Raw genomic sequence first — 72,089 nt, forward strand, 5'->3', positions numbered from 1 at the left:
TGTTGTTCCAAAGGAGTCTATTTGCTTTTATTGCCAAGAGAAGGGGCATTGGAAACGAAACTGCCCTAATTATCTGAGAGATCTAAGAGATGGGAGAGTCAAGACGTATGACTCTGCTTCAGGTAAAATCCATTAACTAACTCTTTTAAGTTCCTATTCTAGATTCTTAATACATGATGTGATAAGATTACATTTTGATGTTTTGTAGGATCGAAGAAAAGAGAGGAAGCTTGAGAAAAGAAGTGAGCTGAATCTGATCATGAAGAAATGGATTTCGATCGCATTACTTGAAGAATGGATTCTTGAGCTACTACTTGGAGTTAGAATAGATTGTTAAGAAATATGTAATAACATAGTTTTTCAATTGAGTTGAATTGTAAGGACAAAATTTTTTCCGCAATAAAATGAATTTTGACTATATCTTATTTATTTATCCTTGCAATGGCATGTATGAAAGAATTGATGTTTGAATGTTTCTATTATTAGCAATAATGGATTTGATTCTTAATTGTGTTATTTGTGGAAATGTCAAAATTTTACCAAATAGGGAGAGTTTCTCATCACCCAAGTTTCAATTGGACAGAAACTTGGAATCATGCAATGTGCATTGTATGATGAATGAAAAACTTTCACATTTGGGAACCTTAGACTAATTCTTTGGCAAAGTGTCAATTGAAGGACTAGGAGATCGAGTACACTAGGTCGTACGTTGATCAAGTCTACCACAAGAGTGACAAAGATATTCGTCATGATTTACTAAAGTTTAGTAAATATGGTTATACTTATAAGATTAAGTATAATTCTAAGTTGATTGAAAGAGTTTCAATGAATAGTAGAACGAATAAAGAAGAATCAAGTAGGCAGAAAGATAAAAGTTTCTCTATTCCAAGAAGAAGGGAGAGTACCTTTATTGTGTTTTATGATAAGTCTTTATGATTAAGAACCATGTCTCAATTGATCCTCTAAGTGAGTCTTAGTGCGATTTCATGTCTAAGAAGAGGAATTGAGAATTGTAGAAATGGTTAAATCAAAGAGTCAATCATACTTCGTTCCAATATCAAGTCTTAGAGTCAAGATTGTGACATTGAGTGAAAAGTCTTAAGTAGGTTTATAACACTCATCAAATGTGGAATTTGGAAAAGTTTTCTTATTCTTGCACATTTGAAATTAGTAAGTTGTGCTGTAAAGACCAACTAGGACCAATTGTGTGAAGTGTTTTGTCTTGATAAATGCTTCACTAACTATTGAATATTTGTTTGTCAAGAAATGTTTCTTGACAAGAGAATCTTATATGTCAAGAAGTCAGTGGGAGTCTTAATGGTCTTGAAAAGGTTTCAAGAACAAATCAAGAATAAACCTTATCGATCATCACTAGCACACGACTTGAGGTTTACAACCTATCGTGCTGACATTGTTTTGTTTCTGTGCCATTCCAATTGAGTTAATTGTGTATATGAGTTCTATGAGTTCTCATTTGAATACACACTAAAGCCTTAGTCGATGGAAAGTAAATTGATATGTAAGGACAAGTTACTAAACTACTTGGAAGGCGTGGTGGGCACTCGTGTTACCATAGGGCAAGAAATCAAGATTAAGAAAGTTCAGTCCATATGAGTTTGGATTTGTCGCAAACCTTGTTTTTGGCAAATTCACATGGATAGGAACTCATACACCATAAAATCTAAGTGTCATAAGATTCCCTCCTTCATGAAAATGACTGTGATGAAATGCTTTCACTAAGAGAGATTTTAAGAAGATAGCAATTGTGAAAATTGTATTCTCAAATTCGATTATGGTTACGGCATCCCTTTCCATAGTTCGAATTGTGAGATTTGGCAATTAGTTTCAACATTTGGAACTTAGTAACATAAGTTATGAATTGTTTAAACACACATATGAGCTATCTAAGGCAAAGGTGTATAAGGTTAAGAAGCTTAGATAAAGGCTTATCGAAGCATCTGGTATTAGAAATATGGATTTCAGAGATTCAATAGGCATTGTTTTCTGAAAGTTCATTTGTTTTCTGAATACATGTCAAAGCTAGTGGGAGCATAAATGTTATGCTTATATGATAATCATCATGATAGTGGGAGCATAAGTGTTATGCTTGTATGATTGTTATGGCGAGTATTGCAAGTTAGCAATATTAATTATAGAAAAACAAAGATTCCATTTGCAAAGTTGCATGGGTTGAAAAGTTGTTTTGCTATAATTAAGGGAGAGAATATTATACTCCGTTTCAAAATCTAAAGCTTAGATTAAGAAATTTTAATATTTTCAGTCCAAGGATACATTGTGTGTTCTTAAAATTCGATTATGATTACGGCATCCCTCTTCATAGTTCGAATTGTGAGAACATGACACATAAAATATTATGGCAAAAGATTGGTAAAGTATCATATCTTTATGTAAGACATTATGCATCGTGTCCCATACGCTTCGGGTATAGGATCGATTGTAAATGCTATAGTATTTTACCATTCTAAAATTTTCCAAATGTCTAGCGCATTAAGAGGGAAAAAGGAATAGAATTGGTTTTGACTGAAAGAATTTAACAACTATCAAAGGATGATCCAAAGTTCGCTGAGGATTGATCGTTTGTAAGTAGTTGAAAGTATGGTATTGGATGGACCATATCGACATTATTACGAATAGATAAGATTCTATTAAGAATGAGTTGTCATATGGCAAATGTGGAAATGTTTCCATATTGGGAGTTGGATATTGAGAGTCTATGCCTAGATTAGAAACTTTTATGCAAGAAGGATGTTCAAAGGAATGTACTTTGAATGTGAGACTTCACATCTATGGAATTGTCTTGTAACAATTTCTAAGAAAGCACTTTGTAATTTCATTAGCCAAGTCTTGGTGATTTTTGTGCTATGACTTTACGAAAGGATCATTGCGTAAAATGTTAGAATCTAGCATATTATAGTAGTGGCAAGAACCTTGTGTTCCTACACTAATAATTAGGATTAAGGAATTGTGAAATGAGCATCATTGGAAAAGTTTTCAGGTGATCTATTTCACAAAGCATGGACCATAGGAAACAAAGTGTGCATGTTTAGAGCATGGGACAATTGTTGGTATGATTCAAGTAATGAGTTGATTATCCGAAACATTAAATGATAAATAATGAGTAATCAATATGGTGGATAAATAGAAGGGTTTTATTTACTCTCACAAGTTTGGGGCCATATAGGATTAAGTATTGTTGTCATGTTTAAATTTGCATGTTTTGACTTCCAGAATAACTAGGTTATTCAAACATCCACAGTTGGTCATACGTTGGGAGTAGGTATGAATAAAGACTGTCATGAATCTGTCTGTAGATTGTCTGAAGTGTTTAGACATGGCACAAGTTTGCTGCAGAGTTCGTGAGTGCTTTGATAAGATTAAAGTATTGGATTAAACCCACGCTCACTTGGATCACTTCACGGTTTTATCACGAGTGATTAGTGAGACGATAATATTGTATATTCTTGAAACCGAGACGTGTGAGTTGTTATTTGCTGGTCGGTTGCACATTGATAATAAGTAAACGCACCAGTAACTTGGTGTTATAAAACTTATTGTTGTGTGTGATTCGATCAGTAAATGCAAGCGAGCATTTGAGTCGAAGTTTATCCATTCCTTTTATCCAAAGTGGGATAAAAGCGATATATGTGGGCCTCTCGATGATTTAGTGATGACACCTAAGAGCTTGGCCAAGCCGAGACTAAGTTGATGTGTTCAATTGTAGTCTGTTGTCAGTCGTCATAAATCGGAAGTCGGGAAACAGTATAGAGAGAATGATTAAAATTCATGTCTTTTGTCTATACGATATCTTGAGAATGGAGAAATATATAATCCCTTATCTAGAGGACACGCTATTTGATAAGATCAGAGTTGACAGCGGCTTTTGAAAGCTACGATTGCTGATCAGGTTCTGAAGTCATACGGAAAATAGTTATTAGACTTATCCAAGTGGGAGACTGTTGGATTAGTGTCTAAGTCCATAACTATTTTGGTATGTACTTGACCCGATTATGAGCATGGTCCTTTTGGGTTGCCTTCACCATAGCAATATGTAGGATAATTTAAGGAGAGAAAGGTTTAAATATGATTTATTAATATATTATGAGAATAATATATTAAAGGAGAAATCATATTGTTTAATTAATATTAGTCAAGAATTAATTGTTAATTAATTTTGTGGCTAAAAGAGATTAATTAAACTTAGGGGACTGAAGTTGTAATTATAAGATAATTATAATTGGGCTATGGATCACCTAATAATATATAGGTTGGACGAATTCTATGGGAAGCCCATTAGAAATCGTCCAAGGGATATGTTTAAGGAGTCCATGGGCTGCTTAGGGCCTAAGCAGTCAAATTAGGGTTTCCTGGTTGTAAACCCTAATAGCCTACATGTATATAAAGGGCCCCTATGCCCCAAAAACGTGAATAAGTCTTCCATTAGGGTTTCCAGCCGTTTTTGGTGCCTCCCTTTCTTCTCCTCTTCATCCAAGTTGCATATGGTGTTTGTGACTCCATTAGAGGTACTACACTTGTGGTACTTGCTTTCAAGAGCTAAGGAAATTCAAGGAACTAGTTGTTATTGCTATATAACAACAAAAGGTATGTATTCTAGCTTTATATATGAATTTCGAAAATTATAGTAGCATGCCAGGTTTCTTTTTGTGTTCATAAAGTTGTATAACTAATAGTGAAAACATAGATCCAATACTAGGGTTGCATGCACACATAGGATTGTTTGTATTAAACCCATCAATCACCAGTTACGGGTGCTTGAGGAAGATATCCCGAACACAACCTTCCGAACCCGTTATGGGCATTTTGAGTTCGTAGTGATGCCCTTTGGACTAACTAATGCCCCCGCAATATTCATGGACTTGATGAATAGGGTCTGTCGTCCATATCTAGATCAGTTCGTCATCATCTTCATTGACGATATACTCGTCTACTCTCGGAGCGAGGAAGAACACAAGGATCACCTGCGAAGAGTCCTGGAAACGTTGTGATCAGAGAAGTTATATGCGAAGTTCTCTAAGTGCGAGTTTTGGATCCGAAGAGTTGAATTCTTAGGACACGTGGTTAGTGAAGAAGGAGTCCACGTGGATCCCTCCAAAATTAAAGCTATTGAGAACTGGTCAGCACCGAAGACGCCTACAGAAATTCGCCAATTTCTAGGCCTCGCTGGCTACTACCACAGATTCATCCAAAACTTCTCTCGGATTGCGAAGCCTCTCACCATGTTGACACAGAAGGGTGTATCATTTGACTGGGAAGAGAAACAGGAGAATGCATTCCAGACCCTGAAACGAGCTTTATGCACCGCACCGGTATTATCCCTTCCTGAAGGGACAGAGGATTTTGTTGTATACTGCGATGCATCAAATCAGGGGCTCGGTTGTGCCTTGATGCAACGAGGTAAGGTCATCGCCTATGCCTCAAGACAGCTAAAGACACATGAGGTGAACTACACTACTCAGGACCTCGAGTTGGGAGCGGTCGTCTTCGCACTAAAAATCTTGAGACATTACCTGTATGGAACGAAGAGTGTGGTGTACACAGATCACAAAAGCCTCCAGCACATACTGAACCAGAAAGAGCTCAACATGAGACAACGTCGATAGGTCGAGCTACTCAGCGATTACGACTGCGAAATCCAATACCACCTGGGGAAAGCCAACGTAGTAGTAGACGCCCTGAGTAGAAAGGAGTATTCTGGACGAAGAACCAAGTCATTAACAATGACTATCCGTTCGCATCTATCCGTGCAGATCAGGGAGGCTCAGCTGGAAGCCTTAAAGCCTGAGAATGTGACGGGAGAATCCCTGCGTGAAATGGATAAAAGTTTGGAGGTCAAGAGTGACGGAGCCTACTACTTCATGGACCGAATCTGGACTCTGCGCCATGGTGGCTTCAGAGAATTGGTTATGAGGGAAGCACACAACACTAGCTACTCCGTCCACCCAGGCTCAGATAAGATGTACCTGGATCACAAAAAGCTATACTGGTGGCCTAACATGAAAGCGGAGATCGCTACCTTCGTGAGCAAGTGCCTTACTTGCGTGAAGGTCAAAGTCGAATATCAAAAGCCATCAGGACTCCTCCAACAACCAGAGTTACCAGAATGGAAGTGGGAGCGGATTACAATGGAATTTATGACCAAGCTACCCAAGACAGCGGGTGGGTTGGATACCATTTGGGTCATCGTAGACAGATGACCAAGTCTGCGCACTTCCTACCCATCAAGGAAATGGACAAGATGGAGAAGCTCACAAGAACATACATAAAGGAAATAGTGCGGCTGCATGGTGTCCCTATATCTATTATCTCGGACAGAGATAGTAGATTTACCTCTAGATTTTGGCAATCATTAAAAGGGCACTAAGGACGAGGCTGGACATGAGTACAGCCTACCATCCGCAGACTGACGGACAAAGTGAGAGGACGATCCAAACTCTAGAAGATATGCTGTGAGCTTGTGTGATCGACTTTGGTAAATCGTGGGATACACACTTACCTCTTGCGGAGTTTTCTTACAACAATAGTTACCATATGAGCATCAAGGCAGCTCCATTCGAAGCCCTCTACGGCCGGAAGTGCAGATCCCCTCTGTGCTGGGCTGAGGTGGGTGACACTCAGTTAGCTAAAGGACGAGTTCCTGACAGCGCTCTCACTGGTCCGGAGATCATTCGAGAAACGACCGAGAAGATTGTACAGATTCAGGAACGACTAAAAGCCGCTAGGGATCGACAGAAAAGCTACGCAGACAAACGAAGAAAACCCTTGGAGTTCTAGGTGGGAGACCGAGTCCTTTTGAAGGTCTCGCCCTGGAAGGGCACGATACGCTTCGGAAAGCATGGAAAGCTAAACCCGAGGTAGATAGGGCCTTTTGAGATCCTTGCTAGAATCGGCCCTGTAGCCTACAAACTCAACTTACCCCACGAGCTAAGCAACATACACCCTACTTTCCACGTCTCGAACTTGAAGAAATGCCTGTCTGACGAGACTCTCGTAATTCCCTTCGACGAGATCGATGTCAATGAGAGCCTCAACTTTGTAGAAGAGCCTGCGGAGATTATGCATCGGGAAGTAAAACGAATGAAACAAAGCCGCATCCCAATTATTAAAGTTTGGTGGAACGCCAAGCGGGGACCGGAATTTACCTGGGAGCGCGAAGATCAAATCAAACTCAAATATCCCCATCTATTCGCTTAGTGGTATTGTAATACTTATCTATATGAATTCTAAATTTCTGGACGAAATTCCCCTATCGGGGGGATGATGTGACAATCCAAATTTATTGCCGTTACATAACCCCGTGTCCACTAACAGAATTCGTCATTATGTATTAATTTCTGTGATATTTGGAGTCGTCAATAAATAAATATCTATCTATTTATATTTTCTTGATATTATCATTTTATTATTGAGTAAATATAACTTGTAAGTGTTAACCCCGTTTAACCAAACAAAGCTATATTACTTTTAACCACTTCACCCGTGTAAAATGTTTAAACCCTGTTAAACTTTAGCATCGGGTAGCCGTGTACCGGGTGCAATACCCAAGGCATATTTAAAGAAATTCGATGTCACACTACACCCTTTTACCACCCCAAATATACTCTCTCTCACTACTTTCTCTCTCTAGACCCGAACCCGACTCCAAAACCGCGAATTCCGGCTTCCAAACGTAAGGGTTTCTTCCCTAGCTTGTTCTAAACGTACTTCATTGTATTTAGGACACAAAAATCATAGGATTTAGTGGAAATCATGGAGTTTACGGACTAAGAAGCCGCTTAGGCCGTAAACACCCCAAAACTTGGCAAATGTCCCGTTTTTACTTCCTATAAGCTTGTACACTAATTAAAGGATATACCTAGATGAGTTTGGACATGAAAACTTAACATTTTAGAGCCTAAAAGGGAGTTTACAGCCCAAGCTTGTGCTTAGGCCATAAACACCCAATTTCCATGTCAAATAGCCCCAAAAACTCACCTAAGGCATTCTATAATTTTAGTTATAATTCTTGGAAGTGCTTAGGACCATTTAACAACTCATTTTGAGGGACAAAATGGAGTTTACGGCCCAAGCATAAGCTAGGACCGTAAACTCCCCCAAACATAGCCAAAATGATGGTTTAAGCCCCTAAACACCTTTATACCTTCACTAGAAATCAATAGAAATGGAATAACGGCCTTAACATCATGAAATGGGGAGTGAACAAGAGTTCACGGCCAATCCATGGGGCTTACGGCCATAAACTCCCAAGGAGTGGCCTTTGGGCCGTAAACTCCAAGGGAGTGAACTCATGAGCCCCTTGTTACCACTTTGACCTTGTAAAATACCCTAGAACCACCACCTCTTGCATATGAGACTAAATAGCATTCAAAAATACCCCTCCCATGAGTTTACGGCCGTAAACTCATGGGGGATAAGGCCTCCCAACCGTAAACTCACTTAGGGTGGGTTTTAGGAGAGTAAACTCCAATGTGAGGTCACACACTCCTTCCCTACAACTCATTGACCTTCTAGTACTCAAACATTAGGCCTTTAATCAAGCATGAATGTTTAAATGCTTAAAATAGAATATAAGTCACGAATTACTTTCAAAACACTTATCCCACATGTTAATAGGGTCTTAAAGGGTGTACAAGTCCTTAATTGACACCAAACGCTCAACCGACACTTTCACCCGATTTACCCGATTTACTAGGTTTCAGGTGAGTTCATACCCCTTTAATGAACCTTTCAAATGTTTTTATATGTTTTAAGGGGGGATACAAGTCAATTATACATGTTCATGGAAATTAATCACATGTGATTCATTATCCGTAGTTCAAATCACATGTGATTTACCACTATGTTTTATAAAAGGATTTTCGTTTTCAAAACTATTTTGGATTAATAAACTATTTTCTAAATGTTCCTTTCTAACAGGATTTTTATTAAATAAATTCTTTATAAAATGTAACCACACTAATATATTTATATAAGTATGACTTGAAGGACTTAGGACCGATAGCTCGCCTTATTTCCTTTTCTTGTTTGATTGTGGGCTTAGGGTAGTTGTTATCCGTCCGATTGTCGTTGATTTCTTAGTTATACATCATGTATATTAGAGTTGGATAAGAGTATTTTCATTTCATCCGATGCTTAAACCACTAAATTGACAAGAACCATACACACTAAGTTAACTATCATAGGTATAGTTAAGGCCACTACTACTCGCTATAGCTACTACTCTACACACTATAATACCCATTATTACGAGACTATACACTAGTAAGAGAACACACTACGAGTTATACAAAAGACTACTACACTATAATACAAGAGAAAGTACTAATCCGAAGATAACACACTAACTCACTATGAGATACTCTATTCGCTACGCACTACGCCCAGAGTTTTCCGCCAGGAGAACGACGCTACGTGTATAGATCTATACGGGGCAGACACTATTACTTCCCGACTGTTAACTTCAGTCCGAGCCGTGCAGGCCCAAGGATGCCGCTACTTCACTATACTGTGCATGCCCGAGAAGGTCATATGGTCCGCTACTATACACACTATTGGTAACATACAAGGAATACACTATAACCACACTAAAACACTAAACTAAAGGCTAAGTTAATATCCCGAAGTAAACAAGTATTTAACACTAAAGAAAGTTTGCACCACTATTATTGACTTCAGGCATAATCTACCGTATTGCATTACTTATTGGAAATTCACTATTATACTTTTACAATAAATGGTTTTCAAAGATGAAAATGACATGTTTCTTAAAGGTTTTCACTTACAATGTATTTCTGGAAAATATAGAATTTTCTAGGATTTTCTACTACTTATGAATGTAAAATTGCAGCTTTTCATACTATCGGTTCTAATGCTTTTTATACAAAAACTCACACTAAACTCTTATGAACTCACCAGCTTTATGCTGATATTCGTTTTTAAAATAACTTGTATTCTCAGGTCAAAGATAGACAGGTACAGGTGCAGCATTTTGGAGAAGGTGGAGCATACAAGATCCATCTCTTATTTTTGTATTACTTTTGGTGATTGCTAAACATTACAAAACAGACTTGTAATTAAACTCACTATGTAATGCAATGGTTGTATGTTTCTTGTTTTTACTATTATGCAAATGTGATGATACTGTACATGACGTTCTCCACCCCGAAACGTATTCCGCCGTTATCGGTTTTGGGGTGTGACAGTTACGTGGTTCAGAGAACCAAGTTCGATGTAGCACCGACTTAAGCCGGAAGAATTAATCAAAGTGATCAGTAGAAGTATCACGACGGTTGCAAGAAATGCTACCTTTTAAGATGTGATTAGAACACGAAGGAAGGTATAGTCTGTTCCGGAATTTAACTCTAAACGACCTGAGTCCATGCAATGCATCATACGATGATAGGTCATTAGAATACGACACATCGTTCCATTGTAGTAATAAAAGAACTCATCTTAAGTTCGTATCAACTGAGGATTGACATTGTGACTTGAAGGTCATAATTTGGAGTCTAATGTGAGATAGAAAGCGGATGCAAGATCGAGCACCGCCTGTAGTCAAGGAGTCTAAGAGTTAGATACTCGTTCGAAGAAACATCGAAGTTATGACTTAGGATGAAGAGATAACTTATGGAGTCACCATGTGAGCCCTGTTTTGTTGATGATTCCGGAACGTAATCATCCTGAGGGGGAGATAATTGTAACGCCCGTAGATCCGGGCTAGTTAATTTAGAGATAATAGGGGTCGAAAATGACTTTTCGACGAAAGATTATTTAGAATAAATAAACTTAACCAAGTTGTAGTATATGTCACAAGGTTTCCGTGCATATAAAGAACGCCGAAATCCGAATTATAACGAAGAAGTTATGGCCCGTCGAAGTTTTTCGGCAAAACCGGCACGGCACCGGGAGACGTAAATAGTGAATTTACGATAGAGCGAGATTTAGCCTTAGCAATCTAAATGAAAGTCGTAGAATATGTCAAACTAAGAACATCGATAAAAAGAACGCCCAAATCTGACTTCGTATGAAGAAGTTATGATTTTTCGAAGTTTCAGATTAGCAATGTACAGCCCGAAATTCGAATATTAGATCGAGTGACTTTTAGCCGACACGACCTAAACGAGAATCGAAGATCTCGATAAGAGTAGCGTAAAGAGAAAAAGATGGGTGAAAGCAGACATCGGATGAAGAAGTTATGAGGATTTAACGGACCAATCCTGTCTCGACCTATTAATAATATAAAATTTAAAATTGAGTCAAAATTAGCCGACGAAGTCTAAACGAAAGTTGTAGAGTACGTTCCCACCTTCGCGTGGATATAAAGATCGTAGAAAACGGAGCTCGTATACGAAAGTTATGATTTTTAGAAGTCGAGAAGGAAAATTGCGAAACTGAGGTGACGTGGCAACATCCGGACCTTCCATCGCTGATCAGACCTCGCTTCGAATCATGCCACGAAGCCTTCACATTATGCCCCGCGTACAAGGTCTGATACGCCCCGCGTACCTTCGGTCTTATCCGGGTCCTATCCGAGTGCGAGCCAGCTGGAACACGCCTGACAACCTTATCCGAACTACGCCCAGCGTAGTTGAGTGGTACGCGCAGCGTAGGTCCGAACTTCGTCCCTATAAATAGGCTGCGAAGGGTCTCGGATTTTTCACTCATTTCTTCAACTCCTTCTCTCTCTACTTTATCTCACTACCCCTCTAACCCCCATAAACCCTAGATAAGGCCCCTAGCACCATAAGGAAGCCCCGAGGCTCCCGGAGTCCCGAGAAAAAGGAGTCTTCTGGTTTCGAAACGCTACTCCAATTAAGTTTCGGTTTTCGATAAAATTCGTTGTAAGTGAGCTACGCTTACGCAATTTTTAATATAGCTTTCAAATAATTATAGGAATGTTATTAGGTCCTTAAAATAATTATTTGGGCTATTATTATGAGTTATATTGAGTGTTATTTAACGCTTATATAATAATAATAATATTCCGACTATTAATTTCTCGCGGTTATCGTTAGACTAAACCCTAGTGGTATTGGTACTAGGTTTTATTGAAGGAAATTGTTTTGAGATTATCGAAGCGCCGTTCGAGTGCCGAGTCACCACCTTTCAGGTGAGTGCATAGTTACTTTCAGCTTACACATAGATATGAAGTATTTTATATAAATTACGTGCTATGTGTGCATATTATCTGAACACTTGCTATCTATGCTGGATGAACATTGTTATACATGTTTTCAATGATTTAAACTGTATATGTATTTTATATCTACGAAAATGTTGGGGTAAAACATGGGTAGATGTAATAGGTGATGTGTGATAAAATGGTGAGAGGCCTCGATGTTGATGTTGTTGATTCTGTCATCTAGCGGAGTATGGATGACGACCACGGACTCTTCTAGACAGTCCAGTGGAACACTAGCAGGCTCGCAACCTGTAGATGTTTGTGAACGATGTGTTCACTGGTGTACTCCATCCCCCACATGGTTGCCTTTAGGACATTTATTGTTAAGGAATCCCCTTAGCAGTAGTGTCCATCCTGATGATGATCCTTAGACTAGGTCCCTTATGATAGGTGTTTAGGGACGTAAAGTGAGGATAACGGGAACGGGTAATCGGGTTATTGTTGATTGATGAAATTAATAAACTTATTTATTGTGGGTTGAAAACCCTATGTGCTCACCAGGCTCCCAAGCTTTACCCACTCAGTTTTATGTATTACAAGTAGTGGCACTTGAGCATAGATATGATGTTTGGACGAGGGATTACGGATATAGGCCTGTAGATATGAAATAATGTAGTAAGGCTTATATTGTACTGTTTATGCTTTTGATATGTACGCACATGACATCCCAAGTCTTTTAATGAAATACATTTCTATGGAAATGATTTTGATAAATCTTTATCATATTTTGTTTTGGGACAAATTCCGCAACACTTTTATTTAAAATGTTACTCTGATTTTCAAACAAAGCATAAATAAAATTGGTTTTTTCTGGCCGTGAAAATGGGGATGTCACAGTTTAGTTACTTAGTATTTATCATTATACTTTTAATGAAGGGAGAATTATAGTCCTTTCCTACCCGTTCGGCTAACGACCCTCCACCAGTCAAGGAAGCGGTGGGTGAGAGTGGACACCCATTAAACTGTCATTTTATAGGCAGTAACCTTATACCCCCCCCCCCCTCTATAGACCGACTTCGTGAATGAGGCCTACTAATGGTAAGATTGACTTTATCTTATACATATCTATACAATTAAAATTAAATTAATAGTATAAGTGTTGAATTTTAAACCTTTTAAAATTCTAAGGTTCAATTTGGAATTAAAGTATATATGAGGGGGTAACTTTACAAATTCCAAAACTTGAGGGTAAATTTTGAAACTATTCAAGACTTTTCATTTCATAACTTATGAGTCTAATGATTTATTAAAATGAAAACTCTTCATTTTAATGTAACCTCTTATTCTTTAATAACACTTTTAAAGAAGTGTCTCTTAAACATCCATAACTTGAGGACAAGTTATGGAGTCATAAAACAATTTAATGAAAGACACTTCATTTTTATGTAACCTATGGCACTTTTATGAGTTTTAAGATTCATAAATATGACTTTTCATATGACTTGAGGATAAGTTACAAAAACATATTTTATGAACTACTTTTAGATCAATATGGATTGAAAACAACTAGCACATAACCTTTTTTCCCATAATCTAAATCAACTCATAAACAAGGTAATACAAAAAAACTTTTGTTAATCCATAACTTGAGGACAAGTTATGAAGTCCATACAATTTCATAAAGATCATGAAATATACTAACATACAATTTGCACATAATTCCTATGATCTAACAAAACTCATAAGCATGAACATTCATAACTAACAATTTTCAAGAATTACATAAACATATATAAACTTGAAAGTTTTGATTATAGCATTGAAATTGGTTTACTATAATTATTAACACTTTAAAAATAGGTTTTATAAGTCCAAAACAGCTTAAGGTAATGATTCTAGACCAATTCCAGCTATAAAAGTCTAAAATATGATGTCAGGGGCTCCTACTCGTTGAGTGTATAAACCTGCTCGACGAGTAGGAAGATTTTCTTCATGGACACGGCAAGTTCATCAGTGGACTCGACAAGTCCAGTGCCCAGACAGCCAAAAAATCGATTTTTTTTTAGCTTTTTTCAGCAGTTTGCATCAAGTACAATTGAAAACCAGCCTAGGCTCTGATACCACTATTGAGTTTTGAGCATTCTAACACTCCTATGGTGTACATGCAACCCTAAATACCTTGGATCTATGTTTTCTCTATTATACATGCAAATATCAATTTCCAAGGTATTTATCCTAACTAGCATAATATAAAGAACACATAATATAAATTCTAGTAGAATTACATACCTCTTGTTTGGTGCTTGATTCCATGGAGCTCAAGAGCCTAGTGCCCCAAATGTGACAACTCAAATGGTTCACACAACATCATATGCACTTGGAATAACTTAGAGAGAAATCATCACTTCATGAAATCGGCTTGCTCTCCACACATAGACTTAGTCGCCGATTTTGACAAGAATGATATGTTTATATAGTGTGACACAATTAGGGTAAACCCTAATTGTCATGGCTTTCCATTTCCTTGGATCCATGGGTTTAAGTACACCATGGAGTATCCATGGAGCATCCTATGGGTTTTAGCCCAACTTGATAATCCATGGAGCATTAGCCCATTATACAAGTATGGATAATTTACACAATCGACCCATATATTTAATTTGCCTTCTTTTGATCACTTAATTAATTTTAGATTAATTCTTGATCAATACTAATTAAATAATCTTATTAATATATTATAACTTATAATATATTAATAAACCTTAAGTGTTATTTCTCTCATTTTAGTCTATCCAGATGCATTCTGCCATGCAACCCAAATGGACCATGTCGGGTCAGGTCAAGTATATTCCAATTATAGTTATGGACTTAGACACTAATCCAACAACTGCGGCATCCGTCTCAGCAAGGGCTTCATATATGTCATCAAAATACTCCATCATGGCAGTCTTAATAGACCCGAACATCTCCGGAATCTAACCCCAGACAATCTCGACCACCTCCTCGTTGATGATCTCCCTGACATGATGCTTTGTCAACACTGGCCCACCCTGGCCGATAGTCTTGGGCGCTGTCACGACATCCTGACCACCCTGCCATGATCCGAATTCAGATCCCGTCACAAAAACACCTTGTAACCACCATATTGAAAATACACCAAGAAGATATCAGATAATTTGCATAAATAACAGGGAACCAACTCCCAACTAAACCCTAGGGGTTGTGACTTCCTTGCTACGCTTATGGGTCCTGTGCTTTCAGTAGTACGGGCCCATAGTACCTTCCACACATACCCATATTTGTCTCAAGTATCATCACAACACCCTAACAACATACATATGGATGGTGATCGCTCAATGCTTACTCTTAGAGGAAGGCTAACTATCTCATAATTGGCCTACTGACCCCGCATAACTCACCCATGAAACTCCCACCATCCCTGCAACATTAGTGTGTGCTAGTCATACATAACACTCGACCCTATATACTTTTGAATACCTGATCCTACCCTAAGCCCTTCATCAAACAAGAACAGGAAATAAGGCCAAACCAAACATTCTCAAGATATAAGATATTAGTTATGTATAACTATGATGCATACACTAAGCAACTACAGTAAGATGTCAATTTCACATACAGAAATCCTAGGCTATTAGGCATCATATAATCAGAAAACTCTATCATGCAATTCCTGAAGATCCCTAGCCTAGTACTAGCATGTTGTTCTAACATATCTCAATGTCAAATAACTGCATGGTATTTTAGGGTCTACTTACTGGCTCTGGCTGATTATACACTCTGCATTATCCTTTAATTATTTTGAAAACCTTTTGAAAACCATTTTGAAAATCTTTTCCTTAGTTTAAGACTGGATTCACAAGAGTGTTTCTCCAATTCACACAAACTAAGGCTGTCACACCCCAAAACCAGGATGGCGGAAACGTCTAGGGGGGATGACTCTCATGTAGTGTATCATAACAGTTCAGTATAAATGTTCAAAGCAAACACAACCAACATATATATAATTGAAAAAGTTACATCATTTGTATGTATTACATGTTTCAAAATATCAATTACAATATGTTGTCAAAAGATTTGTTTAGATGCCTAAACGTCCCATCCTCAAAGCCAGTTGTTACCTGATTTACTGATTTCCTGAGAATACAAGTTTTTGGAAAAGAAAAGAGAGTATCAACATTTAAGTTGGTGAGTTCATAGGCATTTGTATGTATATTTATAAACCTTTTCTATGAAATGTAGTAATGTTTCTTTTCCGGAAAATCATATATTTTACCTAAAATGAGATACGGCCTTAAATGAACCAAGATTGGTGCGTATAAGTAATTTTCCTACTTAAAATGATGTTATGCAATTTTGTTTGTATATAAGACAGTTTGAAGGTTGTCTTTGCGTAAACTAAATGTGTCGTTGTTGTTTTAAGTGAGATTTCATTTTTATCTTATAACCATGCTTGATTGAACCAGACTGCCTTGTTCGCAATGTTCTTCAGGTGTCGATTTCGTTATGACATTTGTCACCCCCAGACCTGCGGGTCCATCTGTTGCAAGCAGCTAAGGTGTGGGATTGTTAGTCCTAATATAGATCTATACACAACTATCACGCTCTCCCAACAAGAGACTCAGGTTATATTTAACATGACTTAAGTGTGTACTTTATAAGGTCCCATGAAGACAAAACTCACTAAATTTGATCAACGATTTTACGTGTTTTTGTGCTAAAAATGTTTGTATAAATGATCATCCCATAAGACTGGGATAGCTATGAAAAATGAAGTGAAATCTTTAGATATGCATTTGATAATATTTTACCCTTAGCTCAACGAGATACAAATGGGGTAAAGTTTCGTAAACTATATTTGTATATTTTTGATGTAGAAGAAAAGTTTTTAAACAAAACATATATATGCAAATGGTTATATATATATATATATATATATATATATATATATATATATATATATATATATATATATATATATATATATATGTGTGTGTGTGTGTGTGTGTGTGTGTGTGTATAAATTTTTAAAGTTGATTTGGTATGTTTCGTAATTGTTGTTCATATTCTTACGTTTTTTATTGGAAACTTTGCATGAAATAATCCTTAAGTTTGACAGTAAAGACCTTTTTGTACTTGTCACTTTTTGTTAAAATAGTAATTAAACTTATTTAAATGATTGTGTTTTAACTTCCTTAATGTATAAACCTTGCTAAAAAATGTTACAAGGTGTTAATAAATCTATAAAACATTTTTGATAGTTTTACCCTTTACTGTCCCTGTTTTTAGAAAAATCATAGAAAAATCATCTTAAGTCGAAAGCTGAATTCGTAACCTCTGAGAGTTTAGTAAATGAGTCTACTTTGTTCCTAATTTTTATTATGATTTTTAGTGGTCTAAAACTAGTGTGAAAATGGTCATCTTCACAGACTTGTCCGAAATCACTTCTGAAATTACAGACAGTTTTATAAAAATCGCCATAAACTGTATAAAAATCGTATGAATGCTTGTGAGTAGTCCTTAGAATGGTATAAAACTGAACTATTTGCATATTGTACAGTTTTGAATGATATTAAGTTTAAGATGGTCAAAACAGTCCGTGAATAGGACTCAACTTTTTTGTAGAAAGCTGTCATTTAAATTTAATTTATGTTTAGTGCTCTAACTTGTATTCCCCCCTTAAAACTTGAAGAAAACATGAAAATGTAGGTGTATGGACTCACCTTATGTGAATACTTGATGAATGGAAGGTTGAAGATGAAGAACTTTTGGGTGTTGGTTTGATGCTCCAAAACAGCCACTGTTTTGGCTATGTTGCTGTCACGAAAACTTCACATCAAAAGAGTGAGAAAAAGGGTAGTTTACTCACTGTTTTGAATCTATAACTTTGAGTAGCATAACAACTAACTTCCATGGGTATTTGGTGGTAAAAATATCAAGCAAAAGGAAGGTGTATATGGGTGAAATGGTGGCTGAAACACAAAAGGGACAACAACCCTTTAGTTTACGGTTTTGATGGCTTTGGAAGGAAGTTCTTGTGGATGAAAATGAGATGAAGGTTGAGAGTAATTCCTTGGAGTATTGGCTGGTGAATTGAGGGTAAAATGAAGAGGAAATTTCGTGATTGTGAAAGAGGAAAGAGTGGAAGAGGATAATGGGACAAAACCTAGACTAGCTTGTGATGGGATGTGAGTTTAAGTGATGTGATCTTGTCTAGCCACTTGCTTGGGTGGTTGCTTAGAAATAGGGTTAGTTAACTAACTAACTACTAGTTATTTAGTTAGTTAGGAGTTCTAGTTAAGGAGAGGGAAGGTCTTAATCTCGAAAATTAGAAGAGGGATTAAGAAGCATTCTTAGTAAAATGTCTTAAGTGATTAAGCACTTATTAGTTAAGTTGGCACTTATCTCCACCAATTCTCTTATCTTAATTGATTTAGACATCGTATTCCTTATATGAAATCACTTTAAGTCATGACCCATAACAAGTCATTCACTGGATAATAATACCTATGTACAAATACATATATGTATACTTAGTATAAAATAACAATGCATTTTTTTTTTTTGTGTATTTGAACTTTAAGATTTATGTATTATTCTTTTTCATTCAAAAACTCTTAAATACATTCTAATTATACCTTATAATTCATTTTATATTTTTATTTATTTAAATATAAAATTTATTGACCAAGGTATAATTTCGTGACATTTAACCGGTCAACCATATCGTCAAAGACGTTTTGTCACTTTGGTTCGTATATTTGTCAAATTTAGATCCTCCACAACTATTAAGCACATGTTTTACATAGAACCTAACTTACTTATCAACTAGAGACATGTTGATACAAAAATTAAGTTTGTTGCGTTCAAATGGTGTTATATGCTAATTTTCACAAACCGGTGATGTTTCGTAGTCATACATCATAACGAAATTTATCAATAGTTACTTGTTTTATATTTCACAAGAACTTATTTAAATAAAAGAGGTTAAATTCCTTCAACCATTCTTGATAAAATACTCATATTGCTTAATAATCAAAACACAGTATTGTACGATTGTTCCTAATTTAGGTCCTCGCTTGGTGTTCCAACGGGCCTTCACTATGGGTATGCGGATTTGTTTCGTCCTTTTGATCTCCTTATCCATAATTTCCACTGGTTCTTCGATGAAGTTTAGACTCTCGTTTACTTCAATTTCGTCAAGTGGAATAACAAGAGTCTCATCAGACAAGATCTTCTTCCGATCCCGAGATGCCTTCAATCGTTCATGGGTTTCAACAATATTCTCTATAGTTTCTCATGTGATATGGGGGCTGACGAGATTGCGGTTAGGAACTTGACCCTTAGCTAGTTGCGTGTCACCTACCTCAGCCCAACACAGAGGTGATCTGCACTTGCGTCTATAGAGAGCTTCGAATGACATGACTTTTGATGTTAATGTAAAAGCTGTTGTTGTATAAGGATTCGATGAATGGTTCTTCCGCTTTATCTGTCAGTTTGATGGAGATCTAAAGGACTTCTTTAACGACTATTGAAAACACGAGGCAAATCTCCTGTCCCTTATCCAAAATTATAAATAGTGGTATACTATGCAGCCTCGCAATCTTCATGTGATATGCTCCTGTCAGCTTTTTTATTTTTCTTTGTAGCCTTTGTCGGTAGAATGTGTGTGGGTTAGGTTGATTTGTCTACGATCGCTCAAGTGGTGGCATGTCCATCTGATGTCCAAGGTAACTTTTCATGGAGTTCATGGTATGACTCATAACTGATTCATCTATCATCTCTGTGTGTTTATAAGTCTTATATAATTAAGAATGAAAAGACAAGCGAATCAGTGATTCTATTCTAAGCCCACATCCAAACAAGGAAAAGGATTTAAAGCGGAATTACAACCCTAAGTCCGTAGAATCTTAATTATATAGGGCTCCAATATATACACTTAGTAATCATAGATTTACTAGTATAGGTCCATAGTCTCTACTTGAGTGGGGTAATTAACTTGGCTGAGATGACATTAACAACAACCCTTTCCACAACTACTGCATTTAAGTCGATTTTTGAACTCGGGTTACCATACAGATGGTATTCCCAAGAGATCCTCTGGGAATATATCGGGAAGGTTACGGGATTTTTGAACATCCCTGATGTCTTACACTTCTTGTTTCTTATCCACAACGTGGGCTAGGACGGCGTGGTACCTCCTGTGTAGGTACTTCTGAGTCTTGATGTAAAAGGTGAGTCGGGGGTTTGTGTCTGGTTTATCGCCATAGACGACGAGGGTTTTGTTAGCTGATGGGTTTAGGCGAATGGCCTTTTCATAATATATGATATCGGTATGGTGAGGAAACTAACTAATGTGTTGTAAAAATGAAAATGTCGTAACTTTTTACTGTGACCGATTTTAGGATGATTTGAATAAATTGGTTGATTTAGTGTTAGGCTACGCCCAATGTACACGTCTCTAGTGCTTTTGATTATTCCAATTCTACTGTAAATATTTTGTTTAAGTGTTTGAGGTTTTTGGTTGAGAGATTGATTAAATCTACGACTCACAATACTCCTCTCCGCGTTGCTATTATATAGTATACATGCATATGTGCTATTGAGAATGAACGTACCGGAATCTCAATGGGGTCTATTATTGCTTTCCCACGCTCAGTTGCTGAAACACTTCTGACGCTCCTGACATCTTTGTTTTTAGTCTTTGGGCACTCCTTTATGAAATGCCTTACTTCTCCACATCTCTAGCAAGTCTGACTCATCCCAGTTTTTGTGTCCTGGGCGGTCTGTTGAGCCGGCACCCTACATAAATTTGTGGTATGCCCCTTTTTGTTACAGTTCTTGTAGTGCATTTCCCTGCACTTTCCTTTGTGATTAAAGCTACACTTGGTGCATTTTGGTAGTTTTCCAGCATATTGTCTTGTCGGTGCTGAGGTAGTAGGGATGGTGATGGTATGGACTGTCGCTGTTTATTGTCTTTTGGTAGGTCCTTGATTCGGACGACTCTTTCTCCTGGTCCAAAACTTTCCTTTCTTGGATAGTACTCCTTCATTTTCGTAGGCGTTCTCAGGTTTGTAAGTTGGGGCGTCCTTGCAGGAACATACTCGGGGGTGTCCCTGGTTGTTATTACGATTGGAACTTTCGACGCCGTTTCCCGTTTTTTTTTGTGTGTTGTTAGCGCCGAGGTGTGCCATGACTGCTGTCACGGCGGCTGTTACCGCAATTTGAATGTTGCAGGGTCCATTTGTAGAACTAGTGTTGCGCCGGTATGCTGATTACCTTCATGTGTCGGCATGATTCTGTTGCAAGGCATGAAATAGTTTTGTAAGTAACTATAAATATTGTTAGTTGTATTCCATCTATATTTATATGTACACATAAATTTCATGTTTTGTTATGAGATTCTTAATGTTTTTCGGCCAACACCCTTGTGACATACTTATGGTAGTGAGTAGTAGTAAGTATTATACAAATGTTAAGTTATTTAGATAGAACTCATATATAAAAATCTTACGTTGGTTTGTGTTTCGTGGGTTTCTAGAGGAATTTACTTCACTTGAATTTCAACTACCAGATACGATGAAAACTGCATTTAGTCTAACACATAGTGTGAGTAGTGTAGTCACTAACTCACTAGGCTATACTAGTCTGACATATACTAAAGTGATGTACAAGGTGTTCTTCCATTTCACCTATTTCGCGAGTGGCCTCCTCTGTTCTCTATTTTGTGATGACTGTCCTGGTTGTAGCTGTAAGGGTTCTTTGTCCTATAACAACTATCTCCTCTTCTAAGGAGTGTAGTTGATCCGTATTGTTCTCTTGATCTGCTTTCCGGTCTGTGGGTGCTATGGCCCGAAGTATGGTGCAGCGAGTTTATGTCGGTTGTGGATCATCAACTGTCCTCTCCAGTCTATACGTGTGGCTAGGTAGTCAATTGGGGGTTGCTTCTTGAAATGAGAGGTGGAGGTTCTCACACTCCTCGTGATAGGGTAAGGTTTATTGATGGTATCTCCCGAACTTCTTTCTCCATCTGGTCCCTTGTCATAAATCTTCTTCCTCGTATTTCATCTATTGGTACTCTTCGGAATCTTCTTCTGGATCCTTCTCGATCCATCTGTTGGCTGCGGTGGCAAGATAGTAGGGGTCTATGTGGAGATGAAGTCTAGCTGATATGCCTATGCGAGAATAGGGGTAAGAAGCATATGAAGAATCTAAGTGTGTGGTTCTATAGTAATGCAAAATACTCCAATGGTATTTTAAATTTATATGTTAAAGTTTTCTTTGTATGGTTCGTTGGTAAGTTTTAGACTCGTCATCCACTACGACCATTCCTCAGCATACGTTGGTTACCTCTTGGATAAATATAGTTGATCATACTATATTCATCCCAGACTTGATTACATACCCCGAGGCTTACTCGTAGTGTTTAACTTATCTTAATACTTTTTGTTTTGTTACCAATATGACTCCTAAGTAGTATGTTTGTATACACTTATGTTTTTCATGAAATCTCGGTCCATTCCTGGTCCTTCTATGGTTGCCTTGTGTATACATGTCATATACAGTCAAGATTGAATAGTCCGTCGAATAAGTGATCTTACCTTATATCCACATCCAAACAAGGAAAAGGAAGTAAAGCGAAAATCACAAATTCTAAGTCTATAAAACCTTTAGTATATACCACCTTAATGTATGCACTTAGCAAACATAGACTTACCAACAAAGGACCCCTGATGTTCCTGTTTTGAAATTGTTAAGTTAGAGAGTTTTAGTCCCTATGTATTTATAGTTTGTATATCTTATGTGATTTGATGTACTTAGGTCACTATAAACAATGCTCTGATGCCAATCTGTCACACCCCCAAACCAGGATGGCGGAAACGTCCAGGGGCGGATGACTATCATGTAGTGTATCATAACAATTTAGTATAAATGTTCAAAGCAAACACAGCCAACATATATATATATATATATATATATATATATATATATAATTGAAAAAGTTACATCATTTGTGCGTATTACATGTTTCAAAATATCAATTACAATATGTTGTCAAAAGATTTGTTTAGATGCCTAAGTGTCTCATCCTCAAAGCCAATTGTTACTTGATTTACTAACTTCTTGAGAATACAAGTTATTTGAAAAGAGAGTATCAACATTTAAGTTGGTGGGTTCATAAGCATGTGTATGTACATTTGTAAAGCTTTTCTATGAAATGTAGTAATGTTTGTTTTCCGGAAAATCCTATATTTTCCTTAAAATGAGATGTGGCCTTAAATGAACCAAGACCAAAGCTTATAATTAATTTTCCTACTTAAAATGATGGTATGCAGTTTTGTTTGTATATAAAACTGTTTGAAGATTATCTTTGCGTAAACTAAAAGTGTCGTTGTTGTTTTATGTGAGTTTTCATTTTTATCTTATAACCATGCTTGATTGACCCAAACTGCCTTGGTCGCAATGTTCTTCAGGTGTCGATTTTGTTATGACATTTGTCACCCACATACCTGCCAGTCCAGCTGTTGCAAGCAGCTAAGGTGCGGGATTGTCAGTCCCAGTATAGATCTATACACAACTATCATGCTCTCCCTACAAGAGACTCTGGTTATATTTAACAGGACTTTCGTGAGTACTTTATAAGGTATCGTGAAGACAAAACTCACTAAATTTGATCAACGAGTTTACGTGTTTTTTTGTGCTAAAAATGTTTGTATAAATGATCATTCCCTAAGACTGGGATAGCTATGAAAAAGGACGTGAAATCTTTAGATATATATTTGATAATATTTACCCTTTGCTCAACAGGATACAAATGGGGTAAAGTTTCGTAAACTATATTTGTATACTTTTGATGCAGAAGACAAGTTTTTAAACAAAACATATATATGCAAATGGTTATATATATATATATATATATATATATATATATATATATATATATATATATATATATATATATATATATATATATATATATATATATATATATATATCAAGGTTGTAGAAAACGCTAGACGTTAGCTAGGCGGTGGACTGGGGTCTAGGGATTAATCGGTTAGACGGGGAGTAATCGGGGACAATTAATTATTAAAAAAATAATTCAAAATTTTATAGACTGTCAATAGGGGCAATTTGTGAGTTTATCAAATTCAATGCAAATGAAATCCTCATTCTTATTCTTGTCCTAACTGCTGTCCATACATTAAGTGGAATCCTCACTCTTGAATATAAAGGGTATAACAGGTAAAATGAAACCAATTTCACTTCCAAAAGGCATTGCACTTTCATAATCTGCCTCTTAAGACATTGAACTTTAAAACTTAAACTTTAACAAGTGCTATGGGCCAATTGAAGCTTTCATAGTCAAGATGTTAGCAGCATCAATAGCCCTCTCTACAGCTCCTGCTCCAATTAAAGTATGGACCTCATCAATAAATAGTATAATTTCATCACTTTGTTTGATTTCTTCCATCAGCTTCTTCAATCTCTCCTCAAACTCTCCACGATACTTTGTCCCAGCAACAGGTAGACCCATGTCTAGAGTAATCACCTGAAAAATATAGGAACAAAAATTAACCTTTTAATTGAAATTTTGAACTCATGTCACTAGAACATATACAAACAGGAAGTCCGGAACCCACCTTCTTCCCCTCAATTGTTTCTGGAACATCCCTATTTGCAATTCTTTGGGCAAGACCTTCTGCAATAGCAGTCTTTCCAACACCGGGTTCTCCAATGAGGCAGGGATTGTTTTTTGTACGTCTTCCCAGAATTTGAGTAACTCTTTCAATTTCTGGCTGCCTTCCAACAAGGTTATGGAAAATCAATTTCACAAAGGGTTGTTGAGCGATCGACCTAGAAACGAACCCTGTGTAGATGATAAAGACCGAAACTTTAGATCTTAAATCGAGTTAAATCAAGCTTAAATCGAGCAGTCTTTACAAATTCGTGGATTAACAACTTAAATCGAGTTTACTAGATAAAATCGAAACTTTATAGCTTAAATCGAGTTTGAAGAACTAACCTGTGTAGATGATAAAGACCGTTGTCGTAAATAATGGAGCCTCTAACAGCGACGAAGAAGGAGGAGGAGAAACGTGAGGTGCAATTGGATTTCATGGATTCCGGCTTCAAGAGGTGATGGCGACAGCGAGGGTGAGCTTCAAGTTCTCCCAGCTTTGAGTCGAGAGAAAAAGTGAGAAAACGGTTTCACAGGGGACGATGGAATGAGAAGTGAGAACGAACCCTAGCAAAAGTTTTCAGTTTTGACAATTTTGCCCCTAATTTTTTTTGAAAATCCGTTTACCAAAGTTGACCAATTAAACCGCCTAGAGCCGATTAGCACCGATTAGACCCGATTAGCTCCGAGTTTGACCGACGTTGACCAACCCCGATTATCTTGAGTGATTACACATAAACGTGATCGATTGCAGTCCGCCTAGCGCCTAGATGCCGATTAATCGGCCGCCTAGGCCGATTTTTACAACAATGATATATATATATATATATATATATATATATATATATATATATATATATATATATATATATTAAAAGATGATTTGGTATGTTTCGTAATTGTTATTCATATTCTTACGTTTTTTATTAGAAACTTTGCATGAAATAATTCTTAAGTTTGATGGTAAAGACCTTTTTGTACTTATCACTTTTTGTTAAAATAGTAATTAAACGTATTTAAATGATTGTGTTTTAACTTCATTAATGTATAAACCTTGCTCAAAAATGTTACAAGGTGTTAATAAATCTATAAACCACTATTGACAGTTTTACCCTTTACTGTCCCTGTTTTTACTTATAGAAAAATCATCGTAAGTCAAAAACTGAATCTGTAACCTCTGAGAGTTTAGAAAATGAGTCTACTTTCTTCATAATTTTTATTATGATTTTTAGTGGTCTCAAACTAGTGTGAAAATGGTCATCTTCATAGACTGGTCCGAAATCACTTCTGAAATGACAGATAGTTTTATAAAAATCGCCATAAATTGTATAAAAATCATATGAATGCATGCGAGTAGTCCTTAGAAAGGTATAAACCTGAACTGTTTCCACATTGTACAGTTTTGAATGATATTAAATTTAAGATGGTCAAAACAGTCCGTGAACAAGACTCAAATTTTCTGTAGAAAGTTGTATTTTAAATTTAAGTTATGTTTAGTGTTCTAACTTATATCCCCCCCCCCTAAAATTTGAAAAAAAACATGAAAATGTTGGCGTACGAACTCACCTTATGTTAATACTTGAAGAATAGAAGGTTGAATATGAAGAACTTTTGGGTGTTGGTTTGATGCTCCAAAACAGCCACTTTTTGCCTATGTTGCTGTCACGAAAACTTCACATCAAAAGAGTAAGAAAATGGTAGTTTACTCACTATTTTGAATCTATAACTTTGAGTATCATAACAACTAACTTCCATGGGTATTTGGTGGTAAAAATATCAAGAAAAAGGAAGGTGTATATGGGTGAAATGGGGCTGAGACACAAAAGGGACAACAACCCTTTAGTTCACGGTTTTGATGGCTTTGGAAGGAAGTTCTTGTGGCTGAAAATGAGATGAAGGTTGAGAGTAATTTCTTGGAGTATTGGCTGGTGAATTGAGGGTAAAACGAAGAGGAAACTCCGTCATTGTGAAGGAGGAAAGAGTGGAAGAGGATAAGGGGACAAAACCTAGACTAGCTTGTGATGGGATGTGACTTTAAGTGATGTGATCTTCTCTAGCCACTTTCTTGGGTGGTTGCTTAGAAATAGGGTTAGTTAACTAACTAACTACTAGTTATTTAGTTAGTTAGGAGTTGTAGTTATGGAGAGGAAAGGTCTTAATCTCGAAAATTAGAAGAGGGATTAAGAAGCATTCTTAGTAAAATGTCTTAAGTGATTAAGCACTTATTTGTTAAGTTGGCACTTATCTCCACCAATTCTCTTATCTTAATTGATTTAGACATCATATTCCTTACATGAAATCACTTTAATTCATGACCCATAACTACTCATTCACTAGATAATAATACCAATGTACAAATACATACATGTATACTTAGTATAAAATAACAATGCAGTTTTTTTTTTTTTTTTTTTTTGTATTTGAACTTTCATGTTTATGTTTTATTCTTTTTATTCAAAAACTATTAAATACATTCTAATTATACCTTATAATTCATTTTATAATTTTATATATTTAAATATAAAATTTATTGATCAAGGTATACTTTCGTGATATTTAACAGGTTAACCATATCGTCAAAGACGTTTTGTTACTTTGGTTTGTATATTTGTCAAATTTAGATCCTCCACAACTATTAAGCACACGTTTTACATAGAACCTAACTTACTTATCAACTAGAGACATGTTGATACAAAAATTAAGTTTGTTGCGTTCAAATGGTGTTATATGCTAATTTTCACAAACCGGTGATGGTTCGTATTCATACATCATAACGAAATTTATCAATAGTTACTTGTTTTATATTTCACAAGAATTTCTTTAAATAAATGAGGTTAAATTCCTTCAACCATTCTTGATAAAATACTCATATTGCTTAATAATCAAAACATAGTATCGTACGATTGTTCCTAATTTTCACTACGAGTCCAATCATCTTCGGGATGGAACACTCACGACCCACAACTATCAGGTTGGAATACCCAGGTCTGTTTGCTCTCGTACAAAGCAGATAAGCCTCAACCACTAACCAAACATGTGCATATATATCAGATAATCACATAACAGTCTATAGACAGACAAACCGATCTAACATATCATAACAACATAATACATCTTATCTACCACAATACCGATCTAACAGATCATAATTACATAATAACATCCTATCAACCAGGATACCGATCTAAATGATCATAATAGCATAATAACGTCCTATCTACCAGGATACCGATCTAACCGATCATACGATACTCGAGCATATAACATATCAAGATAACAATCTAAAAATGGCTGACCTTGATGCTTTAGACCCTTGAGTATAGTGAGGAAAACTCACCTCACAAATGTTGAACTGTAGTGATAAGATCAAACTCTCGAATCACAGCCACGAACTCCACCACCTATATTCACCATAGGACCACTTCCATAAATTCCCAATTTACTAAAATATCCCAAGAAGTCAAACCGGTTAACCCTTACTCAAAGTCAAAGTCAACGGTCAAGGTCAACAGTCCATGTTGACCCAACTCGTCGAATGCAGCCCACTGACTCGTCGAGTCCTTCCAGAACTCGAGAAATCATGAAAACCCTAGTTGACTTGCTGAGTTTCTAGACAAACTCTAACCGACTCGTCGAGTCGTCTTATTGACTCGCCGAGTCCATGCAAAAATTCACAACGACCAATCTTCATCTGACTCGTCGAGCGTCGAGTCCCTTCAGTCCATTTCCCATTTAGATGTTTTTAAGCTACCCCAAAGCTCCAAATTGCAGATCTAACCTCACAAGGCATGGTTTCTACGTAAAGTTGCAAACTTTATGTACATGCATGGTCCTAAATGCCAAAACCAAGCTAAGGGAAAGGTTTAAACCAAAGAGAAGGATAAAGCTTGCTAAATCTGATAACTTTATGACTATAGGGACTTAGAGGAGCCCAGATCTGAAGTTACAACTTCAGATCATGAACAATACCCAAAATCATTCACAAATATGCCAAATATGGCCCTAAACTTATGCATGAAGAGATCTATCTAAAGAAAAGTCAAGGTAACGACTTGTTACCTGAAAAATGATGCCAAGATGAAGTAAAGTCAGATCCATAAGCTTCTCTTTACTCCAAGCTCCTTAGACTTCAAGCCTTCTTCACAAAGGCCACCTTCCAAGCTTCTTAACACACCAAAAATTGAGAGTAGGCGGGATTAGGGTTTTCTGAGCTCAAGAGGGACGGTAAGGGAGGCTGAGGGAGGCTAATGACCCTTTAAATAGGGTGCAAGACCCTGGAAATTAGGGTTTCATTTTCCAGCTCCTACTCTTCGAGTTGGGGTCCTCCAACTCGTCGAGTAGACCTCATAATGTCACACAGCTTGAATCGTTTCTACACGACGAGTTGGGGTGTCCAACTCATCGATTAGGTCTAAGAACATGACTATAAACTTCAAATTTTTATACCTGGGAGTCGAGATGTTACAGTATCCATAACCTACACAACAAACCTGATGATTGCTTAGCTAAGAAATATATTCCCGGTGTTTGGAACAATATGGCAGAGGTAATGAATGATCTAAAAAAGGATGAAATCAGCTTTCAAGACATTTTAAAGAAATAGGTGAAGAATGGTGGTGACTATAATGTAGATGTACTCAGATCAAAGATTGATAATATAGAACCGACGACTAACAAAGTAATCATCCCATGGACTCATGATGTTCGAATCAAGGTTACAACTTTTATTTAGAGAGCTAATCTTAAGCATATCCCAACCAATACTGTGTTAAAGAGAAGAGGAGTGCCAGTTGAAAACGTCACATTTTCACAATGCTTACCGGAGGACGGAGATATTGAGCTCAGTATGGGAGTGGGTTTTTAAATGGTGAAACATTTTTGCACCACAATTTCATACCACTGGAGATCTTATTAGTTTATTAAAAATATGGGGAAGATGTTCGAGAAGGAGAAACAATCTAATTAGTGTTATGCTATGGTGTAGTATGACCAATATGGAAATCAAGGTGTGATCTGGTGTTTAAGAACATATGTACTCCTCTCTCTAAGATAATGGATAATGCATAGTCTCTGGTGTTTACTTGGCTTAAACATAGAAGATCAAATTATCACCATAAGTGGGTTGAATGGTGTATATGCCCACTGAAATGTTTGTAATATTTTCCGTACAAGTTGTAGTCCTCTTTCTTGGTTGCTCTCTTGGCCCGTCTAATAACTTGCTAGGCGGTTGTCCTTTAAAAATATTTGTCGGTTTAAAAAACATAATAATAATTTTGTTTATTTCCAAGTAACAGATTACGATGTGTATTTCTAAATTTGTATTTTGTTTGAACTTTGAACAAAATCAAGTTTATTGCATGATGAACGAGATATTATATTATTTATTTTGGTAATGGTGGAGTAATTGGCTCCAAGTTTGGAGCATCTTTGTCTATCCCATGTCCATCCCTTACTCAATATTCGTTGGTATCTTTACAATCTCTACCTATCTAATATTCCAATTGTAGTCACAATCATTTACCAGATTATTGACAATTTGGTCAAATATATAGTTTAATTTATTGGTTATAAAATACCCCATGTGTATCATGTAACTTCATATTATCATTGGCTTCGTGTCTGGATAATACTATTCTTTTACTACTTAAATAGGTGTCATCAATCAATTTATTAAAAACTTAAGGACATCTTGGGTAGACATTTGTATATTATATAATAAAAGTTGTATATTATTTAGTATTTATATTTTGCTTGTGTAAAAGAAAACAGCCTACCATTCCACACATGTCACAAAAAAGAAGGATGATTCTAAAGTTAGATATTCCAATACGAATAGCTGTTGTACCATTAATCTTGGAGTTAATTGTAGTTATTAATTTGTCCTCCTATATTCAAAATCTTCACCTAAACATCACATGGGCTAACACGAAAAATAACAAAATTAATGAAAGGGACAAATAGGACTCCCTCCACTAAAATTTAGGCTCACTTAATGAATTATCTTTATAAAAAATCGGATAACATGTTTCTTATTTTGTTCCTAATGAGAAATTATAATAAAAATATCTATACGATAATTGAATTTTGGACCAACCTAATATTTTTATAGCCGCCATATTATTAAAATTGATTTAATAATTTATAATTCGCTGATAAAAGCATAGATGCATTCGACTCTCTTCTTCAACCTCCACAACACTTGTTTCTTCCTTCTTCACTACATACCGAATCCATTCCATAATCATGTCCCGGATTAAAGATTTCTTCACCGGAATCTTGGACTCCGGCAAGCACAATAGCTTATCCAACAAAAGAAAAAAGCTCTTCTTAGCTGCTTTTGCTTCAATCCTACTAGCCTCCGCTCTAATCGGCATTGTCGTCGGAGTCAAATCTCGTAAATCCAGCTCCGGCGACACCAGCCCAGAAAGCCTCACAGCTTCCTCAGCTCACTCCATCGTAAAATCAGCATGCAGCAGCACATTTTACCCTGAACTATGCTATTCCACAGTCACAAGCCACCCCGATGTCACCACAAAGGTCAAAAATATTAAGAACGTGATCGAACTTGCTGTTAATATCACATTAACCGCCGTCGAGGAGAGTTACTTCCGTATAAAGAAGCTCAGCGCTCGGAAAACTCTCACTGAACGCGAGGTCACGGCGCTTCATGACTGTCTTGAGATGGTATCGGAGACGTTGGAAGAGCTCCACGATGTCGTTAAAGACCTCAAGGAGTATAAATTGAAAGGATCGATCAAGCAGCATGCCATCGACCTCAAGACGTTGATGAGCTCCGCCATTACCAACCAGGAAACTTGTCTAGACGGTTTCTCCCACGATGGCGCTGACAAGAAAGTCCGTAAGGAACTGGAGAAAGGGGAGAAAAGGGTGGAGAAGATGTGCAGCAATGCTTTAGCGATGATTTGTAACATGACGAATAAGGATGTGGCCGATGAGATGAAGATGAACGTCGGAAGGAAATTGAAGGAGGAGGAACAGAATGGTGAATGGCCGGAGTGGTTGTCTGCTGGAGATAGGAGGTTGTTGCAGACAGGGACAGTGACGCCAAACGTGGTGGTTGCTGCCGATGGTAGTGGAAACTACAAGACGGTGGCGGCTGCGGTGGCTGCAGCGCCGTCAAAGAGCAGTGCAAGGTACGTGATCAGGATAAAAGCTGGTGTTTACCGGGAAAACGTGGAGGTGCCGTCGGCCAAAACTAACATAATGTTTTTGGGAGATGGAAGAAAGAATACAATCATCACCGGTAGCCGGAGCGTTAAAGGAGGAAGCACAACCTTCGACTCCGCCACCGTCGGTTAGTTCCCTCATCGGTCATTTCTCAGCCTAATTCTTATTAAATGTTTATAAGTATAATTATTTACATTTTATTTTCTCTAATAATTAGTACTAACGTTTTTCTAATAAGTACTAAACACTACGATAAGAAGCTAACGTCATATTAAATGTTCAATGTTCTAACTAAATAATCCATAATATAAAAGCTGTTATTTAGAAGATATTAAAAATAAAGGGGTTTTCTAAGATAAACTCTTCCTTTTCCAATTCCACCTCTTTAAATTGATTTTTTGTTTTTTGTTGGTTTTTTTTTTCATTTTTTGTTTTTTTTTTTGTTTTTAATTCTTTTTTAATTATTATTATTATTATTATTATTATTATTATTATTATATTTTGATTATTATTATTATTATTATTATAATTTTCGCACAAAATTTTAACATTCGGACGACATTATAAATTCAAACGCCTATATAAAATCGGTTTTTAAATATTTTTTAATTACGGACAAAAAAATCGTTCGAATTTTATAATGTCGTGCGAATTTATAATGTTTACAGAATTTTAAAATGTCATCGGAAATTCAAAATGCTATCCAAATTTTTTTTGATTATTGAAATTCATAATAATAATAATAATAATAATAATAATAATAATAATAATAATATTAAAATATAAAATAAAAGGAAAAAAATCAAAAAGAAAAAGGAAAAAAAAAAGAAAAAGGAAAAAATAATATAAATTAAAAGTAAAAAGTTGATTTGATTGATATTAAGAATATAAAATTGATTAAGAAGGTACTTAAACAACCCAAAATAAATTCCAAGTTGCTAGGTCAAGGTCAAGGTGATTTGATTGAAATGAAAGTTTCTTTTCAATATATATATATATATATATATATATATATATATATATATATATATATATATATATATATATATATATATATATATATATATATATATATATATATATATATATATATATATATATATATATATATATATATATATAATACCTTTTTAGTAGGGTATTCCTCAAATTCGTATAAATCTTAACCAAAACAAAGGGCACAAGTGCTTATTGTAGTATTGGTTGTTTTTGTATTTTTATGTTATGTCTTGTTGCACATTATCTGCGCCTACGTGTGGCCATACCCGTCACAAAGGTAGTACGTGATGGCTAATCTTCCATTCCAAATATCATACTCTTTCCATTTTATTTTTCAGCGATTATTCTGTCATACAAAATGGACTTTAAGAATTAACATAAAAATAAACAAATGTTTTTGGAAGCTTAAGGAAAATAAAAAGTTTTGAGCATTTGTAGAAATAGTGATATTAAATAAACATTTCAAACTAGGTACATGGTCGTGGAACACATGTTATATCAATAAAAGTTTATTTAGCACCACTCTAATATCTATTTTGAAAATAACCATTTTCGATTATATATATATATATATATATATATATATATATATATATATATATATATATATATATATATATATATATATATATATATATATATATATATATATATATATATATATATATATATATATATATATATATATATATAGAGGGTTAGGTTCATGTGAGACGATCTAATTTTGTGAGACCGTGAGACGCATTTTTTGTTTTATTTTTTTTAGTTAACTCAAGTTCTGAAAATAATATTTAAGAAAAGAATTTTTGGATTTTCCATTTAGTTTGCATTTAAAATTATTTTTTAGAATATGTACAGTGTAATATTCTATTAGAATATTTCACGTATTTTTCAAAAAAACGAGATTTTTTTAGTTAGTTCAAGTTCCGAAAATAATATTTAAAATTTTTTTTTTGTTTTTTCCATTTATTTTGCATTTTAAAATTATTTTTTTTGAATATTTACAGTGTAATATTGTATTAAAATATTTTCACGTATTTTTAAAAAAATGGAATATTTTTATTTTTTTAGTTAATTTAAGTTCCGAAAATAATATTTAAAATAAGAATTTTTGGATTTTTCCATTTATTTTTCATTTTAAAATTATTTTTAGATTTGGTCTCACGGTCTCACAAAATTAGAATGGTCTCAAATGAACCTGCACATATATATATATATATATATATATATATATATATATATATATATATATATATATATATATATATATATATATATTTGTTGCACCAAATAGTTTTCTAATAAATTTTTAAAATTCAAAATAGTTCAAATCATTGGTTTTTGAACTAAATGATACATTATATGCCTTTCAATTGTTTTATTATGTTTATTTAACTTTTTGTTAAATATTAAGATAAAATAAATATTATCTCAAAACTAAAAAAACGTTGTTGAAATTTCAGAGTACGTTTCTTTTTTCTCCCAAAGCTTTAGTCCGAAATTCAAAGTTTGAATATAAAATGTGTATTTTTTCCAGAAAATATATTTTTAGTATGACATACATTATTCAGAAACAAATTTGATTTAATCCACAAAGACTCAATTATTGAAAGAGTGGTTATGTTTAAAAAACTTCAATAGTATAATTTTATAAATGTAAAATTTGTAACATGTTGCAAATTTAATATGTTAAGCTGTCAATTCTGAAATATATATAATCGATATTTCTACCCACTATAAATCTATATCTATATAATTTACATTTCAAATTGTTAATAAATAATTATTACATTCGATCATTGCACAAGCACTATGATAAAGATGGAGAAGATTTGTTAAAATATAAAATCACAAAATATGGAAATAGGGGAAAAGCGACATGAACGTGATGAAAACAAAGGCTAATCTGCTTACCAGCCACATGGTTACCATAATTTCCATCAATTAAGCAGCCGATTATTCAATCATGCAACCACTATATTAATTATATATTAAACCATATCCATCAAATAAAAAAATTACAGAACCAATATTCCATAGATATAGTCCTATTCCTTAACACTCTTTGATTAAAATAAGACTCCCCCCCTTCAAAAAACAAATATAATATTAAACAAACTATAGAGTACAGACATCCCTTTAATCGAATCAAAAGTTATTTAATTAATTTCTCTTGTGGTGTTCATGCAGCTGTCGTTGGAAATGGATTCTTGGCAAAAGACGTAACATTTCAAAACACCGCCGGAGCTGCAAACCACCAAGCAGTGGCACTTCGTGTTGGCTCAGATTTATCCGCTTTCTATCAATGTGACATGTTAGCTTACCAAGACACACTTTACGTCCACAAAAACCGTCAATTCTACATCAACTGCCTGATCGCCGGCACGGTGGATTTCATCTTCGGAAACGCTGCGGTGGTGTTCCAAGACTGCGACATCCATGCTCGCCGCCCTGGATCAGGTCAAAAGAACATGCTAACAGCACAAGGACGCACCGACGCCAACCAAAACACAGGGATTGTTATTCAAAAATGTAGGATTGGTGCTACTTCCGATCTGCAACCGGTGATTGGAAGTTTTCCGACGTATCTCGGACGACCATGGAAACAGTATTCAAGGACAGTGGTGATGCAGTCGAGTATTACCAATGTGATTCAACCAGCCGGATGGTATGAGTGGGATGGGAACTTTGCGCTCGACACGTTGACCTACCGTGAGTACCAGAACACTGGTGCCGGAGCTGGAACTTCCGGTAGAGTAAAATGGAAAGGATATAAGGTGATTACAAGTTCTACAGAGGCTCAAGGGTATACTGCGGGAACCTTCATCGGTGGTGGTAATTGGTTACGCGCCACCGGTTTTCCTTTTTCATTGGGTTTGTAAGCAATTAAGCATGTGAATTTAGTGTAAGTGTTGTGTGTGTATCTATCGAATAACGATGGTGTTTAAGGAACATCTTGTGCGGCATTGTATTACGAAACAGGAGTAATTTTGTCATAAATGTTTTGGTATTGTAATTTAATCCCATATAATGTAAATGGCCGTTTTCAAACTTTCATGAAGAATAATAGCCACTTATTATTATTTATATTAAGTTTTGTTATATGTTTTTTTTTTGAAACGTTATATGTTTAGTTAGGCCACTATTAGATTTAGCCCATATTCTTGTATAATATTGGTTAGGCCCATGTACACTATTTGTTGTACTCTCATTTTTAGGTATAATTTTTTCGGAGATGAGCGCTAGTGGATTTATTAAGCATTTAGCAAGAAGCTAGAGAACAAGGAAAAAATTTACAAAGCCATGCTTGGGATAACATCCAATAATCTGAAAAAATAGTATTTTCTTACGTCTATTAGAAATCCAAAAGCAAGAAAAATGTCTAATGTCATAAAAAATCTCATTTTTTCTAGGCTTTACCATTCCAAAAAGTAAATTATTACGAAATCTCCAAATGACTCAAACCGAGACAATAATAACTGCTTCAAAAACCTTTGAAAGCTCTTAGTCATCTTTAGCAAATCAACCCAACGCAAGATCTCATTAACCGTGCCATGTGAAGGAGCAGGGATATTCCACCACCTAGCTTTAAAGTTCCATAAAGGGGTGAAAACATTGTAGAGAAAAGATGACCACCACCCTCTCCAATTTAAGGGCAAATATGACATAAAAGAGATTCTAATTCAATGTCTTTATCATGTAAATTGAATCTAGTTGGAAACTTATCTCTTTAAACCCGCCAAACATGAACATTAATCTTCGTAGGAACATAAGTATTCCATCTAATAGGAATGTTAGAAGACTCTAAAGTGTGTGCATCAATAAAATTTCTTGTCGAAGCATCCGAGAATTCTCCCTTGATATCCAAATCCCACGAGTACGAATCATTCGAATCGGATAAAACCACCTCCTGTATTATTTCACGCATCTCATCCCATTGAGCACCTGTAACACCATTACGAGGATATCTAGCAAACATGTCCAATATCCTCGTTTCTGAGTATCGATCAAATAAAGACGCCTCCGGATTCGTATCAACAACAAAAAGTCTATGAAATTTGTTCTTAAAAATATTCGATCCATGCCAATTATCCAACCAAAACTGAGTACTTCTTCCATTTCCTAACTTTCTAGTACACAAATTCTCCAAAAAAAAAATACATTTATTCTTTAGATGATCAATCCCCATAACAATATTCAGCCATGGGCTCAAGCCTACACTTCGAGTACCCACATGACCTCCTGGAGATGAGTGAAGAGCCGAGACCACTTTAGCCCAAAGAGCATTTAGGTTATGCAAAAAACGCCAATGCCACCTGAATAATAAAGCCCTACTAAAAGCAAAAATTCTACCAATATCAAGACCTCATTTTTCCTTAGAATTCATCACTTTAGACCCATAAATCCAATGCAATTATCTTTCTCTATTATCAGCCCCCCAAAGAAACCTAACTCTTAAAGATTCCAAGAGATTAGTGATCTTAAGAGGCACTTTAAAAATGAACATTTGCTAGATTGGAATATGTAATGTCCCGAAAATCCAAGATAAAATTTTCATTTTTAAAACAATAATTCATACAACAATTTATTCTCAAAGCCATTCAATATGAAAATAGTATTTAAGCATCAGAGCAGAAATCATCAATGCGGAATAAACTCTGGGGTATCCTGTGCAGTCACGTCAAGCCCTTTCCTTCCGAACCAGAAGTACCTGAAACCATAAACATAAACTGTAAGCACAAATCGTAGTGAGTTCCCCAAAATATGTCATACCATACATATATAACAGTTCAAAACATAATTGGGTCTATTTCACTCTCTTGAGTCTCTTTTGACCGGTACTAGGTCAATTTCAGCCCATTCGTTCTCTTTTAACCGATAGTAGATCTATTTCACCCCATCGGTTTCTTTTAACTGATATTGGGTCTTTTTTACCCTATTTGGTATCTTTCAACCGATATCGGGTCTATTTCACCCTTACAGCTAAGCATACAATCATATCAGCAAGATTTACAAAGACAACAAGCACATACATGCATAACGGTAAGTGTCACAAAGACAACTATCATCCTACAAACATAATCCAGTGGGCCGACATTTGTGCCTTCAACCCACAATTACAGTGAAGAGACTCACCTCACTTTGAAGATAGACAAACCACACTCCCGAGTTGCTACAACTATGGCTCCTTACACCGAATATTCCAAATTAACCTTAATCAATACTTAGGGTAATAACACATGAATGCTCCAGATTACCCTCTTACATGTGAATGAGTAAAAAACCATTTTAACCCTTCCTCAAATGGTCCTCTCAATCCATGGCCCAAGTCCAAAAGTCCTAAGGCCCAACAATGTGTTAGAATAGTGTCTAAGTCCATAACTATAATTAGTATGTACTTGACCCGATTGGCATGGTCCATTTGGGTTGCATGGCATCGAACAATTTGGATAGACTTTTGTGAGAAAAGGATAATTATGATTTGTTAATATATTATAAGTTCTAATATATTAATATGAAATCATATTATTTAATTAGTACTGATCAAGAATTAATTTGGAATTAATTTTGTGATCAAAAGGAGACTAATTAAATATATGGGGATTGATTGTGTAAATCATTCATTCTTATATATATCGGCTTATGATCCATAGTTCTTCATGTTAGGCTAAACTCATGGAGATTTTAAACCATGAAACATGAAGAATATGGAAAGACATGGTTTACATGGTGTAACCCTAATAGCCACAATATATAAGGACCCCATGGCTCAAGAAATTGGCACTAAGGTGTAACGCCCGTAGATCCGGGCTAGTCAATTTAGAGACGATAGGCGTCAAAAATGACTTTTTGATGAAAGATTATTTATAAGGATTAATCTTAACCAAGTTGTAGTATATGTCACAAGGTTTCCGTGCATATAAAGAACGCCAAAATCCGAGTTATAACGAAGAAGTTATGACCTGTCGAAGTTTCGCGACAGAACCGGCACGACACAACGTGACGTAAATAGTGAATTTACGTTAGAGGGATATTTATCATAAACAATCTAAATGAGAATTGAAGATCTCATTGATAGTAGTCCAACAATAAAAAGACAGACGAAAATGGAGTTCAGATAAAGGAGTTATGAGTTTATAACAGAGTTTTCCTGTCCCGGCCTACTAAAAATAATATATAAGTAATATAACTATAATATATTAAAAATAAAGTCAAAATTAGCCAATGGAGTCTAAACGAAAGTTGTAGAGCATAATCTCAACTTCACGTCGATATAAAGATCGTCGAAAACGGAGTTCGTATGCCAAAGTTATGAATTTCTGAAGTTCGGGGCGCGAAACCCCAAAACTGTCAGAGACCACGACGTGGCAAGTCTTCTGACACCTCCGGGAGTCCCATAGATGCAACTTGTGATGACGCATGCAGTGAAGACCAAGCCCACGACGTGAAAAAAGGTTGTCACGACGTGGCAAGGGCCAATTTTGCCCTATAAATAGATTTGAAGGGCCAGCCGTTTAGGGTTGCTATTTTTCTCTTCTCTCTCTCTCTCTCCCGTTTTACCTCGATTTACGTGCAAAGACGTACCGCCGAAGCCCCGGTATCAACCCCAAGACCCGAAGCAAGTCCCGAAGCCCGAAGATCCCGAGAAGAAAAGATTTTCAGAGCCGAAGCTCTGCCCGCGAGAAACCCGGTGTGTGAAGTGATCCCGGTTTCACCGAAGAATACTACTTCTACAAGCCGTAGTGCTGTCCGATCATCTTCTGATCAAGTGAGTGTATAGTCACTTTCATCTTACACATAGATATGAAGTATTTTATCAAATACGTGCTATGTGTATATAAATAGTTGTTTATATGTGTGAGTGTGTGGTCACTTTCTTCTAACACATAAATATTAAGTATTTGTTATGAAATATATGCTATGTGTATAATATAAAGTTGTTTATATGTGTGAGTGTATGGTTACTTTCTTCTAACGTATATATATGAAGTATTTGCTGAGAAATACGTGTTATGTGTTTATACATTGTTTGCTTATTTAAGATGAGTGTGGAATGAGCGTTTTATATAGTTTTTAAATGAGTTAAACTGTATATGTATTTTATATCTGCGAATATGTTGAGTAGAACATGGGTAGATGAGATAGTTGGTATGTGATAAAATGAGGAGGTATGAAAGATGCTTAAGAATAATATCGGTAGATGCACCAAGTAGTGAAAGTCGTAATCTTAGCAGATGCGCTTATAGGATAATGTCGGCAGATGCGCCAAATAGAGATGTCATAATACTAGCAGATGCGCTTAAGAATAATATTGGTAGATGCACCAAATTGAGATGTCATAATACTAGCAGATGCGCTTAAGAATAATATTGGTAGATGCACCAAATAGAGAATGTCATTATACTAACAGATGCGCTTATAGGATAATCCTGGCAGATGCGCTTATAGGATAAGGTCGGCAGATGCGTCTAATAGTGAATGTCGTAATCCTGGCAGAGGCGCTTAAATGATAAAGTTGGTAGATGCGCCTTAAATAACAATGGAATTTGTGTCTATTCCTTAAAGTCAAATTTTAGGAATGAATGAATAAAGGATAGGTGATTCTTAGGGTAAAACCTTAAGAAATAAAGAAGATAACGGGGATGGGTAATTGGGTTGATTGTTTGATGATTAAATATAATAATTATATTATTGTGGGTTGAGAAGCCTGGCCCACTCAGTTTTCTTTGTATCACAGGTATCGATACGAAGATATATTTCACAGAGAGATTTAAAGGAGATATAAATCACTAGATTAAATGAATGTATGTTCTGTTTATGCTTATGTGTCTGTATCGGAACATGACATTTCGAGGTTTTATTATTTAATGAAAATACATTCTCTTTGAGAAATGTTTTGATAAGTTTTTATCATATCTTATTTGGGGAACAAGTTCCGCAACCGTTTTCTTTAAACGATTACTCTGATTTATAAAACAAAACATAAACAAATCGGTCTTTTCTGGCCGAGAAATTGGGGATGTCACAGTTGGTATCAGAGCATTTGTTTAAGCGAACTAGGAATTTGTAGGAAATTTCTAGACTTAAACCTAGAATGCTAAGTAATGATTGTGAGGAGTGTGTCTAAAATATGTTTAAATTGACACAAGCACTAGTTTATTTTAGGAATGATGCCTAAAATGCTTTTATGTGCTAATTGTTTTGTGTGATAGCTAAATTGATGCTATTATTTGTTCGGATCTATGGTCTGTTGCCGACCGGATCTGGAAACCTTATGTGTGTAGGATTCTAAGCGTACAACTACGCTATTAGAACTAGCATGTAAACGTTTCGGAGTGATAAGGAGATTTATACCTCTATCATAAATAAAGCTTTCTTATCTTAAATTCTCGCTTGGTACACCGAATGTCTGCTTGGATATACAAGAGGTCATGGTGAAGACTCGTAGAGAAATTGAGTAAATGGAGGAAATGAAGAAGGCTTATGATAATGGATGACACCTATCAGAAGATATTGTAAGAGTGGTATCTTGCCTTTAGAGTATGTCTTATGAAATAAAAGTACGTTTAGAGGAGTACGATACGTCTACAGTACACCTTCGATTGGCAGGATGATGGAACGATTGGTGAAATTCTTAAAGTTGTCTCATCGTCTGGTATTTCCATCACCAATCGAGTTGAAGTATAGTTGATGATTGAAGATTGAGCAATGAAGAAGACCGAGTAGAGTCTATGGAAATTGTTTATGATTATTTGGACACATTCGTGTGTGCTAAATTGTTTTGTGATTTTCTTGTATGGTGACTTGGTCGACTGCGGGACAATACTTGGGACGAGTATGAGAAGGTGTGAAAGGTAGTAGATGCATATACTACCGGAAGCACAAGACTCACACTTGGATCAGGGAAAGTCACAAGGTTACCAAGAAGCTAGTAATTGATTCCATTTTTTTCAAGTGTGTCATTACCCTTGTTTCCGTAGTGACTAGTAAGATGGTTGTTATTCCGATACTAGTGGTCATATCAAATTGATTCTGACTACGATGAGGTTGTTATGTGGTTCAGAGAACCGAGTTCGAGGTAGCATCTGACTCAAGTCAGAAGATTGAAATCAATGCGATCGATAACATCATGCTCGTTGTTAAGGAAGCTTGTAGCTAGAAATGCTACATGTAAAAATGTGATTATATCTCGTTAGAATATGAAGGAAGGTATATTCCATTCTGGAATTTGACTCTAAGAGACTTGAGTCTAAGCGTTGCGTCATACAATGAGAGGTCATTAGAACATGAACCATCGATCTGTTTAAATAGATAAATGAAAGTATTTATCCTGAGAAGAAGAAGGAGTCCACCATAAGGACTTATTTTGTAACTTGGAAGTTAAGATTGAAAGTACAGCATAGTACGATAAACAGATGCAAGATTGGGCACCGTCTGCGGTCAAGAAAACCATAGAGTTAAATACTCTATCGAGGAAACATAGAAGTTACGGTTATTACCTAGGATGAAGAGATAACGTGTGGAATCATTATGCAAGCCCTATTTCATTGATGATTCCGGGACGTAATCATCCTAAGGGGGAGATAATTGTAACGCCCGTAGATCCAGACTAGTCAATTTAGAGACGATAGGCGTCAAAAATGACTTTTTGATGGAAGATTATTTAGAAGGATTAATCTTATCCATGTTGTAGTATATGTCACAAGGTTTCCATGCATATAAAGAACGCCAAAATCTGAGTTATATCGAAGAAGTTATGACCTGTCGAAGTTTTGCGACAAAACCGGCACGACACAACGTGACGTAAATAGTGAATTTAAGTTAGAGCGATATTTATCATAAACAATCTAAATGAGAATTGAAGATCTCATTGATAGTAGTCCAACGATAAAAAGACAGACGAAAACGGAGTTCAGATAAAGGAGTTATGAGTTTATAACGGAGTTTTCCTGTCCCGGCCTACTAATATTAAAATATAAGTAATATAATTATAATATATTAAAAATAAAGTCAAAATTAGCCAATGGAGTCTAAACGAGAGTTGTAGAGCATAATCTCACCTTCGCGTCGATATAAAGAACGTCGAAAACGGAGTTCGTATGCGAAAGTTATGAATTTCTGAAGTTCGGGGTGCGAAACCCCAAAACTCTCAGAGACTACGACGTGGAAACCAGTGCCACGACGTGGCAAGTCTTCTGACACCTCTGGGAATCCCACAGATGCAATTTGCGATGACGCATGCAGTGAAGATCAAACCCACGACGTGGAAAAAGGTTGCCACAACGTAGCAAGGGCCAATTTTGCCCTATCAATAGATTTGAAGGGCCAGCCGTTTAGGGTTGCTATTTTTCTCTTCTCTCTCTCTCTCTCTCTCTCTCTCTCCCGTTTTACCTCGATTTATGTGCAAAGAAGTACCCCCGAAGCCCCGGTATCAACCCCAAGACCCAAAGCAAGTCCCGAAGCCCGAAGATTCCGAGAAGAAAAGATTTTTCGAGCTGAAGCTCTGCCCGCGAGAAACCTGGTGTGTGATGTGATCCCGGTTTCACCAAAGAATACTACTTCTACAAGCCGTAGTGCTGTCCGATCATCTTCTGATCAAGTGAGTGTATAGTCAATTTCATCTTACACATAGATATGAAGTATTTTATAAAATATGTGCTATGTGTATATAAATAGTTGTTTATATGTGTGAGTGTGTGGTCACTTTCTTCTAACACATAAATATTAAGTATTTGCTATGAAAGATGTGCTATGTGTACAATATAAAGTTGTTTATATGTGTGAGTGTGTGGTTACTTTCTTCTAACGTATAGATATGAAGTATTTGCTGAGAAATACGTGTTATGTGTTTATACATTGTTTGCATATTTAAGATGAGTGTGGAATGAGCGTTTTATATAGTTTTTAAATGAGTTAAATTGTATATGTATTTTATATCTGCGAATATGTTGAGTTGAACATAGGTAGATGAGATAGTTGGTATGTGATAAAATGAGGAGGTATGAAAGATGCTTAAGAATAAGATCGGTAGATGCACCAAGTAGTGAAAGTCGTAATCTTAGCACATGCGCTTATAGGATAATGTCGGCAGATGCGCCAAATAGAGATGTCATAATACTAGCAGATGCACTTAAGAATAATATTAGTAGATACACCAAATAGAGATGTCATAACACTAGCAAATGCACTTAAGAATAATATTGGTAGATGCACCAAATAGAGAATGTCATAATACTAGCAGATGCGCTTATAGGATAATCCTGCCAGATGCGCTTATAGGATAAGGTCGGCAGATGCGCCTAAAGTTGGTAGATGCGCCTTAAATAACAATGGAATTTGTGTCTATTCCTGAAAGTTAAATTTTAGGAATGAATGAATAAAGGATAGGTGATTCTTAGGGTAAAACCTTAAGAAATAAAGAAGATAACGGGGATGGGTAATTGGGTTGATTGTTTGATGATTAAATATAATAATTATATTATTGTGGGTTGAAGACCCTATATGCTCACCAGGCACCCAAGCCTGACCCACTCAGTTTTCTTTGTATCACAGGTATCGATACGAAGATATATTTCACAGAGAGATTTAAAGGAGATATAAATCACTAGATTAAATAAATGTATGTTCTGTTTATGCTTATGTGTCTGTATCGGAACATGACATCCCGAGGTTTTATTATTTAATGAAAATACATTTTCTTTGAGAAATGTTTTGATAAGTTTTTATCATATCTTGTTTTGGGAACAAATTCCACAACCTTTTTCTTTAAACGATTACTCTGATTTATAAAACAAAGCATAGACAAATCGGTCTTTTCTTGCCGAGAAATTGGGGATGTCACATAAGGTGTGTACACATGAGGGCTAGCCGATTTGAGCATAGGAACCTTTTCTCTCAAGTTATTCCAAGTTGTTGGTGATGTTGTGTGAGCCATTTGAGGTGTCACACTTGAGACACTAGGCTCTTAAGCTCCATGGAATCAAACTACATGAAAAGGTATGTCTTCTAAATAGTGCATGTCTTCTCAACAGGAAAAAATTATCACATCCTACATCTATAAAAACTCAAATTCACAACCTAAACTGAACGAAATTCTTCCGACCCTAAATTATTTTGCTGACCACTGGAAAGATAGAATCCCTATCTTTTCATCGCAACTAGATCATTTCATTTGAAAACAAGGTGACTTCTCAATGCAAGTTTCACCACCCCTAGGTGCCAGACCAATATATAACACACATTCTGATAATCAAGGATTTGTATATTCAATCTACCCAAGATCTCTTGACTCCATGCTGACCTTCTACTAAACTGGATTGTTGAATTCCTAACTGTCTACTAAGACTGACAACCTCATGCATGGTTGTGAATCGAGACTCCACCCGAGAATCTAACTGACAAAAGTTACCTTAGTCTATTCGCCAACATGGTTCCAAAAGTCCTCAAGGGATGACATAATTGACCTACATACGAACAAAAGCTAATCTACTCCATTCTAGGTGAATACTACCATCCCAGTTGTGGTCTCACATCACGACCGGCCCCAAATCAGCCTACATCCTCCCTTGATCTCCTAAATGCTGCAGTCCTCCCACAATCTCTCAACCTATCTTGTCATGGTCTAATTCTACCTTGAGGAAACTACAAGTCAAATCGACGATCCGCTATGCACTCACAAACTATTCATTGATCAGGTGAATGCTACAGGCAACCCAACAGTCTTACAACACTACCACCACTACCTGTTAACCTAGTTAATGCTACGACCACCCTGTAGTCGTACAATACTTTCACAACAACCTAGTAGCCTAACAGATGTTATGGCCACCCTATAGTCTTACATCACCTCCACAATAACCATGAACTCATGGCCGTGTCATTCATCTACCATATCATAATTAACCACGAGTCAAAACCTTAAATTAGTGTTCGAGTCATGCTTTAAACCCTAAGGCCTTTATTAGACAATAACAGGCAGAGAGGTTCTAATACAACCCTCAACCATAATCTAATCACATATTCTTCATGTTCCACTACTGATGTGTTGTACCCTAATAAGAAAAATCCTAAACACCCATTTCTTGTGCGACATCAATCCACACCGCAACTAGAACTGACGCTCCATTTGAATGGGGTATGAAATTCGTCCTTTTCTCACACCGTGAAAAATTCCTAATAATCCAAACGGTTCTCCCCCACTTAGATTCAAATACGCTATGTCAAAATCACAATTGATGGTTTCTGAACCATCTCACAACATTACTACTCCATTACTATCCTTTTGTGCTAACAAATGCTAAAATTCTACTACTAACCACCAAGGATATCCAATTCTCGAATTGGCTCGATGTAACGCCTGTACATTCGGGCTAGTTGATTTAGAGGAAATAAGCATAAAAAAGTGACCTTCTGATAGAAGATTATTTAGAATAAATAATCTCAAACAAGTTATATTATATGTCACAAGGATTCTATACATATAAAGAACGCTGAAATCCAAGTTGTAACGAAGAAGTTATGACTTGTCGAAGTTTTGCGACAAAACTAGCACAACGCTGTGTGTCGTAAAAAGTGAGTTTGCGATAAAATAATTTTTATCCTTAATGATCTAAATAAGAGTTGTAGTATACATTAAGCCAATAACATACACAAACAGAACGTCCAAATCTTACTTCGTATGAGGAAGTTATGATTTTCTAAGATTTGGCATAGCAACGTGTAGCCCGAAATTCGAATTTTAGATCGTTCGATTTTTAGCCAATGCAATCTAAACGAGAATTGAAGATCTCATTAATAGGAGCTAAACGATATAAAGACAGCCGAAAATGGATGTCGTATGACAAAGTTATGAAATTTTAACGAACTTTATCTGTCTAAACCTGTTAAAAAAACTTCAAAAATAAAATCAAAACTAGCTGATGAATTCTAACGAAAGTTGTAGATCACATCACTACCTACACGTGGATATAAAGAATGTCAAAAACGGAGCTTGTATGCGAAAGGTACGAAATTCAGAAGTTTATTAATTTGTGAGAGGATGCGAGGGTGACACGTGGCCAAATTCGGACCATCCCTTCCTCTCCACGGCTTCGCATGTGATGGTGACACCTGCCCCCTCGTACGTGCATCGTAGGCTTCGGACGACCCACATACTAAATACGCCCAGTGTACTCCGAAGTTACGCCCTGCGTACTCGCACTTCACAACTTATAAATAGATGCGAGGTTCTTCCATTTTTCTCAAACCTTTCTTATTCTTTCTCTCTCACTTACCTCTCTTAACCCCTCCCATTCCCTAGTACTTCCCAAGTGCTAGAGGCGAGTCCCGAAGAGCCAGAAGGCTCAGAGAAGAAGAGCTTTCATCTCAGAAGTTCTACCTGTGCAGAGCCCGGTTATTTGCTAAACTCCATTGTAAGTGAGTTGTGCTTACCCTTCTTTAAGTATAACTTATATTTAAGTTCACTATCATTATTATGAACCTATAAACAATATATGAGCTAAGTGTTATAAATTATACAAGTGTTATTATAATACCTTTTAACTACTCACGGTACGGGGAATCTAGTTTGATGGGACGCATAGGGTTGTTGGATTTCAGAACAGCTTAAATGCCAAAATGATCCTATCCTCCGGTGTTTTATGTCTGGTCCTTGTCTGTACATAGTAGTTGAAAAGTATTGTTTAACATTTATAAAACAATATAGCTCATAGACCTTGAGTTAATAGTTAGTCGCAATAAATATTAGACTAAAATCTAGTGATAATGATACTAGGTTTCGTCGAAGAAAAATAAAATTGTTAGAAGCGAAGCGCTGCCCGAGTTTGGAGTTCTTACTTTAACAAGTGAGTGCATAGATACACATAGATATGAAGTATTTAATATAAATTACGTGCTATGTGTGCATATTATCGGTGTTCTTGATATCTATGATGGATGAACAAAATATACATGTTTACTTGATTTAAATTGTATATGTATTTTTATACTTATAAATATGTATTGGGTAGCGACAGGTGATGAGAGATAGGTGATGAATGGAAGGTGATGATAACTAGGTGATGATAGATATGCGATGATGAATAGGTGATGCAAGATAAGAGGTGATTAGGTGATGCCATAACCTTAACCTACGATGTTGCATGTAGTCATCTACCAAAGTATAGATGGCGGCCACTGACTAATCTAAAAAATTCATGTGGAAACACCGAGAGGCTCATAACTTGTAGGTGATGAATTACGAGCTATTGAAATTTAGTAACTATGTATTTATGCGGTGATACTCTAACCCTTATTGGAGATGTATTGGGGGAGTAATCTCCGATCCAGTACTGTCTATGCGATGTAGGCGATGATCCTTAGGAAAAGTCCTTAGGAACAAACACATAAGGAAATGAGACTTAAGGGAGATGATAGGTAAATACGATGTAGGAGGTGACCCTGAGGATAAATCTTTAGGGATGTTTAAATGAAGAGAATGGGGATGGGTAATCGGGTTAATTATTTGACATGAAATATGTGAAAAAAACAAATTAAGTATATTATTGTGGGTTGAAAACCCTATATACTCACTTGGTTTTCCAACCTGACCTACTCAATTTATTTTTATCACATGTATCGATACGAAGACACATTACACTGAGAGATTAAAGGAGATGTAAATCGTTAGTGTAAATAAATGAAAGGTCTCTTTATGCTTATGTTTATGTATTGACAATGACATCCCAAAGTCTTAATATAAGAAAAATGCATTTCTTCGGAAAGGTTTTGGTAATATATTTATCATGTTTTCATGGAACAAATTCTACAATATTATTCTTTAAAATGGATACTCTTATTTTCAAATAAGCATAAATAAAAATTTTAAAACGACTGTGAATTTGGGATTGTCACGGTTGGTATCAAAGCATTAGTTTAAGCGAACTAGGAATTTTAGGAAATTTCTAGACTTAAACTTAGAATGCTAAGTGATGATTGTGAGATAAGTGTCTACTATATTTAGAATGTATGCATAAAAAGACACAAGAACTAGCATATTTAGGGGAAATGCCTAAATTGCTTGTATGTGATAAGTGATTTGTGGTATAATATGCTTTAGGATGTTATCGTTTGATCGGATCTATGGTCTGTTGCTGACCAAATCTGGAAACTTTATGTGTTCAGGTTTCTAAATGTTTAATTATGGTATTAGAACTGGAATGTAACTTTTCGAAATGATAAAGAGATTTATACGACTTTCGTAAATAACGCTTTCCTAATCTTAATTCTCGTCACTGCACACCAAATGTGTGATTTGGTGTGTAGATATACATGGTGAGAACTTGAAGCGAATTATGAAATGCGAATGGAAATCGCCGACTTGAGCTACAAGTAATTGATTGTGCGCCAGAGGTAGCAGCTGCACCCGAGCCAATCACGATGGCGGGAGTCCAGAAAATGATTCGGGCTATGATGGCCGAAAAAAGGGAGGAGATGAGGCAAATGTTGCTTAATAGGGATGAACCTACTGTGCCTGTTGTGCAGCCCAAACTGAATGAAGAGCTAACAGAGGAGGGAAATTACAGTCGTACTCGGAGTCAAGTTGGACCTCGAGTGGTCAGGAGGAACGAACTGGACAGAGGGATTGACATGGATGGGCGTATGTATAAGAACTTCTTGGGTGCCAAACCACCAAGTCTTTCTGGAAGCCTAAAGCCAGTGAAAATTATGTACTAGATCTATGAGATGGAAATGGTATTTGAAAGTCACAACTGCAGCGATAATCAAAAGACCATCTTTGTAGTCAGAAAACTAAAGACTGGAGTTTTAAGTTGGTGGAAGTTGTTGGCAGATACAATGCCATGAGGAGGAGCCATGCGGATGTCTTGGGAGGCATTCATGGACTAGCTGAAAATGCAATACTGCTTAGAGATAGATCTGATAGACCTAAACAACAAGTTTCAGAACCTCAAGAAGGGGAAGATAAGTGTTGATGAGTATGCCACTACATTCACCAAGAGGATGAAATTATTCCCCTACTTGGTGCCTATTAAACTATCCAAGATAGATAGGTTTGCTAACGAATTGCCAACGAAATTTAGCCCAACGGTCAAAATGGCAATTACCTTGAAGATAGCAATTAGAGCAGCAAAGAATGTAGAAACCCAGATAAGAGAAAAGGGTCTAGAAAAAGATAAGGAGGGAGAAAAGAGGAAGATTGAGGTATCCTCAAGATCTGAAAAGAAAGGAAGATTCATGAAGTCCAACCTGGATGACCAAAAGTATGGATGTAGTGGTGGAACCAAGTGGTGTGAGAAATGCAAAAAGAAGCAGTGCATAAGATTTGACGGTGAAGTGACTTGCTATAAGTGTAGGAGGACCGGTCACTATTCCACAGATTGTATATTCGACAACAAAAAGTGTTACGAATGTGGAGATGGTGGGCATATTTCGAAGAGCCGCCCAAAGAAAAATGAAGTTGCAAGGAAAAATGTGTCGCTAAAGCGAAAGGCAAGAGCATTCCAGATGATCCTTGATGAAGCAGGTGTCAATGCAAGGGATGAGCAATAAGGATCTATAAAGTAGCAATATAGATAGCATCATGTGGAGTAGCCTATTATAAGAGGCATAGTATAGGGTGAACTTGAATAACTATGTAAACATTTTAAGAAATAATATAAACCTTGGTTATGTTATCTGATGTGTTAAGTTGCAATATGATTTTTCTTGTATGGTGACTTGGAGAACTGCGTGACAATACTTAGGAAGAGTATGAGTAGGTGTGAAAGGTAGTAGAGGCCTATACTGTCGGAAGTATAGGACTCACACTTTATCAGGGAAAGTCAAAAGGTTACCAAGGCGCTAGTAATTGATTATGTTTGATTCATGGCTATTGTTAGCATCATTTCAGTAATGACTAAGAAATATGAATCTTATTCGGACCCTAGTGGTCATATAAAATCGAGTCCGGTTAAGATGAGTGTGTTATGTTGTTCAGAGAACCAGTCTCGATGTAACATCCTACTTAAGCCAGAAGATTTAAGTGAAAGATAATCGAAACAATCATTAAAAATATTGTAATTGTTGTTAAAGTAAGACGCTTGTAGCTAGAATTGCTACATGCTAGAATGTGATTATATCACATTAGAACATGAAGGAAGGTATCTTCTAATCTGGAATCTGACTCTAAAAGACCTGAGTCTAAGTATTTCATCATACCACGAGAGCTCATTAAAACATGACCCATTGGTCTGTTACAGTAATCGAACTAAAGAACTTATCTTAATTTTGGTTTGTTTAATAAGGATCATTAGTCTCCAATACGGATTTATTTTGTAACTCGAAGGTTACGATTGAAAGTCCAACATAGGATAAAGCATGGGTGCAACACTGAGCACCGCCAACAGTCAAGAAGTCCAATAGTTAGAAACTCATTAGGAAAGATGTAAGAGTAACGATTATTACCTTGGATGAGAAGATAACGTATGGATTCATTATACAAGACGTGTTTTGTTGATGATTCCGGGATGTAATCATTGTCGCACCCCCAAACAAGGATGGCGGAAACGTCTGAGGCAGATGAATTTCATGTATTTTATCACAACATAGAGAATAATAGTGACCAAAGCAAACACAACCATCAGTAATATAATTAAAAAGGTTACATTTTTTCATGAGTTACATGTTTCAAAATCAATTACAATATGATGATAAAAAAGATTTGTCTGACGCCTTAGCGTCTCATCCTCAAAAGCTGGTAGTTACCTGTTTTAGTGATTACCTGACAATACAAGTAGTTTTGAAAGAGTGTCAACAATTAAGTTGGTGATTTATAAGCATTTGTATGTAGAGTTGAAATCCTTTCTTTATAAAAGTATAGTGTTCGTTCCAGAAAAATCCAATATTTTCCTTTTAAAAATGAGTTGCAGTCTTAAAAAGCCAAAGACCAAAATGTACAATTATTTTCCATACTTATAATAGTATATGCAGTTTTAAATTATATAAAACCATTTGAGTGAATGTATCCGCATAATCTATATGTTTCGTTGTTTCCCCATGTGAGTTATTATAATCGTGCTAACGACATAGATGGCTTGTTAGGACGTTCTACAGGCGTTGGAATGTTATGACATTTGTCACCCCACACTTGCTGGTCTAGCAGTTTCAAGCAACTTAGGTGCGACATTGTCAGTAACATTCCAACGCCTGCAAAACAACTATCATGCTCTCTTACTGGAGACTCTGGCTATAATACAGGCCCTCTGTAGGTACACTGATTTGTAAATGAAAATTTTAGCTTACAAAATTTAATTCAACGAGTTTACGTATAATGTAAATGAAAAACCCCTTTATAAGTGGAATAATAACCTTCCATAGTAAATTCATAGTGTAAAAGACCCACAAACTATATCGATTATAGTTTATCATAAATGTTTTGTAGTGATGAAAAACTTTTATATGTATGATTATCACTTTACCATGATAATAAAATAGTATGAAATAACCATATATAAGTTACTGTATGATCATACACTTTGCTCAACATGTTACAAAGGTGTTAAAGATTCACAATAATACTTATTTGGTGTCAAGCACAAATACGTGAGTCTTTAGTATTAAAATGTCCATTTTTATTTTTCTAGTTTTTGATTCTTTTCTGTCCATGTTCTTAGAAAAATTATAGAAAAAGCATCATAAGTTGAAATCTGGATACGTAAACTCTCAGAGCTTAGAAAATGAGTCTACTTTGTCCATAATTTTACCCTGATGTTTAGTGGTTTTTAACCAATGTAAAAATGTTCATTTTCACTGACTGGTCTGGAACTGTTCTGAAGTGATAGGTAGTTTTGTAAAAATCACCATAAATCGTAGAAAAATCATATGAATGCGTGCGAGTAGTCCTTAAACGGTATAGACCTAAGCTATTTGCATATTGTAGAGTTTTGAAAATATTAAGTTTAGGATGGGTAAAACTGTTCGTGAACAGATCACAACTTTTCTGTAAAAAGCTGATCTTTAAGTTTAGATTATGTTTTAGTGACATTACTTGTATCCCCCCTCTCCCCTAAAACATGGAAAAACTCGAAAATGTAGGGGTATTAACTCACCTTATGTGTTTTCTTGATGAGTGGAAGTATGTGGGTGAGAAGTTTTCAAGTCAAGAACACTTGAAAATACTTGAAGATTTGATTATCCTATGGACATTTATATATAAATATTTGTGTAAATGATTTGAGATTAGTATAGAATATGTAGAATGTTTAGAGGTTGGAGGAAATACTTACTCAATAAGGAACCCAAGAATGAGCTTGCAAAAAAAAATGTGGCTGGAGGGAGAGAGAGTGGGAGTTCTTGTGTGGAGAGAAAGTGAAATTTTGGAGGTAATGGTGAGGTGAGATTTTAATCTCCTGGACATGTGTTTATATGGAAGAGAATAAAGCAAGTGGATGGGTTATTGGGATGTGTAATGAGGGATAATGAATTAACCAATGGAGACTAGAGAAGTGACATAAATGTGACATTGGGTTTGATGGGGGGATCCACTTGATCCACTTGTGCTATATAATATCTTGTTAACTTTAGATACTATTTTATGCTAATAAAGCTTCAAGATGTGCATAAAATATGAGTTTAGGAGGTCTAGGATGTGAAAAAATATTAGTTTGATGGAAATCCGATGTCAAAAACTCTTAAAAACGCCGAAAAGTCTGAAACTGCCAAAAATCCTGAGTGGTGTTAAGAGGGTTTGTTGCGAGAGGGTTCCTACGAGAGGGTTCGCTGCGAGAGGGTCTGCTGTGAGAGGGTTCGCTCCGAGAGGGTTCGCAGTGAACTTGTCGTTTCCCATTTTCTCCTCCTATTTCGAGCGGTTTTCAACAATTTGAAGGGTTGGGATGGTATGGGTGTTTATGGAAAAGGTTGGAAGTGTGATTCTTGTTACTAAGAGAGAATTGGGAGAGAGAGAGAGAGAGAGATTGAGAAAGATTTTGTTTGTAGTCTTTGTTATGGTTCTGCCTCATAGTGTTAGGATTATGAACTCTAGTATGCTGTGGTAGGAGTTTTAATTTATCCCGGAAGGATATATAGTTGAATTTTATCGAGTTGTTGCGTTTCACACCCTACTTAGGGTTTATACTGAAAATTGGTAAATTCCGATTGATACATCGTATTAACATAGTAAGTTGTATGTTAGGAACATAGTGTAAACCCCCCGTTAGAAGGAATTTTGTCCCGAAATTAGCATTTTGAGTGGGACTTCAAGGGTTGGGGAAAAGATGTGGGTATTTTTGTTTCATTTGGTCCTCGCATTCCCAAGTGAATTCAGGTCCTCGTTTGGCGTTCCACCGGACCTTTACTATGGGTATGCAACTTTGCTTTGTTCTCTTGGTTTCCCTACCTATGATTTCCACTAGTTCTTCGATGAAGTGGAGACTCTTGTTGATTTGAATTACGTCAAGTGGGATGACAAGAGTCTCATTGGACAAGCACTTCTTTAATTTGGACACATGAAAGATTGGATGTACGTTACTGAGTTCCTGAGGTAGTTGAAGTTGGTAAGCTATCGGGCCAATCCTGGCAAGAATCTCGAATGACCTGATATACCTTGGATTCAGTTTCCCATGTTTTCCAAAACGTATCATTCCCTTCCAGGGTGAGACCTTCAATAGTACACAGTCGTCAACCTAAAATTCCAAGGGTTTTCGTCGGTTATCCGCATAGCTCTTTTGTCAATCTCGGGAAGCCTTAAGTGATTCACGGATCTGAACGATCTTCTCTGTAGTTTCTCGTATGATCTTAGGACTGGTGAGGGTGCTATCAGGTATTTGTCCTCTTGCTAGTTGCGTGTCACCCACTTTAGCCCATCACAGTGGTGATCTGCATTTGAGCCCATATAGAGCTTCGAATGGCGCGAATTTGATGCTAGTGTGGTAGCTGTTATTGTATGAGAACTCGATGAGTGGTAAATGGGTATCCCAGGCTTTACCAAAGTCTATAATGTAAGCTATCAACTTTTCTTCCACCGTCAGTATGGTTCTCTCGCTTTGCCTGTCAGTTTGAGGGTGATAAGTTGTACTCATGTCGACTTTGTTCCCCAAGGAATTTTGTAGTGACTGCTAGAACCGTGAGGTGAATACACTATCTCTATTAGATATGATGGATATTGGCACCCCATGTAGCCGTACAATTTCTTTAATCTATGTCCTTGTTAGGTTCTCAATCTTGTCTGTCTCTTTTTTTGGTAGGAAGTGTGCGGATTTGGTTAACCTGTCAACGATCACCCATATGGTGTTAAGTCCACTCGTCATCTTGAACAATTTGGTTATGAAATCCATGGTTATCCGCTCCCACTTCTACTCGGGTATATCCGGTTGTTGTAGCAAACCCGAGGGCTTCTAGTATTCTACCTTGACCTTTGCGCAAGTCAAGCATTTGCCCACATAGGTAGCAATTTCTTCCTTCATATTTGGCCACCAGTATAGTTTCTTGAGGTCTAGATACATCTTGTTTGAACTCGGATGAATGGAGTATTTGGTCTTGTTAGCTTTGTTCATGATCACCTCTCTGAACCCACCAAACTTTGGTGTCCAGATCCGGTTCACGAGATAACGAGCTCCGTCATCCTTGACTTCCAGGTTTTTATCCATTCCTCTCAAGGCTTCCCCTATGACATTCTCAGGTTTTAATGCCTCAATCTGCGCTTCCTTAATTTTCGTGGACATGTATGAATGGATTGTTATGGTTAATGATTTTACTCGGCGGCCGGAGTATTCTTTTCGACTTAGGGCATCTACTACTATGTTGGCTTTGCCTGGATGGTAACGAATTTCATATTCGTAATCATTTAGTATTTCTACCCATCGTCATTGTCTCATGTTGGGTTCTTTTTGATTGAGAATGTGATGGACACTCTTATGATTAGTGAAGATTGTGCACTTCGTACCATAGAGATAGTGTCTCCAGATCTCAAAGCAAACACCACTGCTCCCAGTTCAAGGTCATGCGTGGTGTAATTGACTTCATGAGTCTTAAGTTGTCTGGAAGCAAAGGCAATGGCCTTTCCTCGTTGCATGAGCACACACCCAAGACCCTGATTTGATGCATCGTAGTAGACCACAAAGTCTTCCGTCCCTTCGGGAAGAGATGAGATCAAGGCATTGGTTTTAGTGTTTGGAAGGAATTCTCCTGTTTTTACTCGTAGTTGAAAGTCACTCCTTTCTGAGTGAAGGTAGTCAGTGGCTTTGAAATCTTGGAAATTTTTGTATGAATCTCTTGTAGTAGCCAGAAAGGCCTAAGAACTAGTGGACTTTTGTTGGTGTCCTTGGTGTTCTCCAGTTCTCAATTGCTTTGATTTTTAAGGGATCCACATGTATCCCTTCCTTGCTGATCACGTGTCCCAAGAAATCCACTTTCTGGATCCAAAATTCCCATTTCAAGAACTTCGCATATAGCTTCTTTATCCTTAACATTTCCAAAACTTGCCGTAGGAGTTGGCTATGCTCGTCCTTACTTCACGAATAGATCAGTATGTCGTTGATGAATACGATCACAAAGTTATCTAAGTACGGTCGGTATACGCGGTTCATTAGGTCCATGAATACTACCTGTGTATTAGTTAACCCAAAGGGCATCACCACAAACTCGTAGTGACCGTAGCAAGTTCTAAATGTCGTTTTAGAGATATCTTCCTTCCGGAATCGCAACTGATGGTACCCTGATCTCAGGTCAATTTTTGAGAAGTAGTTTGCTCCATGGAGTTGGTCGAATAAGTCATTGATTTGGGTTAAGGGATATTGGTTCTTGATGGTGAGTTTTTTCAATTAACGATAGTCAATGCACATATGAAAAGATTTGTCTTTCTTCTTTACAAACAGGACTGGTGCTCCCCAAGGTAAAAAGCTCGGTCTGATGAATCCCTTGCTCAGTAGTTCGTTTAGTTGACTGGATAATTCCTGCATTTTGGTCGGGGCCAGTCGGTATGGTTACTTGGCTATAGGGTTGGCTCGAGGAATCAAGTCGATTCTGAATTCCACTTTTCGCGTGGATGGTATGCCTGGAAGGTCTTTTGGGAATACGTCGGGAAAGTTGCAGACCTCCAGAATGTTCTTGATGTCTTTTTCTTCTTACTTCTCATGGATGACATGAGCTAGGAAAGCATGGTACTTCTTTCGTAGATAGTTCTGAGCCTTGATACAAGAGACGATTCGGAGGTTCGTGCCATTTTTGTCACCGTAGATGATGAGAGTTTCGTTACTCGGTAGGTTGAGTCAGATGGTGTTTTCATAATACAAGATGTCGGAATGGTGAGGACTCAACCAATCCATACCAATAATAACGTCAAAAATCCTTATTGTAACATGCATTAAATCGATTTGAAAGGAATGGTTGTTTAGAGTTAGAGTGCACCCTATGTTCACGTCTTTAGTGCTTTTGTTTTTACCATTTGCCATTTCTATTGTGAATATTTTATGGAGTGATTGTGGTTTTTGGTTGAGCATGTGTTTAAACTTGTGGATTACGAAACTTCTCTCCACAGCACTATTGAAAAGTATGCTTCCATATGAGTTATTGAGGAGAAACGTACCGATAACCATGATGGGGTCCTTTATTGCTTCTTCGTGCCCTATGGACAAAACTCTCCCCACACCGCCATCATTTGTGTTTATCACCTTTGGGCACTCTCTTTTGAAATGTCCTGTCTCCCCATAACCATAGCAGGCTTGTCTTACCCCGACATTGGTGGCCTGGGGGATTTGTTGAGATGACGCCCTAATAAAATGGGTTGTATGCCCCTTTTTGTTGCAATTGTTGCAATGCATTTCCCGACAAGCACTAGAGTGATGAAAGTTGCACATGCCACATTTGGGTAGGTTCCCAGGATATTGTCTGACTGGTGTTGGAGCGGCACGGGTAGTGGTAGCGTGGACGATAATGAGTTGTTGTTTCTTGGCAAGCTCTAGTGCCGTTTCGCCCTTCCTCTTGTTCCAAAACTTCTTTTTGTTGTATCCCCCTTTTGCTTGTTTGGGGATGGCCGTCGTAAAGGCTTGTCGGACTCCAAGATCCACAAACGTTTGTGCCAGGCGTTTGGCAGTGTCAAAAGTGGAAGGGTTTACTGATACCACATTTCCTTGAATCTGGGAGGATAGTTCCCAGATGTAACATTCCACCTTTTTGCTTTCAAGGGTGACCATCCTAGGACATAGCACCGCCAAGTCATTGAATCTAGTTGTGTAGGTTGCTATATCAGAGCCTTTCATTGTGAGGCCCCATAGTTCTTGTTCCAGTTTATGAAGCTTGCCCCTCAGGCAGTATTCTGCTAGAACATGACTTTCAGTTCCTCCCAACTCATAGCGTTGGCTACTAGGAGAGTTAGTGACTTGACATGGCCGTTCCATCATGAGAGGACCCATTGGCAAATGTACATGCTGCAAATTTGACCTTACTCTCCTCCGGGCAAGCACAGATCTCGAATACTGATTCTGTCTTCTCAGACCATTTTGTCAGGGCAATGACGCCTCCGTTACCATAAAAGGTTTTGGGTTTACAGTTTGAGAAGTACTTGTAGGAACATCCTCTTGGTCGTCCATGGCTTTCGCCCTGGTTAGAGCTATTTGTACCATTTCCAGCCCTATTGGTGGCATTGGCACTAAGCTGTGCTATGGCGGCGGTCACAACAGCTGTTACGGCAGCTTGGAAAATCGCGGAATCCATTGGTGCAGGTGGCGGCGGTGGTGGTGGTGCTGCTAATGTGTTGTAGGCATGCCTGTTTGATCTATGAGGTGGCATACTTCTGCCATAAAGTTCAAAGATGAAGTGATGATGAGTCTTCAATGGTGGTTACAAGTCGAATGCCATCAAACTAGATTATTTTAGTTTTACATGTTTTATGTTCCTACTTTAATGTATTTTGAAAGCAATTCATGATGGAAGTCTACCATAATAAGTAAACAATTGAAAAAAACCAATCTATGCATTTAATAGTAGCACCCCCATGAAATAAAATGCATGCCAATTTCATTGATATATATTTTAGTGCATGGTTTTGGAAAATTGACCCTAATGAGGGTCTACAATACATCAATGTAAGCAAAATTTGGACAACATAACGACCCCTTAAATAGTGTAATCACTTATTCATAGGGTCGAACCTACATACAAGGTTGAGTAGCACCAATGCTTACTCGTAAGACCTATTTTATAATAAAACATGAGTAGTGTAAGCACTACTCGCAGTGTGTGGTGTCCTCGAGTCCTCGTAGAGCGGCAATATGTTCTTGTATCGCCTTCGTCTCTGCTTTGGCTACTGCCATTTGACACTCTTCCCCTATAACACGTCACTCTATTGCACCCTGAAATTCCCAAAATTCCCTAGTCTCGGCTCGGGTCACGGTAACCTCCTCCAGAAGGGCCTTGGTGTGATCCCGGGTCCGATCATGTTCTTCGTCTAGACAGCGAAGACGAACTGCAGTGAACTCGACGGTGGCGCTAATGGTTTTTGAGCACTACAACATCCCTATGGTGCACATACAACCCCAAAGCTTTGGATCTAAGTTTTCTCTAGCTATACATGAAATTTTCATTTTTCCAAAGCATGAAGCCTAACTAGCATACAATATTGAGATATGAAACATAAAAACTAGTTAAAGGAACACCTACTTCTTGTAGCATGTAGAACTTGACCTTTCAAGAGCTTAGCACCTCAAATGTGATGCCTCTAATGTGTCACAAACACCATAAGCAAATAGAGGATAATGAGAGAGAGAGGCTAGTAGGCACACAAAAACGGCTAGGGTTCTTCTTTGAACTCTTATATGGGGCCTTTTTGGTAATGCTAGGGGTTACATTTATAGTGGGGAATTCCTAGGGTTTCACTTGTAAACCCTAATTCACTTCCTTAGGCCTTTAGTGCAATAATCCATATGATAAACCCTTTAGACTAACTCTTGATGGACTCCCACATACAATTAGTCCATCCTAATTAGCATGGATCATTAGCCCAAACTATATGTATTACTGATTTACTTAATCAGTCCACGCTAATTTAAACAGTCTCTTTTGATCAGTAAATTAATTTCGAATTAATTCTTGACCAATACCAATTAAATAATATGATTTCTCAATAAATATATTATTCTTATAATAAATTAATAAATCACAAATAACCTATTTCTCAAATATTCATCCTATCAAATTGCTCCGGTGAAGGCAACACAAAAGGGCCATGATACTATTGGGTCAAGTACATACCAATTATAGTTATGGGCTTAGACACCTAATCCAACAGTCTCCCACTTGGATAAATCTAATAACTATTATTACAAGTACGTCATTAGAATCTGATTAGCAATCATAGCTCTTAAAAGCTGGTGTTGAACTTTGATCTTATCAGTAATGCATCCTTTAGATAAGGGATCATATATTCCTCCATTAAATCATTCTCTCTGCCACCACTAAATCATCGAGGGGCCCACAAATATCGCTTTTATCCCACATTGGGTAAAAGGAACAGATAAACTTCGACTCATATGCGTGCTCAATGTACTCATCAAATCACACACAACAATACGTTTTATAACACCAAGTTACTAGTGCGTTTACATATCATCAATGTGCAACTGACTTGCAAACTACAACTCATATGTCTCTGATTCAAGAATATAAGATATTATCGTCTCACAACCACTCGTGATAAAATCCGTGAAGTGATTTAGATGAGTGTGGGTTTAATCCAATAATTAAATCTTATTAAAAGAGTACTCATGAACACTGTAGCAAACTTGTGCTATGTCTAACCGCTTAGACAATCTACAGTCGGATTCATGATAGTCTTACCTCATTACTTACTTCCAAAGTATTTTACTGTGGCTGTTTGAATAATCTTATTATTCCGGAAGTCAAAACATGCAAAGTGAAACACAAGAATAATACAATACAATATGGACTCAACCATATTGATTACACATTATTCACTGTATAATGTTTCGATTAATCAACATAATAGTTGAACTAAAACAACAGTTATCCCATGCTCCAAGCATGCACACTATGTTCACCTATGGTCCTTACCTTGTGAAATAAATCAATTGAACACGTTTCCAATGATCCTCCATTCAGAATTCCCTAATCCTCATTATAAGTGTAAGAATACAAAATTCTTAACACTACTAGAATCTGTTCGAGTCTAAACTTACATGCAATGATCCTTTTGTAATGTCTACACACAAAAGTCACAGAGACTTGGCCAATGATAATACAAAGTATTCCATTTGAGAATGTTACAAGACAATTCCCTGGAATTGAAGTGTCACATTCAAAGAGCATTCTGAACATCCTTCTTGCATTAAAGTTTCTAACTCACACAAAGATTCGTAATATCCAACTCCCATTATGGAAACATAATTGCCATATAACTATCTATTATAAATAGAATCCTATCTATTCTGAATCATATCAATGTCGTCCATCAATTACTATACCTCCAACTATTCACAAGCAACCAATCTTCGGTGAACCTTAGATTGTCCTTGACAGTTGCTTAAGAACTTTAGTCATATCAAGTTATGTTCCTTTTCCCTCTTAATGCGCTAGGCATTTTGGCAAATTCAGAACAACTGAATATTATAGTGTATACAATCAATCCTATACCCGAAGCATATAGGATATGGTTCATAATGTCTTACATAAAGACATGATACTAGACTAGTCTCTTACTATAATATTTCCATATATAGAATTTCCTATGTTTGAACATTTCAACATTACATTCATCTATATCCATGACTAAGTCCCATTAAAATTTCAATCTATGCCTTTAGATTCGAAATGAAGTATGATTGCCCTCTCCTTTAAATTTTACTATAGCGAAACAACTTTTCAACCTCTGCAACTTTGCAAATTAAAACTTTGTTTCCTATATAAATAGCATTGCTAACTTGCAACACTCAATGTAATAATTGTGCTCCCACTAGCATAATGATTACATACTTACAAGCATAACACTTATGCTCCCACTAACTTTGACATGTACCTAGAAATCAGTTGGACTTCTAAAAATCAGTACTTATTAACTTTCTTACCGGAGTTTAGATTTCTAATACAAGATGCTTCGATAAGCCTTTATCTATGCTTCTCAAACTCATATACCTTTCCTTAGTACAATAGTAAGTCCCGAATGTTCAAACTATTTGCCACTTCTCACAATTCGAACTATGAAGAGGGATGCCATAGTCATAATCGAATATGAGAATGCAATTAACACAACTACTATCTCTTTAAATCTAAATAGTGAAAGTGTTTCATCACAATTATTTTCATGAAGTGGAGAGAAACCTTATGTCACTTAGATTTTATGGTGTATGTATTCCTATCTATGTGAATTTGTCATAACCATAATCATAAGACAAGGTTTGTGATAAATTGAAACTCATGTGGACTAAATTTTTCAATCTTAATTTCTTGCCATGTGGTGGCACAAGGGCCTACCAATGTTCCAAGTTGTTCAGCAACTCACCCTTATTGATCAATGTACTTTCACTGATCCAGGTGCTTTGCTTTATGCAAACAACTGAGAACTCATAGAACTCACATGCATAGTCAAATTTAACTGGAGTGAGCACAGAAACAAGAATAAGTCAACACCATAAGTTATAACCTCAAGTCATGCGCTAGTGATTAACAATAGGTTTACTCTTGATTTGTTCTTGAAACTTTTCAAGATTTTTAAGACTCCCACTGACCTCTTGACATATAAGATTCTCTTCTCAAGAAACATTTCTTGACAAACAAATATTCAACAGTTAGTGTGGATTCTTATCAAGAATGACACTTCATATAATTGGTCTCAGATGGTCTTTGTCTTATCCAATACATCACAACTACCAATTACCATGTGCATGAGTAAAAAAAACTTTTCTACTCCAAATTTCATGATGTGCTATGCACCTACTTAGGATGTGTGTGACAACCCGATATTTTTTTTGCCTTATAAAACCCAACCAGTCAACTCAATTGAGTATCAGACTTGTTTTTTGCTATCATTTAGCCTTGTTTGGAGTCCGTTCAAAGGTTCAAAGCTTAGTACATCCAAGCATTGAGTATAGGATCGAGTTGCGTACACTTCTAAACCAACAAACAAGCCCTACACTCCATTTGAGGGAGTGTATGGCCGTACACATGAGTGTACGTCTGTACACCATTGTTGAGCCATACACCCCCTCCATATGAGTGTTATCCTTCATTTTTCCTTCATGATTGCACTTTCACCTCAAGAACACTTGATTTCTCTCTCAACTACCATCCGATTTTCATCCTTGATCTTTAAAAGTTGTAAGTGTTCTTCCCTTGATTTGTTGTTATAATTCATCTCCTAGTTACACTCTTTGATTTCATCCATGGAAATCATCTTTTGACTAGATCTTCAAATCTCACCAAGAACACACACTTGTTCTTGGTGATTGTGAACCCTTTTGAGCCTCCAAATCGTAAGTACTTTTACCCAATGCTTGAATCTTGTTTAGAACAGTAGTTTAAGTCCTTGAAAATACCCATAACTCATGATCATATGGTGTGTGCGTCCGCACACCCATGTGTGGTCGTACACCCCTCAAAACACCCTTAAAGGGCCTTCAAAATGCATTTCCATCTTCACCACTTGTTGAGAAATCGTCACACATGCCTCCCTACCTTTGGAAAATTCTTTTGTGCACTCATTACCATGAGTGTGTGGCCGCACACTCCTCAAAGTGCCCATACACTCCCTTTTAGTGAATCACATGTGATTCCAACACTTGGTCAAAGTGTTTCCTAGTACCGTGACGTGTTTCCTTGCATTTGTTTTCTTCTAATCACTATATTTATGTCAATATATGCCATTATATGTCCTTTAGGACTCGTTAAGTCTCGGGACTTCATTCATGGAACTTCTCATCCATATGCACATATTCGTTTGAATCACCAACATCAGGTGAGTTCATACCCCGTAATGAATCTTTTAACTGTTTTAAATGCTTTAGGGGGGGGGGGGGATAGAAGTTGAACATAATGATAATTGTGTAAATATTTGTTATAAACATCTTTCAAAAGATTGCTTATGTCTTTTATAAGTGATCAAAACATTTCAAAATTTTTTTTAAAGTTATGATACTTTTTAGTTTAACAAAACTCTATTTTTAAAGTAAAAGCATAACTTAATAGTAGAATGAGTCTTTTCTTCAAATCAGTATCAGATCAAGTAAACATACTAGTAAACTATAATAGGTATAGTTTAGGGGATTCAGCTCATGCTATAAAAAGTATAGAGGTAAACATGCGATAACAAGTACAGAGAGGAACATACTATAAAAAGTACCAGGAAAACACGTTAATATATCTTTTTGGGTCTGCGTTGACACCAGTACGATTTCACGTACCAGGGTTAGCATGCACGAGGTGATAAAACTTAATAATATATCTTTCCAGGTTTGCATTGACACCAATATGATTTCACATACCAAGGTTAGCAGGCACGTGATGATAAAACTTAATAATATATCTTTCCAGGTTTACATTGACACCAGTACGATTTCACGTACTAGGGTTAGCAGGCATGAGGTGATAGTTAGATCCAACCTAAGTTATTTATAAAAGGGTACATTTGCAAAGTACCCGACAATAATAAGTAAGATACATAACTTACTCGTAACTTGAACATTATGTGGGAAAGGGACCTATAATGCCAACCTTATGATTCCTCAATGTATACATCAAGGGATATATGTTAATAGGATCTGACAGGTAATAGGATGTGTGCCTTCCGCTTCATTTCCTATTCCTTGTTTGGTTGTGGGCTTAGAGCAGATTCACCCAACCTATTATCTATTCGATCTTAGTATTATATATGTTCCATATACATTAAGTAATCATAAGGGGTACCAGGTATGGGTCAGGTCATAGGACATTAATTCAATGCACAATTTTCTAGTACAAAACATACTTTACGAATCAGAACTTTTGGTATACAAAACTAGAAACTTACTAATAAAGGGTTTAATCCATTTTATTAAACCATTATAACTTAAAGGACCTTAGGTGGTTAATCCTATAAAACCTTAGTTTATACATCAAGGTTATATATACTTAATATCTGATAGGTAGTTAGATGTGTGCCTTCCGCCTCATTCCCTGTTCCTTGTTTGGTTGTGGGCTTAGGGAAGATCCACACAATATGTAATAGATACTTTATTTCATAATCTTGTAAGCGTAACCATATGTACTAGAGTTTTAGTAAATCATGATCAATAAACTTTATCGTTCTTTGTGGTGGATCTGACCAGTGCACATCAATATGTAATAGATACTTTATTCCTTCACTTGACTCACATACATACGTCAATAAGGAATTCGTCCTAATTTTATCAAGTACCAAGATCTTCATACATCATATAATTCATCACATGATTCGAAGTTTCTATCCAGTTGAAACTTGGGCGATGCGAATCTTTCCTTAATTAGAAAATTACGACACTATCACAATCGATGTAACTAAGAATCAAACCATTTTCAATATTGCTATTAACAGAAACATACAAACAACAATTTTCACAAATGTCATTGCAACGAAACATAAATAAGATATAATCAAAACTTTATTTATTTATAAAATGCGGAAAACTTGTCCTTACAGTGCAAATACATATGAAAACTATGTTTGTAAATATTCTTAAGCAATTTATCATAACTCCTAAACAGCAGCTCAAAAATCTGATCATTGAACCATGCGATCGAAATCCATCTCTTCGCGACCAGACTCAACTTACTCTTCCTTTAAGCTTCCTTTCTTTTCTTCGATCCTACAAAACATCAAAATGCAATCTCATCACATCATGTATTAAGAATCTATAAATAGGAACTTAGAGGGTGTTTGGGATTGATTATAAAAAGGGCTTATTAGCTTATTCACATCATGTGTTTGGGTAAGTGAAAAGTGCTTTTAAAAAGGCTTTTTGGTAAAGAAGAAAACGTAGTTTTTGAAAAGCAAGAGAATCGTGTCTTTTTGAAGGCTTTTTGCTTCTTAAAATTAAAATTACCTTTATACCCCCATCCACCCTAATAATCGACATTTATTCTTCACAACAACCATACAACTCGTTCTTTCCCCTATGCGTTTCTCTCCCAGTGCATCGTTTCTGCATTGGTCATCCCTCTCCAGCCGATCTCCGATCAAGACCGCCGCTACCACTGCCAGCGTCGACAACCTATCTCCGATCTACAGCCGGTTCCGATCCGGTAAGTTTCAAACTATTCATCATAAGCATTGTGGCTTCGTTGTTTTGGTTTTCTCCCTTATGTGTTCCGATTTGCTCCCCTATATGTTTCGATTTTGGATTTTTTCTTGTTCGTCAATAACCCCAGCCGGAAATCCAACTATTACTTCAATCGATTTTCTTGTTCATCAATAACCACAACCTGAAATACCCTTCATTTGATTGATACTTGTAAACTTCATTTTTCTGGTTTGATGTGTTCATGAAAAATTGATGAAATTTGTATAGAAATTAAATTAGTTTGTTGTAAAAGTTGGATTTTTTACAGTGAAAAAATGTTTTGTTGGAATACTCCTTCATTAGACTGATACATGTCAACTTCATTTTTATGGTTTGATGTTTTCATGAAAAAATTATGAAATTAGTGATATCAGTTTAGAAATTGAATGAAATTGTTGTAAACTCACATATAACAGTTGGTTTAACTATGAATTTGCAGTTATATTTTTGTGTGAATTTGTTACTTTGGTTTGATGTTAGGTATTTCAATAGTTTACATATTCATTCTATATAATTCTCAGATTATGGACGAAAACCACATTAATGTTGTTTATTGTGAAAGATCTATTAAAAAACAAAAGTCGTATGGATAATAATACCTTCAAGGTGTTTGTTGATGCGTGTATGATTGAAGTAAACAAAAAAGGGAATACGCCTACTAGTCACTTCAATAAGGTTGGGTGGGAGAATTTAAGAAAACACATGAAGGAAAAAACAGGAAAAAACTATGAAAGAAAACAACTTAAAAAAATGGGACATTATGAAAAAATAATGGAAGCTTTATGATCGTTTAATGAGGATTGAAACTGGAATTGATGGGACGAGAAGCTTAATAGACACCCCGCCTGAGTGGTGTGAGGAGAAAATAAAAGTATGATTTATTTTTTGTAAAAATTATTTTAAATTATGATTGCATAGTGAAATCAATGAATTATAAATTATCTGTGTGTCTTGCAGGAGAATAAAGAATATGCCAAATTTAGTGACACAGATTTGAGCATATTTGACATGAAATATGCTATTTTGTTTCGGGATTCTGTTGCTATTGGAGATAAGACTATGACTCCATTACAATTTCATAACAACTAAGAAAATATTGAGGTCGAAGGAGATAGTGATGAAATCAATTTAGATGACGATGAGACTCTTTTTCCTAGTTTTCCTGAAAGTAGTTCAAGTAAAAGAAAGAAATCTAAGAATGTTTCCAACAGGCGCTCAACTAAGAGTAAAACTTCAATCTATGAGGAAAAAGTAGATGCTTTATTAGATGCCATATCAACAAAAAGTACACAAACTTTTCCTCAAAATAATCCCTCCCTGACAATAGCAGATTTCATGACCGTTGTCATCAAGTTTCCTGGTTTCGTTGAAGCTAGGTTCCCAAGTGTATTCACAAGCATTGCTTGTCTTCACCAAAAAAACAAAACCATGAAGTTTTTATGTTTCCAACTAGTGATGATGCAAAGATGTAGTTTCTTAAGTTACTAATGAAATAATGATTTGTGATTTGACATCATGTTTTATTGTTTTATGTTTGACATTATGTGTTATGTTTTTATGTGTTAGCCGTTGACATTATGTAATCGAGATGTTATATTATGTGTTATTGTTTGTCGTTATGAATCAACATTTTATATAATGTGTTATTATTTGTCGTTATGTAATCAATATTTTATATTATGTGTTATTGTTTGACAATATGTTTTTGTATTATGTAGGATGGATAGTGACGACTCTTATTCGTATGACGATAATGAGGAATGTTGGGTGGAAGAGGATAGAGAATTCGAAATGTTACATGGGTTAGCTCTGAAAGGGATAATAATAGCTTGTAACATACGTACCATTTCAGACTTCAGACCGCACGGGGCACCTATTTATTAATGAAGTATTAAATGGACATCCTAGATGGTGTTACGAGATGTTTAGATTGTATGTACCAGTTTTTAGACAATTATGCACAGATCTTGCTACAAATTACGGATTGCAACAAACACGAAATATATATATTGAGGAGTCGGTAGGAATATTCTTGATGACTTTGGCGCATGGATGTAGTAATAGATTTGTGCAAGAATTTTTTAATCATTCCGGAGAAACGACTCATAGGCATTTCGATAGAGTTTTGGTAGCCATACTTAAAATGAGTGCCGACATCATCAGGCCAGTTGCCAACTATAATGATGAAGTTCTTGAATATATATTAAATAATCCTCGATATTATCCAATGTTCAAGGTATTATCCAATGTTAAATTACTTTACCAAATGATTTATTTACAATATCCTTTTGTATATGTAGGATTGCATTGGCGCTATAGATGGGACACACATTAGGGCATCGGTTTGACAACATGAGGAAGCGAAATACATTGTTCGAAAGGGATATGCTACACAAATTATAATGGTTGTTTTTTATTTTAACATGTGTTTCACATTTGTGTGTTCCGGATGGCAGGGGACTGCACATGACACAAGAATTTTTAATGAAGCCTTACAGAGACCGGATATTCATTTTCCGTTTCCAACGGGTGGTAAGTTTAATTTTTTTTATTAACATGAGTTTTATGTTTTAATACTTATTTGAAATGAATAACAAATGTTTGTTTTTTTTACAGATTAATATTATGTTGTTGATGCCGGATACCCGAATACCAAAGTGTATCTTGCTCCATATAAAGGAACTCATATTCGTTATCATTTACCGGATTTTCGACATGGACATACTGTTGCTATGAGTGAACCTCATGGGCAGAAAGAGAAATTTAACTATTACCATTCATCATTGCGAAATATCATTGAACAGAATTTTGAAGTACGGAAAGCTAGGTGGACGTTATTAAGAGACATGCATGTTAATTACAAGTACGAGCACCAAATGAGTATTTTGATTGCATCGATGGCAATCCATAACTATATTAGAAAGACAGGTAGGTTAGATGAAACATTTAATAGGGCACAACGAGAATCCTATATTCCTACACATAATCGTATTAGTAGTGAAGGTGACGAAGAAGGTCCAAGTACACATCGCACGAGTAATGATAACTCGTATATGGCAACGATACGAGATATTATTGCACAAGATATAATGGAATTTCAGAGATGAATGTAATATGACGTAACATATGATATTTTTTATGAATTATTTAGAATTTGTATTCTACTTTTGTATGAACGTAATTTTAATATTATCATGGTAAAAAAAATGTTTAAAAAATTTTATATTATATATTTTGTAAAAAACAATGTTTAATATGAAAACATGTCCTTTTTGGTCATTTTACAGGTAAAATCTAAGTCAAACACTTTTTAAAAAACAGCTTATTGACTTTTTAGCTTTTACCACCTTAAAAGCTAATCCAAACACATTTTTAAAACTGTTTTTAGAAAAAGCCATAAGCCAATAAGCACTTTTCTAAAAAAGCACTTTTAAGTATAAAAAGCACTCCCAAACACCCTATTAATAGAGTTAGATAGTGGTTATACCTGAAGTAGATTCATACATTTTTACTTTACTATCCTTGTAATCTCACAGGTAAATATGGCAGCTTCACATCCAATGCCCCTTCTCTTGGAAATAGAAACAAACAGACTCTTTCAGAATGGTACACAGAACAATCTCAGACTTAGCCTTTCTCTTTACCATTTGGTCAAACGGTTTGACCTTGGCCGATCCCTTTCCAGTGGGAAGAGAAAACTTTTCTGGACTTCCAATGTTACCATTATCAATGTCCATGGATATTTGGAGATTGATCTTCCAATCAAATTTGCTTGACCAGTCCACCAAATCATTGCTGATTCAACATAAATTAGCAAATAGGTAAGATCGATAAGGGTCACGTCGTGAACTGTCATATAGTAGTCTTTAACAAACTGACCGTACGACTCAGGAAGTGAGTGAAGAACCAAGTCAACAACCAACTTCCTCGGGAACACGATACACAACATTCCCAGCCTGTCAGTATGCAACTTCATCTCCAAGACGTGAGCACATATAGACTTTTCAATTCGACGAACACGTGGGTCAGGGAGAATAATTGGAGGAGGTGGAGGAAGTGAAGTATGATTTCCAGTTCCTTGATCAAAACGTGGAGCATCATCTTCATGAGGAAAGCTTTTTCCAAAAGATTCGTGAAGACCATAGTTATCAAAACTAGACATCTACAATGGGAGAACTTCAAGTAAGTTTATTTAACCGTTAATATAACAAACAAATGAAATATTAAGGCTAGGATCCAACACAATAATTCACAATTTGGAAGAGGGATGTCGTAATCCAATTGCAAATTATTTGAAGGTAGGTAAATGACGATTTACCAATTCCACCATGAAAATGAAAGTTTAAACGAATTAGGTTTTAAATGAAATTCCTAAATCTTTTGAAATTCATTTAACTCTTCAATGGCAAGTTAAATCTCGATTATGCCCTTCAAGTTTGTGATTGGGATACTGAGGATCACAAAAAAGGTGTGAATAACCATGCAAATTAGCTTGGTACTCTCGATGTCATTAATCATCAAATCAATGTGTTGGTTAACCACACACGATCCATTCATCAATGATAATTCATGAGCTACCCATTTCCATCCTTCATTAGTTCCATATTTGTAACGTCCCGAAAATCCGAACCAAAATTTTTTCTTTAAATCATTACCAAAGCCATATTCATAAAAACATATCATGAGTCATAACAAGAATTTAGAGTATCATTTCCAAAACATATTTTCATTATCAAAGTAAACATCCAAGGCTAACTAAACAATGGTGTGTGCCATGCGATCACCCCGAGCTCTTCCCTCCACTACCGGAACTACCTGAAACCAAAATTGAAAACTGTAAGGACGAAGCTTAGTGAGTTCCCCAACCTACCACATACCCTGCATAAACAGATACATCACATACTGGGCCACGCCTGCTATTTCGGGCCTCGCCCACTACCTCGGGCCTCGCCTGTAACAACAGCCCTGCCGCTCCAGGCCCCGCCTGGCTTCGAGCCCCGCTCGGATACAAATCTGTTTCACTTAGGCCTCACCTGTCACTGGGCCTCGCCCGCTAACATATACTAACACACAAACATATCACAACACATAAGCTAAACATATACTAATGAATCCTATCCTAAGGCCTCGCCTATCATGGGCCTCGCCCTTGTCCTATTACTGATGAGTCGTGGAACCCCGTCCACACTCCTACTGACAGTGAGATACATGACCAACCCACACTCACTCCTTCCTAAACTTGGGCCTCGCCCCTGTTCTACAGCTAATGAGATATGGAACACCGTCCACACTCTGTTATTAGTGAGATACGGGACCTCGCCCACACTCACCTCCCTACCAGGCACATACAAGTATCACACAGACAACAAGTATACTCTATCATGTAAACCATTCCTTGGGCACCCGCCCGCTATCGATGGACCTTGGTCCTAAATATCATACTGGCACACAATGCCTAGGGCTGACCCCTGGGTCTTCCTACTCATATCTACATGGGCCGACATTGTGGCCTTAGACCCATCCACACAAAGGGAAACTCACCTGCACTGTTGAACTTGTCGATAACCCTCTGGCTGCTGTACGATAATTCTCTGAACCGCTGCTCCTCTAGCTCCCCGAGCTATCAATATCAATATCATATAACACTCAGATCCAAACAGAAATCTAGAAGCCAACTAAGTCCACTCTTGACAAATTCAAAGTCCTGGTCAAAGTCAACCTTCCTGACTGACCCTACTCGCTAAGTCAACCCGTTGACTCGTCGAGTACTTAT

At 36.4% G+C, this 72,089-nt stretch overlaps 3 protein-coding genes across 3 annotated transcripts; 1 reads left to right on the forward strand and 2 right to left on the reverse strand.

Annotated features, from left to right (window-relative positions):
• Positions 1-24,351: 24,351 nt before the first annotated feature.
• On the reverse strand, positions 24,352-25,297 carry LOC128133538 (ATP-dependent Clp protease ATP-binding subunit ClpA homolog CD4B, chloroplastic-like). Its single transcript, XM_052771012.1, has 3 exons — positions 25,203-25,297; positions 24,820-25,078; positions 24,352-24,728 (listed from the first exon to the last, which is right to left on the reverse strand). Exons 1-3 carry the CDS (start codon positions 25,295-25,297, stop codon positions 24,516-24,518), a joined length of 567 nt encoding a protein of 188 aa, XP_052626972.1. The 3' UTR covers positions 24,352-24,515.
• A 5,728-nt stretch (positions 25,298-31,025) lies between these two features.
• Positions 31,026-36,131, forward strand: LOC111906885 (pectinesterase). Its single transcript, XM_023902659.3, has 2 exons — positions 31,026-32,172; positions 35,235-36,131. Exons 1-2 carry the CDS (start codon positions 31,101-31,103, stop codon positions 35,924-35,926), a joined length of 1,764 nt encoding a protein of 587 aa, XP_023758427.1. The 5' UTR covers positions 31,026-31,100; the 3' UTR covers positions 35,927-36,131.
• Positions 36,132-57,283: 21,152 nt separating this feature from the next.
• Positions 57,284-58,273, reverse strand: LOC111906872 (uncharacterized). The gene has a single exon (XM_023902651.1). It carries the CDS (start codon positions 58,271-58,273, stop codon positions 57,284-57,286), a length of 990 nt encoding a protein of 329 aa, XP_023758419.1.
• Between the last annotated feature and the right edge of the window lie 13,816 nt (positions 58,274-72,089).

This window comes from Lactuca sativa, chromosome 4 (genome assembly GCF_002870075.4).
Source record: "Lactuca sativa cultivar Salinas chromosome 4, Lsat_Salinas_v11, whole genome shotgun sequence".
NCBI classification, from domain to species: Eukaryota; Viridiplantae; Streptophyta; class Magnoliopsida; order Asterales; family Asteraceae; genus Lactuca; species Lactuca sativa.

Bases quoted from the DNA above. Each gene is read 5' to 3' on its own strand.
- LOC111906885 (XM_023902659.3), top strand. From the start codon at position 31,101: ATGTCCCGGATTAAAGATTTCTTCACCGGAATCTTGGACTCCGGCAAG. The intron at 32,173-35,234 runs GTTAGTTCCCTC...GTGTTCATGCAG, and splicing joins CTTCGACTCCGCCACCGTCG to CTGTCGTTGGAAATGGATTC.
- LOC111906872 (XM_023902651.1), bottom strand. From the start codon at position 58,273: ATGAAAGGCTCTGATATAGCAACCTACACAACTAGATTCAATGACTTG.
- LOC128133538 (XM_052771012.1), bottom strand. From the start codon at position 25,297: ATGAAATCCAATTGCACCTCACGTTTCTCCTCCTCCTTCTTCGTCGCT. The intron at 25,079-25,202 runs GTTAGTTCTTCA...ACTCGATTTAAG, and splicing joins GGTCTTTATCATCTACACAG to ATCTAAAGTTTCGGTCTTTA. The intron at 24,729-24,819 runs GTGGGTTCCGGA...TATATTTTTCAG, and splicing joins AAACAATTGAGGGGAAGAAG to GTGATTACTCTAGACATGGG.